Source organism: Coffea arabica, chromosome 1c, assembly GCF_036785885.1.
Source record: "Coffea arabica cultivar ET-39 chromosome 1c, Coffea Arabica ET-39 HiFi, whole genome shotgun sequence".
NCBI classification, from domain to species: Eukaryota; Viridiplantae; Streptophyta; class Magnoliopsida; order Gentianales; family Rubiaceae; genus Coffea; species Coffea arabica.
In genome coordinates this window covers 11,077,704-11,138,651 of record NC_092310.1, presented here as the reverse complement: position 1 = coordinate 11,138,651, position 60,948 = coordinate 11,077,704, and the positions used below count along the sequence as shown (strand labels likewise).

Below are 60,948 nucleotides of genomic sequence, written 5' to 3'. Positions count from 1 at the left end.
GGAAAATTTTTCAAGGTAAGCGTAATTTAGAACAAACGAAGTTTTGAATTAATGTATGAGACAAATAAAATTACTGGCTCGGGGTAACCAAATAAACTAAAATGAAAAGACTAAAACAATCATGGAACTTCTGACTAACTACCATGCAATTACGAAACCAACCCTCAGAAATTCACAAGTCCAGAACCGAGAAAGGGAAAATGTTTGGAAGAATTGGAACCAAATAAAAGCTAGGTAGCTACCTACCAAGTTAAACAGTGGAAGGAAGAATTTAGGAGGACTTGGGTTTTAATCTTGGGCGGTGAATAATACCTGTGATGATGACAGTTGCCCATCCATCAGGTAAATGAAGTGATGACTAAGGGAAAAAGGAGTAGAAATTGTCTGACAGTTTGGGCGGTGGAACATTTGCTGAGTTAAGCAATGACCGAGAGAAAGGAAGTGCTCTGCCATTTTGGACTTCAACCGAGAGCAAAACCAAGAGAGGAAACAAATAGGAGTCGGCTGTTTCATTTGATAGCAGAAACCGTGAGGAGCAAAAGAGAGAAACAGAGTGTAAAGCTTTCTTCCTCCTCCAACCGCAAAACCGTGAGCAAAAGTGTGAGATACGGAGAGAAATCTTGTGCGTTTCATCACCTACCAGCCTCAAACGAGACAGAGGGATGCAAGGGAGGAGAAGGAGAGAGACTGGTGCATTTATCTTGAGGAACCGAAGCAGAAACCAAGGCGCAGTCTGCAATTTCAGAGTTTGGGAGGAAAGGGAGGTAAAATTTGCAGCAACACCCTTCAATCTTCCATTACTTTTAATCATGACTGTTGCATGTTAAGTTTTAGCTAGGAAAAATGAGTTTTGGCTGAGGAAAAATTCTGTTTAATGACTGATTAAGAGCTGCAAGAAAACTCTGTGATGGCCGAGAGAGTGGAGCTGGAATTGCTGCTTGTTACCAGAATTCCCTTTGGAGAATTATGCTAGGAATGCATGAAATAGGTTCATCTCTGATCTTATAGGATATCTATTTGTGGAACTAGTAAAAATGTTGATAGATTTGGCTTGAAATGTTGAAAAAAGCTGCTGAAATTTTTCAGCATGGTCGAGAGAAGGAAACAGAATTTTATACAGCTTTCCCTTTGAATCTTTGGCTGTAAATTTCATATTGTTGCACAAGATACACCGTAGCATGATAACTACACTCTGCATGTTGAGCTGGAGTGGAAAAATGAAGAATTTGTGGAGAAAGTGTCACATTTAAACTGTCAAATTGCTGGAAGATTATATGTTAGATGATGACAGATTTATGAGGACTTCTTGGTGGAATAATTGGCTGGAATTACCTGTTATTTGATTCATTTCATGTTGGGCAGAATGTATGTTAAGTTTTTAGTGTTTAAAGCAAGCAAAGGATGGAAACCTTGTTGAAAATTTTGGAGTAATGTTGCTGGAAAATCAGTTTTGCTGCCCGAGAGAGGGTGAAGGCTGAAACTCTCATGTTAATTTCGAAAATTCCATGATAATTGGCTGTAATCTTAAGTAAAACATCTTATAACATCTTGTCCTAGTTTTCATGTGCATCTTATTGATTTTTAACACTTAAAAAGCTGGTGAATTGAAGCAAATTTAAACAACAAGCAAACTAGAATCTGGTTCAGCTCAAAGGAAAGAAATGAAAAGTTCACTAACCTTAATCTTTAAATTTGGCATGAAAATAGTTTAACCTTAGTTTAACCACCTTACAAGACCTTAAATTTGGTATACATGAATATTTCCCTTGTTTGAGCTGATAAATTTGATGAATCTTGAAGAGAAATGTGAGGAAGGTTGCTGGAATTGTTGCATCTTGTGTGACAAGCTAAGGGACTTGAGATCTAGTAATTTAAACCGTAAATTGGTGAGTGATTAGCAGCCGGACATAAAGATAAATGGATAAATGGGTGAGAAAAGTTGTTATATCAACTATAGGGATCTAAACGGCTATAAAACTTATATGAAAAGATATACAAATAAAACATGATTCAAACGGCTTTATAAGCATTGTATGTTCACCGTTAAGGTAATAAACTAGTTTTACTCATGATCTTAAGTAAGTAAAAGAGATTTATAGGACAATAAAGCACCTTAAAGGTAGTTATTTCTAAAATTTACCTTATTAAAGGTTAATGTTGAGTTTTAGTACGATAAATCTAGCAGTATAAAAGCAATGAAGTCACAATACTGGAATTGCTACTTAAACTTCCTCTCTTTTGGAAATTAAAAGTCGAAGTGACGAGTGAATGTAAGAAATGCACTAGTCGCCTCATTTAAACAAAGCAATAACTGAGAATTCCGGTGAAATGGTGACTTAAGGCAAGAATACAACACGTATGTTGATTATACTTTAGAACTTCACCAAATGAGTAGTTAAATAATTATGGCAATTATTAATTTGTCCCAGGAAATAGCTGTGAGTCAGGAAACAAACCCGAGGCTCGAGAGTAAATTATTTGGATAATTGGTGAGTGTTTCCAAATTTATGTGTTTAACTGTTTATGTGCACTTAAGTGAAATTATGTGACAAATGTGTGTATTATGAAATATTGCTAAGTGATCCATGGTAAAGTGTATCTCAATTGTCCCTCACCTTCTAAGTTGAGGGTATACTTTATCGCACTCGACTTAGTTGAGCTTGAAGGTTGATAATTGATCAGGTGATATTGTAAGTATTCAGGCCGTCTTTTGTGTATAACTTGCTTATGTGCTTTGATGTGAATGAGAGGATACTTAGGCGAGGGTGTACTTGATTACACTCGACCTCAATCCTAATTTGCACATGTGTTTATCTATGAGATGTATATATATGAAATATTTTGATGTTGAACCCCTTGAGCTTGTAGTTCGGGGTGACGTCTGTTGGGCCCGATCTCAAGACCTAGATGGATTATTCGAGTCAGCCGGGGCTTGGTCGAAACCAGTCTAACCTAGTCTTGAGGTCACCAAGTTTGTGAACCAAGTTTGTGAACCGAGCTTATGAATCAAGTTCAATTTCGTTTCGTTTGCTCGAGCCATTTTGTGAGGTGACTGGCCAGTGAGGGTGATAAGGTGTTAAGTGGAAGAACAAGTGGAGTTCTACGGACCATTATTGGTGGTCGACGGAGTGTCGACAAGAGGTCACACGTGGCACATGATTTGACTTTGGAGCCAACTTGTATCCTTAATTTATGTGTTATTTTCGCACTTTTAATTCGACATTTCTATGATATAATTGTTCAGTGAAGTGTCTCTTCAATTGCTAACGAAAGTGATTGTACAGTGAAATGTGCACTACTTGCTTAATTGTATTGATTCATGTGATTATTAAATGTTACTTGCATGGAAACCTCACGGGCGTAAGCTCACCCTTTTAGCTTTGTTTTCCTTACAGGAGTCAGAGATTGAAGAGTGATTGGATTGAACTAGAAAGTTATTTTGGGAAGATCCGTTATTCTGTGTATATAGTGTAGGCATGGTCTCTTTTGAATTTGGAGATGGTTGAATTTTTGTTTGAGTTGGTGTGATATTAAGAATAGATATTTAGAACAGGTATTTTGTTTCTTTTATTGAACAAATTCATGTTTCAAACTGATTGGAGATGTACTTAAGAGTGAATGTTCAGTCGTCCAATGGTAATGTTATCTCTGAAATTAATGTGAGTAAGTGAGTCCTGGCGAGAGTCAGGCAGGCGATCCGCTAACTTCTAGGGTATGCCCTAGGAGAAGGTGGGGTCGTCACAAATGGACGATGGGTTCTATGCTGCCAAACATTACAAACCCAAGCCTATTAATTATACCAAAGTGCATACTTGGACCAAATAAGTGAAACAGTCAGCATAGAAGTGGTGTATTAAGTTTTACCTGTCATGAAGGGTTCATGCTCTAAATTATATGACAATTTACTCTTGAGTTTTGTATACTGTATTTATGTTTTTCATTTTTAATATTTGCTTGCTGATTGCAATTTTTATTCTTTTTGCTCTTGTTACGTTGCTGCAAAACATATTACACATATGAAATAAATGTTATACTATAGAAATAAAATGTCTAATTCTTAAGAAATAATGAATGACAATTACACTAGTAGCACTCAACATTCAAGGCTTATAAGTGAAAATCCATAAACATTTATTGGGATATAATAAACCTTACTTATGGGCTAAATTAAATGCACTTCCTAATATAGGTGGCAATTGTAATATTGAACATGTTAATGGATGAAAGAGTACATATTTGTAAAAATTTGTGATGCCACCGAAAGATTCTAATATTCTTTGATCAGGGTGTGTTTGGATCCCTTGTTTTTGGGGCTGTTTTTGAAAAACTGTTTTTCACATTCCAAATGCTACAGTAAATGTGTATTTCGAAAACAACTCCAAAAATACCATATCCAAACATTATATCAAAAAAAATTACATATGTATATTTCAATTATGTATATTATATATGTATATTATATTAATATAAATTGAAATATACAAATTGAAAATTATATATATATTATATATTATATAAATATTTATATAAATTAATATGATACATAATATTGTATATTATACATAATATGTAATAATGTAATAATGTATATTATTTATAATATATTATATTATGTATATTATATATACAATAATATGTATATTATACAAATTGAAAATTATATATTATATATTTATATATTATATATTATACGAATATTTATATAATGAAATATACAATAAATATTACAAATTGAAATATTATATAAACACCATATTTATAATATTAAAATATTTATAATTAATATTAATGTATATTATATATATTAACTATTTATATATTTATTTATACATATTATAAATATTTTTATATATTTATATGAATATTATACATTATATAAATTATATATAATATAACACATATTATATATTATATATATAATACATTTATATAAATGTACATTTATACATAATATATATATATATTAATGTATATTTATAATATACATTTATATTATGTATTATATATAATATAATACATTTATACATTTATATTAATATACATAATATTAATTTTATATTTATACATAATATTAATACATTTGTACATTTATATTAATTATATTAATACATTTATACTTAATATTAATATATATTAATAAAATTATAATTTATACATTTATATAATATTCATTTGTAATTTATACATTTATAATAATATAGACTTATACGTTTATAAATATATTTATATTATGTATTATATATAATATAATACATTTATAATACATTTATATATTTTTATATAAATACATAAATATATTTATTTATAAATATATTTATTTATAAATGTATTATAAATGCATAAATGTATATTTATATAAAAATATAAAAATTATAAATTATAAATTGTAATTTATACATATATATATAATATTCATTTATAATTTATACATTTACAATAATATACACTTATACATTTATAAATATATTTATATTATGTATTATATATAATATAATAAATTTATAATACATTTATATATTTTTTAGCCAATATATAAATATATTTATTTATAAATATTTATAAATGTATTATAAATGCATAAATGTATATAAAAATAAAAAATAAAAAATATAAATTATAAAAATATCCAAAAATATGTTTTAAAAATACCTCTAAAAATAATCCAAAAAACATCTACAGTAAAAGTTTTCCATATAGTTTTTGAAAAATAACTCTAAAAACAACTAATCCAAACCAACTTGTATTTCAAAAACAAAATGCTACAGTACTGTTTTTGAAAAACAACTCCAAAAACAACTAATCCAAACGGAGAGTTCCAAAAGTTCTATACCATAGTTTATTACACTAACCTTGTTCTTAAAACATTTATGATCTATTTTCTTGTAGCAGTATATGTAGTCGATAGCTATGGGAGCATTGATTTGCAAGAAAAGAAAGAAGTGTCATAGAAACATGGGGCCTGTTTGGAACCTGAGTTTTTTGGGAGTTTGTCTAAAACTTTACTGTAGTGCACTGTAGAAGTTTTTGAAAAAATTTTGTAGAAGTTTTTGTAAGGTGAAAAACTTTTTTGTAGAAGTTTTTGAAATGTTATTGTAGACGTTTTTTGGATTATTTTTAGATGTATTTTTAAAACATATTTTTGAGTATTTTATAATTTATAATTTATAATTTTATATTTTTAAACATTTATGCATTTATAATACATTTATAAATATTTAGAAATAAATATATTTATATATTTATATAAAAATATATAAATGTATTATATTATATATAATACGTAATATACATATATTTATAAATTTATAAATGTATAATTAATATAAATGTATAAATTATAAATGAATATTATATAAATGTATAAATTATAATTTATAAATGTATATGATGATTATGTATAAATGTATTAATATAATTAATATAAATGTATAAATGTATTAATATTATGTATAAATGTATAATTAATATTTTTTATAATTTATAATTTTTATTGTTTAAATATTTATATGCATTTATGCATTTATAATACATTTATAAATATTTATAAATAAATATGTTTGTACATTTATATAAAAATATATAAATGTATTATATTATATATAATACATAATATACATATATTTGTAAATGTATAAATGTATAATTAATATAAATGTATATATTATAAATGAATATTATATAAATGTATAAATTATAATTTATAAATATATATGATGATTATGTATAAATGTATAATTAATATTGTTTATAATTTATAATTTTATTGTTTAAATATTTATATATATTTATGCATTTATAATACATTTATAAATAAATATATTTATATAGTTACATAAAAATATATAAATGTATTATATTATATATAATACATAATATAAATATATTTACAAATGTAGTAATTGTATATTATTATAAATGAATATTATATAAATATATAAATTAATATATTATAAATATATAAATATATAATATTATGTATAAATATATTAATATAATTAATATAAATATATAAATGTATTAGTATTATGTATAAATGTATAATTAATATTGTGTGTTAATATTATGTATAAATGTATTATATTATACATAATACATAATATAATTGTATATAAATATACATAAATATATATACATAAATGTGTAATATATATAATATGTATTATATATATTAAATATATAATATATAATATTTATATAAATGTATAATTACATATTTATATTAATATTAATTTATATGGTATATAATATTTATAAAAATATATTTTAAATAAAATAAAATATTTATAATATGTTTAAATAAATATATAAATATATAATATTATAAATATATAAATATATAATATTATAAATATATAAATATATAATATTATAAATATATAAATATATAATATTATAAATATATAAATATATAACATATATAATATTATAAATATATAAATATATAACATATATAATAAATTTTTGAGGGTGAGGGACTCAAAAATTCAAATTTTTTTTTTGAGGTTATCGGAGGCGCCGGAAGAGGTGGTGGAGGCGGTGTCTGGTGTGGTGGGTTGGGTGAGAGAGGAAGAAAAGTTTTTGAGAAATTTTTTGTGTATAGATTTTTGAAGTGTGTAGGTAAAAAACTTTAAAAAGTTTTTTGGGGTTCCTGTAGCAAAAGTTGTTAAAAAACTAGTAGCTAAAAAACTTGGTAAAAAACTAGGGTGCCAAACAGGCCCATGGATTTCAGTTGTTTGAGAGTTATTTTTTGGACCAAAAGAAGAGAAACAGCTAGATTTGAAAGGAAATAATGTTGGGTGCTATAGTTAAACAAAATTTTTGAAAGGAAGTCAAATAAAAACTTGTCAAAGTTTGCCTTGAATGGCTATTGAACAAAGTTTTATTGATATAGAAAATATAAAAGAAAAAGGATAGAGAGCTGCTTCAAATTTTCATCTGATAGGTGCTCTCTATCCATTTTTGTACCAAAAAAACAATGATCACATATTCGCGATCTACTCTCGGAGATGTCCATGTTGTTTGCTTGTACGGATCACGGCTGTGACATCTTCCTCAATGTTTATTTGTCAAAGTCTCAACTTGTCATCTACAGTAGGGATTCTATAAATGTATTTGCCATCTTCATGACACCCGAGGAAATTGCAGACCTCAGAATTGATCTGTTCATTTTTTTTTTTTTGTCAACACAGGGTGTTCGGATCAATTCTTACGGGGTTCGACTAATCCCCTGCGGCCCGGAAGAGGAGGCCCCACTCCACACCGAGCACGTTAACAATGGGACTCGAACCCTGGACAAGCCAGGAAGGTCGCCATACCCTAAGGAGGGAGAGCAGACCGCTCGAGCTATCTCGTGAAGGCAGAAGACCAGCCACGTAAAGTGACAAGTTTGTGGGATGACCTCCAGCATCACCAAAGATGGTGAGGACCACCGGACCAAATGATCTGTTCATTCTCATGGCAAAAACCACCCTTCAAAAAGTTCTCTAGTACCCCCCCCCCCGGCCCAAAATATTTTTGATGTAGTTCTTCAACATATGCCCCCACCATAGTAAATATGCAGATTAAATAAATTTAAGTCTTGACCTATTTTATTTTCCAAAAAATAACAAGTAACAATTTGGCAAGTTGCAACATATGGTCATGCGTTCTCATTGTTTGCCTTCTTAGGAATATGAAAGCAACAACACAAAATTAATTTTCGCTCTAGGTTGGGACCACATGAACCCTATTTTTGAAAAAGAAAACAAAATAAAACCCCTTCGCTGCGTACAAAATTTGACTCAATCCTATCATTAAGTATAATAAATACAATTGGAGGTAAAACACACTCACTCCAAACATGATTAAGCTATTAACATAACCAAAAAAAAATTCAGTATTTAAGTTCCTAGACTCACTAGATCTGCTTGATGGCACTTCCTCAAAATTGCCCTTTCCATGCATTTTGCGGTCCACTTCCTCCGTTCTAAGAGTCCCAACATTGTCCCAACATTCTTCGATTTCTTACCTTTCTTGAATCGCTCCAATTTTGTCCGGTACTCTCTCGATTAAAACCCTAGCTTTTTCTGCAAAAGTCTTTTTCAAATTTTTTTTTTTAATTTTTACAAGTTTCATCTCACCATTGTTTTACATGATTGACTTGTTTTATTACAACTCCGCAAATGACATTTCCAAAATAACTCTATTTAATTGATCAATTTGGAGCAACATTGCTTTTAAATGGTGGTACCATTTCAAAGGCCTTAATTAGACCCGTAGATTAGGGTTATATAACAAATGATCAAATTGACCAAGAATAAAAGTCAGAGAGTAAATCAACGCTAGTAGAAAAATTCTGAGATGAAGTTGGTAATTTTCCCAATTTTAGATAGTGCTACTTCGACATCCTAATAGCAAAATTTTTCTGCCCTACGTGGTAATTCTTTTGTTATTAGATTTTCTATGTTCAAATTTGTAATGCTGTTACCATTTTGTCAATATAAAAGATGAGGTAGTACATTTTATCATATAAGAGACTACGATATAGGAATCGTTCATTTTATCATATAAGAGAATACTATATAGGAATCATTCATAGTACCATGTTCAAATTCAATAATAGTAGTAAAAAAATGTGAATGCAAATCCGCTTCACCAATTTATATTTGTATATGAGCATTGAAGGTATCCCCTGGCTCCAGGGGCACAGACCCAAACTATTATCCTGGTCATCGGTCAGTGCAAGTTGACTAAAGCAAGGGCAACTCGTTCAAGACCTGATTAAATCAGAGGCCAATTTCCGATCAATCATATGTTCTCAACAGCTATTGAAGAATTTGTGTATTATCAAGTTCTCCAAATAAAACATTCCTATGCCTATATTTCCAATACAATGCATGAAAACAAAACAAACATTTTAGAGCTGCTTAAAGGTCCAACTACAGCACTGACTCGGTTTCACTTTGTACGGCCATACATGTACATAGCTGCCCTGCACGAAAATGCAAGTGCAGCTCTGAGTACCAAGATGACGAAACAAAATTCCCTCGTTTCAGGGACTACATCTGGGGACTTCAGACTACATTTATAAATATTAAAGGATAGTCGCATTTGAAGCCATATTAGCCATGCACATCTCAGGGTCCATCTTCTTCGACTGAAAAAATGAACGAACAGTCATTACCAACCTATAAAGCTTGCTTTTAATCTGCTAAAAAACTGAACTTTGGCACAAAGATCGCTCGGTGGAAAGAAAAGGGAGCTTTAAGTGGGTAGGATCAAAGGGGCAGTTTGAGGGAAAGACAGAGAGAAGCACTTACTGCTCAAAATGAATCCTTGAAGCAAGCTCTGGGCTCTTTCAGCTTGCTCTGGAGTACCCGATATTTGGATAGTCTTCTCAGTTGCTTCTGGTCTGTCTTCAACAAGTTGAACATTTGCTCCAGATAACTGTTCTCAACAGTATTGACATACACAAAGATGCAAAGTCAAACTTACCAAAAAGTACAAAGTATTATAGGAGAGAAATAAGAAAGCTGTAGCTAGACCTTACCTCACTGATCTGAGCAAGCTTGTTTCTTGATTTTGTTACAAGTTTGGAAGCTGCATGTGCTGGTATAACAACTTCCAAAGTGCTCCTAGTGACGAGTGGAACAGATATTCTAGCAATAGGCAAAAGTGGCATTTTAAATGTTGAAGGTCTGAAACTGAACTTTTAAACAAGTAGGGATGAACTACCTATTCACTGCAGTAGGGATATCTTCTTGACGTTCATTTTCATTTTGCTTTCCTGAATCGCTGGTAGATGTCACGGAGTCCTGCAGAACAAGAGTCAGTACATTCTTTATATACTAATGCAGAAAGTCTGAATAGTAGCATAATTGGAGCCAAGCACTAAAGAAATCAGAAAATCCATGCTAAAGGAACAAAATTGACTTGTAATTTGATTTCTAGAGGAGGAAATGGGGATGTGGAGATGCAGAAGATTGGTGTGATATCTTTTCCCTAGCAGCGGAGCAAATATTTGTTTTGTAAAGAAACTGTTGTAGGAAACAAAGTTCGAACTTTCCCATGCAGTGATAATATGGAAAGCAGAGACACCATTAGAGAGTCAATAGTATTCAAATGGAGCAATAGGTGGTTTCTGAAACAACAAAATTCTCTAACCTTTACTGGCTGCGCAGTTGTAGTGTTTGTTGGTTGTGCAGTTGCAGTGTTTGGTGCATTTTGATATGTGGAAGTTGGGGGATCCTTCCCACCATGATCTTCTGGAGATGGAATCACGTTTTTAGAAGCTCCATCATGCCGAAGAGCACCCTCCATCACACTGGAAGTGGATAGTGAAGGTAAAGGCATATCCTTTTGAAAGAAGTCCCTGTAAAAGTAACTCCGCAGTTTTGATGTCACCTCAAGAAGAGCTTCACGAGCAGCTTTGATCTCCCCTACAATCTGTCAAAATCGTGTTTGAAAATGTCAAAATAACTAATTAGAAATTATTCAGCAAATCATTGTCCTGGACTACAATTAGAATCAACATCAGAATGTTTAGAAAATATTAACTTAACAAATGAAGTTGTGGAAGTAAATGGTTTGTAAGTCATCTAATGATCAGTGTTTCTTGTTTTCACACCCTGCACCAGATGATCAATCTAGATTTATATCCTACATATGTAAGCACATCTATTTGTCCAAATGAACAAGTAGTTTAACAGGTCAATGCAGAGGTAACTATTATTACACAGGGATCTATGCTAGCATGTACAAACTTGTCAAGTTATTGTAGACTCAAAGATGCATCAAAACATGAATGCACTTTCAAATTTGAAACACTTGCACAAGAAAACAAACCTGTACAATTTCATCATTCTCTGACACACAAGCAGGAAGTTCTTCTCGGGGCAGAATTTGCACATCAGCACCAGCTATCTTTCTAACATCAGACAATGATCCTTCTCTACCATTGAAGCACCCAATTTCTTCTGACTGAAGAAGCAACCTAGTAGTTATAAAGTTTTCTTTTTCTGGAACGAGATCAACAATGTGGGTTTGAATATGCAGCAATGCTTCTTGAGCAGGAAACAGCTCATCATCAGGACCCTAAAAAGATATCAAGCGAGGATGTTTTGGAAATTTATTAAAAGGAGACTTTCTCATCCAATTATTACAATACATAAACAATTCTGAAATGCTCAAATGCAATGTATAGTGAAAGAGCATGTTTTTTCAGATAGGCACCATGACCCTTATCTTATAGACATAAATGAGGTAAACATTTATACTCTTTGGCTAGAGATTATTGCCCTGCATCCCACCCCAAACGCTCCCCGCCAGAGCAGCAGAAACAAAATAATTGTCTAAAATCTATGTTCCCAACGTGTATAATAGATTGAATATATTAGATGTGTGCATATCTTTTGTAAATACCGGTGCATATCTGTCATTTGCAATAAATCAGCTTTTCTTTTTTTTGGGGGGGGGGGGGGAGGCAGGTCTCCAACTGATACATAAAAGTCACTGGCTGCAACCATGCAGATATGGTAAACATATTGTCTTTGAAATGGTACATACATATATCTGCATGTGACATGTATGTGTGGTTATACCATATATCACATATCTACTGTGTGCTCATGCATGTAGGCAAGTTCTGTTTGTCCTTATAAGCATATCATTGAATAGAAATTCACAGACAAATGTAGCATATACAGCCCTGTTTCGAACAACTCTATTTTTTTAACTCTATTTACACCCCATTAAATGGTGCAAACATTGTAACAAAAGGAGGGGCCACAAATGTTTGTGCCATATCACCAGCCATCAAATGACAGTCCTCTGTTGGGAAAGTGCAAGAGCCATATCAATGTTTCTCTTCCACAATCATCAACCACAAACCAATATACTTCTAGATTCAAGTTGCAATAACTATCTGAGAAACACTATAAAACTGGAATTACCTCATCTGATGTAACAATTATAATTTGCTCATCTGAGCCTGCAACAGGGTCAGTAACCTTGACGTCCACACCAACTTCATTTTGAAGCAAATCCATAATCCCATCAGGTTCCCCAATAATGCAGTTAACCTTCTCTACCGGGCATAGAATCCGAAACACAAGGTCTTCACCAGGAAAAAGTTGTGCGTTATCACTGATAGGAGTCACTTCAGATTCACTGGCATGCCCAGATTGACGTGAGGAATAATTATTGGCCCGTCCACCAGTAGGAAACCTAGATCCAAAACTACTCCCATCTGCAGATGTTCGGCGCCCTGAATTATTCATGTGAGGAATGAAATCTTCATCAGGGAACAATCGCTCGGGTGAATGCATCCGACCATGAAATTGACTGCGATCACGATGCTGACTCTCCCGCAATCGTGAGGAAATAACACTTAAAGCATTTTTTACAGCATTCACATCACCCACAACCTATAAGGAAGACAACTGTTTAGATTCCTATTGATTAGCACAATGCTAAGAGCAACATTTAAACAGCACTTAATTAAAAAAATGAAAACATAAAATGAAAATACACTTAAATTAATACCAATGTGGGTAAGCTTGAGGAAAACTACATGTCTAAGAACTTTAGACTTGTAGCATGTAAGCCTCCAGTTAGAAGGAAAACTGACAATTTGTAGAGAAGAGCATAAGCAGTCTCTAGATACAATGAATCCAATGCATGAGACTGAAATTCTGTTGGAACATTAATTATTTTTGTTGTAGAATTTCAGAATAACCTTGAATAAGCTGACCAAGTTCATTGGCCCACAAGGAAGCAAATATCCTCTAATTAAACTTCAAAAGTTCGATGAGGCATTATATTTGTAAAACATATAACCATAAGAAAAAGAAAGATTTCTTACTTTGTCTATCTGTTTGGTTTCATATTCAAGTAGAATAATCCAAACATAAGGCAAAATTGGTTTCCCAAATTTCTTAAATCCCCATGCATAGTATCCCTAAATAGTTCTAAAGACTAAAGTCTCTTCCATATGGTAAGGCAAAAACTATTTCGTTCATTGATTTCTCTAGGTTTCTTGTATCATTGTTTGATGATGTATGCAGCTTTCTTGTGTCCCTTATAGTTCTCTAGGTTTCTTGTGCCATGTTGTCTTAATATGCTCTTCAAAGAGTGCTCCAGTAATCTGTTGGGGGAAGATTTGTCAAGGTAACCTTGTATTAACAAATATGTTTTGTGAGAAGAATAACTGAAATCCAGCCAGACCCTTGTTATCTCACCTTCAGAATCCAATGTCATTAACCGAACACAAAGACCATAGCAACAAGTGCAGGCACGATATTAATGACACTGGGTTATCCAACTTAATGTTAAGATGATGATTGTTATCATTGAATTTGAGGCAAAGATTGGAACCTTGCAAATCCATGCTAAACTGAAAAGCCCACCATGAAGCATCAATAGTTGCTCAGTATAAGAAGTTGACTTGGATCAAGCACGGAATTCAATAGGACGACAATCATAAGAGCAATTTAAAAAAAAATGACCGCTGCAACAAGCTTAAGATACCTATTTAGAGTCAAGTTTGCTTGTTTGTGGTCTAAGGACTAGCCAAAGAAACTGTAATGAACTAAGTAATCTCAACTCCAGCCTATTAAGTACACTCTGGTCAAGCTGATTGAAGTTCAACAACCAACACCACAATTAGAGACACATTTTAGTTCTATAAATCTTAAGCTCTGATAGCAGACAGGGCATCACTGAAAGCCCTTAACGATCAATGCTTAAGCTATAAAAGGGCAGAAATGCATTCTGGTTCTCTCCCAATCTAAGTTGATTCAATGAAACAAAACCTTCTGGAGAATGAGGAATCTAGAAAGTAACATATGGTACCAGAGGCAGACTAAGAATAACAAAAAAATCTGGAAGAAGTTTTTCTAGCAACAGAAACCAGGTGGATACACAATTTAATCTTCTTTAAAAATGATAACCATCAGATTTCGGTAGATAATATGTGCCAAAATGTTGATAGCTAGGAAAAATATAAATTTCGCTTTTCTCTGCAGTAGTGTACCAAGTATTGACAATGTTGCCGCCAAATTTGGTGAACTTGAATCAGATAATTATACTTCATTTGCATCGAAAAATAGATAGTAAAGAGAACATGTTTCTCTTCTGACAAGAAAAAGGATTTAAATATGCCATCAAGCAAGTAAACTAACCAAACTTAAGCCCCATTAACCACTTAAAACACATAAAATGAGTAAAAAACAAAAGCTGTCTCCAGAAAAGCTTCTCATACATGCAACCCATATAAAGTCATCCTTCTACTTTGATCTCCAGCTCTCAGACCTCTCTCGATGACTCCAAAGGACAATGCACGATCTTCCAGAACCACAAGTGTCTCTTACATCATTCTGTCACAAAATTCTACTCTCCTCCTTCTAGCAAGTCATCCATTAAACAACAAAAAGAAACATCAGCATGTGGCACATTCGGATGCCATTTACAACTGAAAGCAAAATCTTGGACCTCTAGAAATCAGAGGATAATCAAACATAACTCAACATTTGTTTCCATACACCTCCTGTCCACCTCACTCTGCCTTTTCAGCCAATCGCTTCTAGTGATAAGTTACTAGGTACAAGCCAAAACAAACATCTTTATGTGAAATTACAATTCGCCAGTGAGATAAATAACACGCAACTCTAGCCCATGATTAATTCTACTTCAATGTACAATTCAACAACTAATCCCACAGCAATGCAGATGAGAACAGCAAAAGAAAATCAATTAAAGCCCTTTCAATCAACAACAAAACTTCACTAAAATCCAAAAGAGCAAAAAAGAACCTGAACAATCTCTTCGGACATTGCAACACACCGAGGCAGAGTGTGATCTCTGGGCAAAATCCTAATATGGGTTTTAGTATCCATCCTCATTTGCTCAATAATCTTCCCTCCTTTCCCCAACAAAGACCCCACATGCATTCTTGACACCACCAGCCTAGTCACCACAACATCCCCACCGCCACCGCCACCAGCAGCAATATCACTCTCCAAAATCCTATCATGTATCAACAACAACGCCTCCTGGGCCGGAGAAAAAGCCGGAATCCTCCCCTCCGGGTCCCTTCTCCGAGTATCAGAGATCTCAATAATCCTCTCCTCATCCCCCGGAATCAATTCATGCACATTAATCCAAGCCCCAGTATGCTGTCTTATAGCCTTAATAATGCTTCCAGATTTCCCAATCACTCCTCCAGCCTTCACATCATGGCACAAAATTCTGTAACTGGTGGTAACAGTCAATGACGGGTCTTGCATTTTCCTTCCTCCTCCACCGCCTCCGCCGCCTCCTGCCGCTCCACGGTGGCGGTGGTGGGGATGATGGTAAGACCCAGAATGGGAATTGTTGTAACGAGGCTTATTTCGACTAGGGTTGAACTCAGAATCGTAATCTGCTGGGTGGTCATAGTAGTACCTTTTCGAAGATCTTGATCTATCCATGGTACTGTCCAAAAATAACCTTAAAATTTACCAAAAATATGATTTGATTCTTTGTTAATTCTTTCTTTATATCTGTTGAAGGCAGAGATTCAGATGGAACATTTATCTGATGATTAAATCTAGGACTAAAGGGTTCAAAACAGCAGTAGAAGTTGGAGAGGAAGTCATAGTTGCTGTTCGGTCCTGTGGACTTGGGCAGTGAGGGAATGAGTGGAGAAAAAGCTGCAGCTTAGGTTTAGATGCTTCGGAAAAAGTACTTTTTTTCCTTTCCTTTTTTTTTTTTTTTTTTAACAAGGCTTAAAAATTTGTGGTAAGTAAGATCCTTTGTTGGTTTTCTTGCTATTTTTTGGGTGATTTTTTTTTTTTAATTTTGGTTTTCTGTTTTGCTGGGGTGGGAAGGGAGGGAGACAGGTTTTTCCTTGGGGGGGGGGGGGGGGGGGGGGGGGCGCGTGGTGTGTGTGGGGATGGATATGGGTGAATCATTCCGTCAGGGGATGTGATGAAACAAGTGTTGTAGCTGTAGGTGTAGGAGTATTTTGCAGGATTATTTGTCATATTGCAGGAGTGATGTTAATGTATTAGTACTACACATTATTATTGGGTATTAATGGCATGATATATATACTTATGATAAAGGTTAAAGCAAGTGCGGATTATGAAAATTATTAGCGCGGACTATGAAAGTTATTGCAATGACGGTTAATTGTAACAGGAGATAATCTTTCAGAAAACAAAAAAAAAAAGAAATTGTAATACTAGATAAATGAGTTAATAATTGATCTGTATGAAATTATGAAATTTTTATATGCGCATAGAATTAGAAACGAATGCCTTTTGTTAACGATCTCAAGTAGTTGATGAATTCAAATGAGTAGAAAAGATTTTTTTTGTGTGGTTAGATACAAGGGATAATTTCTGAGACATCCCTTGAGATTTATCATAATATCATTTAGCTCTCTTAAGGTTTCTAAAATCTCACTTACCTTCTTTAAATTGACATTTTTTTGTAACATTTTAGCTCCTTTTGAGGAAAAGCAAGAGAGATAAAACTTTCCTTCCAATAGTACCCTTATGTTACCCTATTTATGGAATTTACATCAACAATAAAAATTAAAATAAGGCTAAAATGAAAGTTTAAAATGTCTAGAAATTGCCTATGTTCTTTTCATAGAAAGAAGGAAAAAAAAAAGGAAAAACAGCATAGGCAATGTTTTGATATTTGGTCATGAGATCATTTTTTAATTAATCTTTTCAAAACTGGTTTATTTATAAATTTTTCTATAAGCAGGCTTTACATGCAAACCGCATGCATAAAAAGTATAATTTTAATTTAAAGTACAACTTGAATTACATCTCGTATTAAAGCATGCTTCTTGAATATATTGCTTGACTTCCTTAAATCCATCCTAAAAATTTACTAAGATATAAATTACTTACCAAAATTCATTGAAACGGTTGATGTTATTAAATTAAACTTAGCCACCACTTTTTGTTGGCACAAAAATACACACAGTGAAAGTTATTTTAACACATATAAAAATATTTAGGAAGAGGACGAGAATAAATGCACAAACAAATACTCAACTATTCATTAATTTAAAACTCAATAATAACAATATCAAGGTATAATCTTTCACGTACGACAACTCACAACTTTCAACCTAGAGGCTTTCCCTCTATCTCACAGGTTGATTCAACTCAACTCAACTCTTTAAGATTCAACTCAACTTTTCAAAATTCAACTTAACTCAACTAATCAAAAACACAACTTATTACACTACTAGTATTTATAGACGGCTAAACTTCCTAATAGCTAAATATAGTTGTTGAACCAACAAAGGAATCAGTCATGCAATAGGACTCTAACTATTATTACTATTTGCCAGACAAAACTTTGTAAAAACAAGACTAATCATAAATGGTTTTGGACTCTACAATTTAGAAACAATAAACAATTAGGTAACTAACTGTAAATTAGTTTGGTTTAACTTCCTTCACTTTACTGCCTCACCACTATCTGAATATAGAGAAATATGGACTAATATTGGATAGTTATTTGGTTATTTTGTTTATATTTTTTGGGATAAAAATTCTTTTTTAGTTTGGGATTTTTGGTTAAATAATTATTAAGAATACAAGGGTAATGTCATTTGCGACCATTGAAAGGGATATCTAACCTTGTCAAGTTGACAAGGAAGGTAAGTTAGATTTAAAAAAGTTCAAGGGTGCTAAGTGATATTAGGAGAAAGTTTAGGGGATATTTTCGAAATTATCCCTGGATACAAATGATTTGAGGGCCTATTTATATACTGTGTATACACAAAAATTGAGTATAATCATGATCCAAACGATTCCTATATATACAGGAAAAGGTTTTGCGTTACTTTTTTCTTTTTAAATGATTTGGCTTGGTTAGCTCGCTAAAGCAAGCAGAGCTATTAGATAGAACTATCAGTTAGGCCCATTCAACTTGATCCAGGATAAATGTAGCTGAACTTTGGTTGAACTAGGGTGGAGCCTATTCTCAGCCCAACTAAATAATATGTGCTAGACTACTAGTGTGCTGGTATATTGTTTTTGATACATACACAATATATATTAGGAGAATGCTAATGACACTTTACTTTTTTTTTTGTAACACTTTACTTTTTTATAAAAAAAAAATGGCACTCCCCAACTGTAAATTGACCTCACCATAACTACTCTTACTTTCCAATACTAATAAGCTACTACCTCTGTCCCATTTTGATAGTTTTAGTTTTTCTTTCATACAGTTTAAGAAAAAATAGTTAACTTTGTTGGAAAAACAAATTTAGGTTGCTATTTTTCTAAAATAACCTTACATTAAATAGAGTACAACTTTATATTAATTATTCATGGAAACTTGAATTGATGGTTTATGAGAACTTGAATTGATGGTCAAGAAAGAATCAATCCTCATTTTATATTTTTTCACATTAAATCGAAATGTATTAAATGGGGTAGGTTAACAATCTATATTAAATAAGGTAGTTTATACTAATAACAATCTATATTGAATAAAGATATTTTAGAGAAATTAAAAGATAACTATATTTTTCAAATGGAAAGTGGACTACAATTTGGGACAGACGAAAAAGGAAAACAAGACTATCAAAATGGGACGGAGGGAGTATTACTTTACATAAATAAATGGTCAATAAATTGGTTTAATTAACAACCCCATGAACATATTAAACTCTCAAAAAGTACTAAAACCTAAAAATAATTAAAACAAAAAATTTCAGCCAAACAATGACAAATACAAAAGTTATGTAATATTTGCGAAAAGATCAGAACTTAAACCATACTATTCTTTCATGTTTGAAAGGGTTAAATACATTAAACCCCCTGAACTTTATTCTTAGTTGCGCTTTATCCCCTTGAACTCATTAAATAAGTGCTTTGCCCCCTCCTCTTTGATATTTTAAGACAAAAATGTCCTTACTATTTTATTTTATTTCTTTTTTTGTCTATTCATTCTCTTATTTTTTTTCTTTTCAATTACTTTCTTTTATTATTTTTTTTACTTCTCTCATGTCACAATTTTGTTTTACTTTTCCATTAGTATTACTAATATATATATATATGCTTATTATAATACTGTAATAATCTTTTATTTATAAATTTATTCTCTTTTTATTTGTTTACAGTATTAAAAAATTCAAGACAATTTGCATAGCATAAAAAACTAACATATAAATGTCATAATCAAAAAGTGTGTATTACCAGCAATTTGACTATTTAAAAAGATATTAGCAAAATAAAACTTTAAATTAATTAATTGTAAAAGTATATCCCAATAAATAAACTAACTAATATTTTGATTTAATTTTTTTAGTATAGTTGGTTAACTACTATGTTATTGTGATTCGAATTTGTTACTATTGCTATTAAAATTATTCTATTCTAAACTCTAGACGTATTGATTTACGTAATGTATGAAATAGATTAGACGCGTAGATAGCATATGCTTTATTATAGCATAGACTATATGATCATTATTACTTCCAATAACAAAAGGCAAGAAAGATAGAAATTTATAAAGAATAAGTTTAAGAAAATTAACATTAATCTGTAGATAATAATAGGAAAAAGAATAAAGTAGTTGATTATATGAGAAAAGGGGGAAAAATAAAAAATAATAAAGAAAAGGGACAAGTAGAATAAGGGAGAAAAATAAATAGAATAATAATTAATATGGAAGGGGAACTTTTATCTTGAAACATAAAGTAGGGCCCAAAATGGCAATTTACTGAGTTGAGGGGGTAAAGTGCAACTAAGGCTAAAGCTTAGGAAGGGTTTTATGCTTTTAACCCTATTTGAAATATCTACTAATCTTAGATTATAGTTTTGACTTTCAAATGTACGAATGATCATATCAACATACATGAGAAACATTCTTCCCATTCCACAAGCGGATTTGTAACCTGTTTTTATGCATACATAAGAATTGAAAGTTTGGATTGATTTGGAGGATGATTTTGTAGCATTCTTTTCAAATTATTTCCTTCCCCAATGTCCTGTATAAATTGATTACCTTTTTAGGTCTCAGGATTTAACTTTTTTGGTGAATCTTTTTGTGCTGGACCATATAAAAAAGAAAAAATGGTATATCTTTGAAGTACTAAAAAATAGCAACCAAATATTCAACCGATTTTTAGGACAAAATTCTAGGTAGAGAATTCAGATGTCGATAAAAGAGTTGAGACTTTACAATATTTTGGACTTAATTAGGTCCAATATCTTACTTATTTCATCATGTTGGAGAGTTGTCTTCTATTGTTAACCTGGAAAGCCCTAAGTTTTCTATTGCAGATGAAGAGGATGTGTTTGCTTGGGATATAAAATGCCATTTTAATCTCTCAAGTTTTATTTTTGTGACATTAATGTAAGGGGATGAGAAAAATTATCGGGCAAGAGTAGTATCTTGATATGAAAAAAAAATAGTGAGAATGTGAATAACGAAGAGAAAGACACCATCAACATTCCCCTATATACAAAAAGGACACATATATGTGTACTTCTATAAGGTTAGATTTTATTTTTTATTACAATGAAATATTGTTACTTTTGGTTAATTACTACACATGCACTTGTAATAATGACTAGTAGAAGTAAAATTCTTAATTCTTTGTTATAATATTTTCTTTTTAAGTTGATATTTGACAATTAACTAAAAAGTAAGCAAACGAATTATGTTTTTGGGGCCTTCTTGGCTGACCTTTGAGTCTGGCCTTATGTACACCTTCTTGGGTGAGTGAGGAATTGGCTTAGTATTTTTAAGGGTTAAATACATTAAATTCTCCTATATTTTATCTCCAATATCATCTACCCTCTAAACTTTTATAAGTACTTAACTCTCCTTTCTGATCTTTTTGGTCAAAAGTGTCCATGCATTTACTCCCATAACTATTTTCCTTTCTTTTTTTGCCTTCCCCGTATGCCACTTTTTCTTTCCCTTATCTATTAGTACTACTGGCTACGTGCTTGTAATCATATTTAATTTTATTCTACATATAAGTTTATTCATGTTATAGTTTGTTTATTTGTATATTTTCATTACAACTAATTTAGATATTTGGCATATTTAATTTTGTGTAGTTATGTAAAGAGCCACACACCCTCTGAAGAACGAAAAAAATATGCATAAGAAAATGCTATATTCCTACCACAATGAAAAGTATAAATAATTTAGCAACTTAACTATATAACAAAAATAAACAAACTAAAACTCATAATTACTTAATATTTAAAAGTAAATACCAAATAAACAAAACAACTAATTTTTTTATTATTTTTATTTTTATTAGCTAATAATAGTGTGCTATTAATATTTTTCTAGTTCTTATAGTAATCTTATCATCTGTCACTTTTATTATTTATAATCAATTAAATCTATGCTCTCATTTGTTTAAATGTACTAATATATTTTAAATAATGTATAAAATATGATTTGTACTTAGCTAAAATATATTTCGTTATAACGTAGGGTCTGTGATTATTATTACTACATAAATTAAAAGCAAAAAAATAAAGAAAAAGAATAATAGTTCAAGTAGATTAAAAAGAATATGATAATAATAATAATAATAATAGTAGCAAAGAGGAGAAAAAATACAAAATTAGACATTCAGATTACCAAGGAAAAAATAGAAAAAGAACATTGAAAAGTACTAAAAATTAAAATTGAAGGGATACTTTTGTCTTAAACTATCAACCAAGGGGTAAAGTTCCTACAAAAATAGCTTAGGTAATAAAGTACAACTAGAGATAACATTTAATGGGAGTTAAGTGCAATCATCCCTATATTTCAATGTACATATCCCATGCTCACAAAAGTTGGGCCAAAACGAGCATAATTGGCTTCACAATGTATAGAAAAATTTTTGTGTGGATTCTATAGCCAACAATTATTGGAATGAGTTAGTTCACCCTTCTCTTAGATTAACTGAGGCACTAGTTGGATTGAAGGAAAGAGAGGGAAAAGGAAAGGAAAGCACATCACTAGAAAAAAAAGAAAGAAAAGAGAAGTACAGGAAAGTGGTTTCTATCCAGCTTATTTGAATTGAATATGGGAAAGGGAAAAGAAAAGAAAGCACAACAACAGAAAGAAAGAAAAGAAGAGTAGAGGAAAGTGGTTTCTATCCATCCTATTTGAATTGAATATGGAATAAAAAGAACGGAAGTAATGGAGTTTTGTTTGGGTTGGAGAAGGAAAAGAAAGGAAAGGAAAGGAAAAGATCTAAGTATTAGTTAACTGAAAATAAAGGGAAAATGTTTTTTAGAAAAATTTTGAATAATTTTATTGAATTTGAATTGTCTCACCTCATTTTTTTGAAAATAAAAGAGAAAGAGTTAAAAATGAGTATTTTATTTTAGAAAATAAACAAAAAAAGGGCCTCAAATGGAACTTAGAAAATGCGATGATTTGGGTCTAAAATAATAGTCTAAAAAGGGTTGCATAGAAAAAAAAAAAAAAAAGAGTCGCTACTTGGTATTGAATTTAGATGTACCAAGTCACCCAAAATATATTTTAAATAAAAATAAATAAATAAAACCCTTTTTAGATGACTCTAGATTTTTATAAATAAGAGAAAAAAGTTCAAGAGTCACATTTGAAGAAAGGGAAGGAAAGGATTTGATCTAAACTGCCCTTTTAACCTAGCCAAGGCTAGTTGCGAGATTTAGTCGAAATTTTTCTAGTCTAACTTATATAATTTATCATATTTTGAATGTTTCTATATGGATGCAAATCAAGATCTAAAGATATTGGGAGGGTTGAAATATCTTTTAAAAGTTTAATTGGTACCAATCACATTAATTATGATGCCCAACAATGATTCTTTGAAAAGGTTACAAAAAATACAACAGATGAGACTCGAAAAAGGAAATTATAATATATAGATAAATACACATAATCTAGAAGAGGGGAATATAACATAACGGATACGGAAGTCTAAAATTCGTGACTCAATTTTCCTTCTTATAGAGGGGTGATAGCGTGCTAAGGCTCAAAAATCATACTCGCCCATTTCCCATATTGGAATGATGAATTCTCTTAATTTAGTTAAGCAAATGGACTAATCTACTTCTAATTTTCTAAATTGCGTTGCAATTCTAAATGATATGGTTTAAACATATAGAGGGTAAGGGAATAATAGTACAGAAAATATCATGTAAATGAAAATAAGCTAAAAAATAGAAAAATGCGTGAAATGCAATAAATGTCACACAATATATAAACCTAGCATGAAAATGGTTTAAAGGATCTAGCATTAGATTAGTTCATTTCTACAAATCCTCACTAGTGTTGGACTAGTAAGAAATCGGGGAGAAAGGTCACAACTAGCGTTAGAATAGCGTGGCGACATCATGCACTTATTATAAATAAACAAAACATATAAAGTATAATTAAAGCAAATAAACACATAAAAATATATAGAGCATGTAGAGCACATAGCACACAGGCATAATATCTAGATGCAAAATCTTAGAGAAAGCGAATAAAACACATAAGTACACAAGCATGCAAGCAAATAAAAACTAATTATTACAATGGGGGTCCTAACTACAATCTAAAAGGGAAATTTTAAAAATAACAAACCTATCTATTACATTTATCTAACTAATTATAATTTTAACAAACATAAAATCTATCTATTACACGGCCTAACTAAATGCATTTTTAGGCACTTATTTATTACAATTTGACATTTAAATGCCTCCCAAATAATCATTAAAACTAAATAAAATAATTTAAAACTCAAAATGAATAAAATGAGTAATAAAAGAAAAAGCACTTAAAACATGCAATCACACATAAAAAAAAAAAATACATAGGAGCACATAAAAAAACTTAAAATAATAATAGAAAGTACCTCCCTTGAAATAGTAGCTAAATGAGTCCTCTATTTATACTCCAAAATCAACAAAATAGTCAAAGCACCAATTTAATTTAAAAGAAAATGTAAACATATAGCAAATTCAGTTTATTATTTTAAAAAATATGAATAAACATAAAATTTTTAAAATTTACTAATTAAATGCATTTAAATGAAGCATGATTAACAATTAAATGAGATGAACAATTGTAGTTAGGAAATAATAAAGATTAAGGACCTAATTACAAAAAAAATTGAGAAGTTTTTGGGGTCAAATTATAATTATTAAAAAATTAAGGGTTAAAATTGAATAAAAGATAAAGTTTAGAGACCAAAATGTAATTAAATTGAGGACCTAAGTGAAAGAAATCCAAAATTTTAGGGCTACAATGAAATTACTTGAAAGATTATGGACTTAGTTGTAAAATTCAATTTTTGGTTTCTCAAGAAACAAGCTTTGGGCCATTTTTATTTATTTTTCTGGACCAAATCTACCTTGACCCAATGAATTAAGAGTAGACCAGCCCGTTTGTTTTGCTCAACCAAATCTAAAAAAAAGATGTTGGGTTTAAGCATTAGAGCCCCTGTGCAAACCAAAACAAAATAAAGTTTTGGCCCGATTACTAAACCCAAAAGCACACCCAATTTACACTCTAATGGATCAAACATAAACAAAACAAAATAAATAGAGGCAAAAATGGAAGAGAAAATATCAAGAAACTTCCGGCGGGTATGAAGTTTTCGACGGGTCGACCCGACGGAAACTGGGAAAATTCCGACCAAACTGACCGGAACCTCGTTGGAAGTCTATTTTTCTAACTTTTGAGGCCGAATCTTTTCATATACACAAATCTCATGAAGTTATGGACTCAAACAAACATCCAACTAGGTCCAAATATCAAATAATGATAGAAAAATATGGATCTAAATTTCTTAACCATGAACTTCCATAAAACACCCTCAAATCTCTTGCATAATCATCGAATCAAAAAGGGAAAAGTCGTGGATATACCTTGAGGATGATTTAGGATCGAATTGAAATCAGAAAACACAATGAGAATGGGTTTGTTGAAGTTTCAAACGGATTTGTATAAAACACGAGTGAAGTGAAGTAGTGAATTTGAGGGCTTAATTCGATGGTTTTTCCTGGTTTTTTCTGAAACTTTTCTTAATGAAACTTTCTCTATTAATATCCTAGTTTGTGTAGAAATCAAAATCTCCGCAAATGAAGCCTAATCGAGGGAGAAAATCGCATCTAAAGGGGGCTGAAAAACTAGCCTATTTCTAAAAAATTTTTTGCAAAATTTTTCTTTTCTCAGTTTTTCTATCTTTTCCTCTCTCCTGTTTTCCTTTCTGCTATTTTCTCCTTCTTCCTTGCCCTTCCAAAAATGCATTCTTCTCTTTTAAATGAAACTAAAACTACAAAACCCTCATCTCAATAGTGGAAATGGAACTGGTTTTTGCTGGCTTCTTTTGGGCCCTTGATGGCTTTTTCTTGATATGATTCTTGGGAGGATGAGGTGGTCTCTTGTACTGGTTTTAAAATTAGGATTAAAGGGTTTATGTTTATATTAAGGGTTACGCCGTGAGAGTTTGGAAATTAGGGTTTCATATTAGGTAAAATCTTAAATCCTAAACCCTAATTAAGCCTAATTTATTATTATTTAACTTTATATACTAATTATTACATTCTATATATTGTTCAATGCTACACTATTTATCATTAACATTAATATTAAAAAATTTTAAATATATGACTTAGGCAAATTTTATTAGTAATTTAATAGCATACTTGATTATCATCAAAATTTATAAAATTAACATTATTCTAATATCATATATTAAATTTTCGATAATCCTGGTTTATTATAGGATATTAGTAATAGAGTTTTAGTAATATGATTTAAGAATTATGATTTTAAAATTAGGATTAAAGGGTTACACTATGATGATTTGAAAATTAGGATTTCATGTGTAAAACGTTAAACCCTAAATCCTAATTGAGCCAAATAACACATAATTCATTTTACGGAAAAAAAAATCATTGCAATTACCTTTTTAATAGGCGGCTATGACATTGCTATGCATAAAAGTCAAAATGGTAGCTATGACATTGCTTCGCGCTCGTTTCATGTGCGGCTATCACAATTGCTATCCATAAAAGTCAAAATATGCGGCTATCACAATTCCTTTGCCGCTCATCTATACAAAAAAAATTTAAAGCCACTCTAAAATAAATGAAAATGAAAATTATTTTTATTAGAAGCCTCGTGTCGCAATGCGGCAACTCCTTATTAAACATATAGACTAAGGGCGAACACCCGGTATCCACGTCGGACGTGGTCGTCCTCCGCGTGGCGGCTGGGGATTCGTTTAATGGTGATGTGGAACGAATGCATTGGTTGGCAACTGTTGTAGATGCACCGGATCATTCCTCCCGCTGTGTGCCTGCTTTTGTTTCTTTAGTTTCCCCCCACTGTTTTCTTCTTTTCTTTCTGCTCAGTGGGCGGCTGGCTGAGCTTGTCGGTCACCTCTCTACCACTTCGTCAGTCTCCTCTGTACTGACTCCACCCCTCGAAGCTTTTCCTCCTTGTGCACTCTTCTTTGCACTCCAAGTTTTACCCTCAATTTCACCCTCCTCTTTGCTGTTGTGTTTCCTCCGCATTTTCACCCTCACCTTGCTGTTCACTTTTTGCCCTTACACGTCTTCCACCTTCTAAGACTCGTCTTTCGTTGGTCCTGTTTGCCTGCATCCGTTAGGTTGGCCCCGTCAGGTGCCTCTCTGCTCGCTAAGCCAGCTCGTCTCTACCGGCTCCATCTTCTTTCTGTCATTCTTTTTCTTTCTTCCTCGACCATAGATTCCCTTTTCTTTCATTCAGCTCCAAAATTTAGCTCCTGTTAAGCTCCAAAACTTATCTTCCCTGCCTCGTATGTTAAAAAATTCCCTCTTTTTTGCCCCTCTTCGCTTCTCCTCTTTTTATTTTTTCCCCACTACATCGCTTTGTCCGGCTGCGTCGCCTCAGCCTTTACTGTTCCGCTCTGTCCCCTTACACGCCTTCTCCTCCTGCTATCTCGTCCTGCCTGTTGACGGATTAGGTTGCTGCAATGATGGCTGATGTAGCTGCTTCTCCTTACCTTTCCCCACGATTAGCCATTTGTTTTTCCGTTCATGTTTTCCTACTGCTGCTCCTCCCTCCTTCCTATTTCGCTGTGCCAAGTAACCTCTCCTCCTCTTTTTTTCACCTACTTTTATCTCCTTTTCCGTTTCCCTTTCCTTTCCCGCGCGATGTTTGTTAATTGCACATCCAACCAATTAGAGCCTCTCTTTTGAAGGAATCCCTCCCCCCCTCTTCCCACCCTCCCCTTCTGCTTTTTAACTGGATCAGTGTGTGCTTCCGTCTCCCCCCTCCCCCCAAATTCCTCTTGCATGTTACTTTAGCGCTACCCCCTCTAATTTCTCCCCCAAATTACTGTTTCCATATGATCCTCAGTCTTCCGTACGCTTTCTTTTCCGCACTTTGTATACATATAAAAGAAGTCTCCCATGTATTAAATTGTTGTACAATCTGCTTAGCCAAGTCAAGATGGCAAATATCAAACCACTGAATTGCCCTTCCATGAGGCAGACGAAATTTGTCAACAATTATCCCATAACTCCTTTTTTACTGACTGTTCTCCCCAACTTTTTTTTTAAAAGAGGTTTGAAAACTATTTTGAATTATGTATAGTTGTATACCGCTGTATTGTCACTATAGTAGCTGTCTATTATTGCACTTATGACAATAAAGTCATGGTTGAAATTTAGGATTAAGGTGTTGGAATTGAGGACTTTTAGTCGTAGTTTTTAAATTAATGGATCCTTTTACCAAGTCAATCCGCAATTCCATATTGAATGATGATAGTCTTCTAGAAAATTTAAGAACAAAAAAAAGGCTCAATTAATCACCGTATTGGTAACTCAAAAACTCCATTGAAAGATGGAGGCAAGAAGAAAGCTCTTGTCCAACTTGTTTTTTTTTTGGAACAAATTGGATGTTGTTGTAGATACTTCTATAATTTTTAATTATTTGGTTGACCAACAATTCATGTTAGTTTTGATAAAACATGTTCCAGGGAAAACAAATATTTACTTGGGATAGCCACATAATTAGGAATAGATATCTCTTTTCACTTTTATAAACCGGTAAGGGAAAGACATTATGTTGATCTCAAAGAAAGCCATAAAAAGAAAGCCGTACTCAGAAAATGGGGAAAAAACCCAAAAAAAAAATGCGACAAGATTTCAAGCTAAAAATTAAAACCTTTTCATGCTATCACAGATGTTCAGTTTGTTGAGATCATTTATAAAAGGTCATAAAATTTTTATTGAGTCAAAATTAAGAGGCATCTCCACTTTATCATGTTCTCTTTGAAATTTTTTAATAAACAAGTCGTGATTTATGCCTAACTCTCTACTATTTGTAGGTGGTTTTTTATTTAAAAAAAATGAAGAACAAAAAATAGTATTAGATCTGACAGAATTGTGATCATGTTTTGATTAACTTTTAATTCGAAAATGCGTTTGCGTTAAATTTTGATATGGAATAAAAATAGAATGAGATATATACAAGCAAACGTTCTATTTGGTACACACAAGACATGAAAAGAAAACCTCAAGAGAAGTAAAGAAAAATACTGTGTTCTTAATGTGGCAGAACCCTGCTGGTCTCGCCAACAACTTTTTGGAACCTATATTTGCCCTATTAAGAAGTTCTAGCCATGATTGCTTCTATTGGTGTGTGTTGTGTGTATATATATATATATCCAATATAAATCCTATTACAAATTTCATACCTTTCCATTTTGAAAATTTTTGACATTTAATGTGATGATTTGCTGTGCACATGAAACACAATTTATTCACAACCCAATGTCCTTATGTTTTTAGATTATGCATTAGTTTCATATATAATTTTTGGTTTTACATTTCCTTGTTTATAAGGAGTAATCTTCTCCTCTTTGCTAAATAGTATGTGCAATTCCTATAGCAGAGAGAATCTTGTCTTGTCCAAAATTTCATTCTTCACTCTAATCGTTTTTCGGCTATTTTTTGGTATATCATATGTTCCTTTTCTTCCTTTTGGACTACTTTGTTTTTTCTTTGGTGGTTTTTGAGGGGTTTCACTTTCAAATCAAAGAAAAAAAAATGTTAACAGTCTTCCTTTTGGTTTGTGCAGGCTCGTTTCAGTTGCTTCATCTAGCTTGTTCTTCTGTTTACGCCTGCCTGTTGCTTCAGGTAATTTCCTTTCTGCTTGGTTTTGCATCACCCTGTTGTGGTTTTTTTATTTATTTTTATTCTTGTTGTTATGGCTTGCTTCTCTGTTTGCTCCAACCTCTCCCCCCTCTCTCTCTTACTGCTTAGCTTGCTCCGTTCCATTACATGCTATGTTTGCTTTCTTTTTACATGCTTAACTTGTAATGTGTCTTCTTCTGCTTCATTGTGTGCGACTTTATACTGCCTTTTGTGTCTTTTCTTTCAAAGAAATACATTGGCCGTTATCTATTTCTATACTTTTCAAGCTCGCATTATCCAAGCATGAATAAAAATGCTAAGAGACGTAAGAGGTATGCGGAAATGCCACATAGTCAGAAAGCTGACCTGCTTCATCGCCGTCGAGAACGGAACGCTTCAAAGAAAGCAACCACTGCTGTGCCTTCTTCTAGTGAAACAATCCGTTTTCAAAAGCTTGCCCAAAATACCCGAGATTATTTTAGTAGTACTCCATTAGGCTATACTCAGACCGGTGTTATTTTGGTTGGCGCTGTGGATAGTTCCATGTCAGCTTCTTCGTCTTTAAATGACAATAGGGAAAATCTGTTCACTACTCAGTCGGAATATGTTACTTCAGTTTCTTATCCTACGCCAGCCTCTGTTCCGTCACAACTTTCTCGAGGTATACTTATAATTTGCTTCGCCATCAATTTGCTTTATTTTTGTAGCCTAATTAGAACTCGCTCGTTTGCTATTAGACTTATCTTGTATAGCATACAGCTGTCTGTGCCTTTGCACTCCATGCTTTTCGCCTATTTGTTCTCCGTATCAAACTCCAGTTTAAAAGTCATCCTTATGTCGTTTGAAAAATTGCCTATTTTTCATTACAAGGAGGAAGCTTTCGTATTCTTATTGTCAGCTGTCTAAAAAAAGGGATTTTCTATTTGTGTGGGTGTCAACTCTGTTTTATTCTGTATCATGCTTAACTCTTGAACCTTGTCACTTTTTAGAAAAAAAAACTTGCTACTCGCTCTTGCAAAGAACCGGCCTGCCTCCTCCTACTAATCATCGTTCCCATTAGCCATATCTGTATACTTCTATCTTCTTTTTGGATCTTTCCAGGTAGGAATCTTCAGCATGTACTTTCCAGATTATCTCGGCTAGAAAATATTCCGACCCAGTCTGTTATTCTTCCTCCTACTCCAAATTGTGAACACTGTGGTGTCAAACGCTTCCCTTCAGAACCTCTTTCTTTTTGTTGCTCTGAGGGTGAAATCTCTGTTGTTGCTCCTGCTATGCCTTATGCTCTTAAGCGTCTATTCATTGGTAATGATGAGGAATGCGAGCACTTTAGGAAGAACTCCCGTACATATAATAATAATGTGGCGTTCACGTCTTATGGTGCTAAGTATGATCGTGAGTTGACAAAAAATACAAAAGGGGTTTATACATTTCGAGTCCAGGGCCAGGTGTATCACTTCTTGGATGGTCTAATCTCTCCGTCTGATAAATTCTCGGGGGTTCAGTTATATTTTTTTGACACTGATAAAAAGCTCGCAAACAGAGTTCAAAATTCTGATAAGCTTCGGCCGACCACCCTCAAGCTGTTAATGACAATCCTGCAAGAAAATCCTTATAGAAGGTTTTTTAAAGAACTTAGGGATGTTCAGGCCATTGAGACCCATACTATAGTTCTTAGGTGCTATCCTGGGCTAGATCAGCGTGTCTTTAATCTTCCTACTGCCTCTCAAGTTGCCGCTATATGGACCGAGCCAGATGATGAGTTGGTTGAGAAGAGCCCCCACATTCAGGTTTATAGCCATTCTAACGCAAGTTATAGGGTCCAATCATATTATGCGTGTTACGATCCTCTTCAATATCCTCTTCTCTTCCCTAGAGGTGAATCTGGTTGGCATCGTGGGATCAAGAGGGTATTCTCAAAAAGGAAGAAACCTGATACTCATGACCTAGAAGTTCATGTTGATTTTTCTTCTGCCCAGGATCCTTCTACCTTATTCCACTTTGAAGATATAGGCATGTCTATTTCTTATATTTATACACTCTTTCTACTGTCCTACTCTATATATTTTGTTATAAGATATCGCTCTTTTTCCTCTTTTTATCTGCTCGGCAAAAGACCTCTCAAGATTATACTGTTTCTGCTAGGGAGTACTATTGTTATCGGCTGCAAATAAGAGACAATGATGATTCTATGTTGCTTTATAGTCTGAGATTATTTCAGCAATTTGTTGTTGGTACATATATAAAAATTGAAACATCTAGACTAGATTTTCATAGAAAGTGACAAATTGAAATTAGAACAGAGATCCTTCAAGGGGTTCTAGACAGTGTTGCAATAGGCCAAACGCAGGGGTCTAGAGTCGGTCGTCGAATTGTATTGCCCACTTCATTTATTGGCGGCCCAAGGGACATGAGAAGAAGATATCTTGATGCAATGACCTTGGTTCAAAGGTACGGCAAGCCTGTCATATTTCTTACCATGACTTGCAATCCGATGTGGAAAGAAATTCAGCAGAATCTTCAATACCATGAAAAACCACAGGATTGGCCTGATTTGCTGGCTAGAGTTTTTAGAGCTAAGTTTGAAATGTTAAAGGTTGAGCTCCTTAAGAAACAGATTTTTGGTGAGGTTACAGCCTGTGTCTATGTTATTGAATTTCAAAAGCGAGGCTTTCCACATGCCCATTTGCTGCTTATTCTTAAATCAGGCTCCAAACTATTGAATCCTGAATCATATGAGAAAATTGTTTGTGCTGAAATACCAGACCCTGAGAAGAATAGGCATTTATATTCCCTGGTTATTAAGCATATGATTCATGGCCCCTGTGGTTGTAGGGATAAACAGAGCCCGTGCATGAGAGCCGGTAAATGCAAAAATCATTATCCTAAAAATTTTACTCCTTATACAGTTCACGGTGAGGACAACTATGCATGTTATAGAAGAAGAGATGATGGCCGAAAAATAAAGGTGCGCAAGCATGAGCTCAACAACCAATGGGTGATACCTTACAGCCCATACTTATTAGTTCTATTTGATTGCCACATCAATGTTGAAATCTGCTCCATTGTTAAGCTTGTAAAGTACCTTTACAAATATATTTTTAAAGGTCATGATCTTATCAGCTTTAATCTTCTTGACCAAGAATCTTCTGGTACCATTGATGAATTAATTCCTTCCAGCAAGCACGTTGGGTTTCACCTCCGGAAGCTTTGTGGCGCATATATGAATTTCGCCTAACAGAAATGAATCCAGCAGTTTATACCCTCCAAGTTCACCTTCCTGACCAACAATTTGTTTCTTTTGATAAAAGTTCAGATTTGTGGTATCTGTTATGGAAGATTGATTTTTCGAAGACTATGCTGACTGAGTTTTTTAGAATGAACAAAACCAATGCCACAGCTCAGAATTTGAAATGTTTATATAGAGATTTTCCTCAACACTTTGTGTGGACACAAAAAACAAAGACATGGTCAGAGAGGAGTCGTAGAACGGTCATAGGAAGACTGGTAACTGTCGAATCCAGGGAAGGAAAAGATACTATTTAAGACTTTTACTCACACATATTCCAGGTCCAACGTCATTTGATGACTTACTTATGGTTAGAGGTCATAAAACAGCCTCTTTTAGAGAGGCCTGTTTGGAGCTAGGCTTGCTTGAATCTGATTCTTATATAGAACAAGCATTGGAGGAAGCGGCTTATTTCCAGATGCCTTATTTGTTAAGGTTTTTATTCGTAATGCTTCTTTTCTATTGCTGCCCGAAAGACCCTAAACATCTTTGGCAATCATTCGACGAACATCTATCTTCTGATTATAAACGAAGTTCAGCTCATCGGCATTGCACGCCAATAGAGATCAAAAGAAAAGTTCTTCAGGATATTAATGTAACATTGGAGCACATGGGGGAAAACCTCGATGATTATCATTTTCTTGAAGATTCCTTTGCATCCTGCCATGGTAAGCGTCTCACCAAAGAAATTCAAAGTGAAACAACCATACTTATTGATCCAGAAGATCTGCTTCTTGCTCAAGAATTAAATTCTGGCCAGAGGCATGCATTTGATTTAAATCTGGATTCAGTATCCTGCTCAAAGGGTCAAGTTTTCTCTGTAGATGGTCCAGGTGGAACCGGCAAAACTTTCTTATATCGCGCGCTTCTTGCTTCTCTTCGCTCACAAGGATATGTCGCAATAGCAGTTGCCACATCTGGTGTTGCGGCATCGCTCCTCCCTGGTGGTAGAACTGCACATTCAAGGTTTAAGATCCCTTTGGACTTTTCAAAACAAAAGGCTTGTCAATTAAGTAAACAAAGCAATGTTGCAAGGCTGATTGTTGATGCCAAATTAATCTTGTGGGATGAAGTTTCGATGGCAAAAAAAGAAGCAATAGAAGCGTTTCATTGTCTTCTTACAGATATAATGGAATCTGATCTGCCCTTTGGAGGAAAAACAATTGTTTTTTGCGGTGATTTTCGCCAAACCCTGCATGTTATTGAACATGTACCTCCACCAGATTTGGTCCAATCAACTCTTTTAAGTTCATATTTATGGTCTCATATGTGTAAACTACAACTAGGAACAAATATGAGAGCTGCCTTAGATGCAGCATTTTCAACTTTTTTTGCTTAAAGTTGGAGAAGGTGTCGAACCTGTTGATGAACATGGTCAAATATCTCTGCCATCTCATATGGTTATTCCTTATCATTACAAACAAGAATCACTTGACAGGTTATAATCATTTAGTGTGTTATTAGTCGTTCTTTTTGTCCATGTACTTTGATTGCTCCCTCTAATTACATGTACAATCTTCCAAGTTACTTGGGACCATATTTCCTGATCTAAATCTATACTCATGTGAACTCTACCAAATGATAAATAGATGTGTCCTTTGTCCAAAAAACTATTCAGTGGATGAAATTAATGAGATGATGATTGCAAAATTCCCTAGATGTCTTCACAGATATATAAGCTGTGATAGAACTGTTAATAGGAGATATCAAGCGGATTATCAGGACTTTCTAAATTCTTTGAACCCAAAAAGTCTACCTCCTCATGAACTCTTACTCAAAGAAAACTGTCCTATAATGCTCATCAGAAATGTAAATCCAACGGAGGGTCTTTGCAATGGGACCAGATTAATTTGTAGAGAATTGGCTGAGCACACAATTTCTGCCGAAATTGTCTCTGGTCCTCATAGAGGCAAAAAGGTCTTCATCCCAAAAATTCCCTTGCAAACTTCTGACACCGAAAAGAATGGTATTCCATTCATACGGACACAGTTTCCTGTCCGCTTATGCTTCGCAATGACAATCAATAAATCTCAGGGTTAGACTCTTGACTATGTCAGAATTAACCTCCGTGAACCAGTCTTTTCTCACGGCTAGCTTTATGTTGCTCTCTCTAGAGTTAGAAATTCTTCTGCAGTTAAAGTTTTGATTGCTCTGGGCACTTCTGATGACGTCAAAACTGATTGTAAAACAAGGAATGTTGTCTTTCACGATATCTTTAAATTCACTAACATATGATATATGAGGTCTGATCAATCATACCATTGATTACTTATTAGTGTATCATTTACACATTCATACCCTATTGCTAATTTGTCATTTTCTTTCTGCTTTTCCAAAAAAAATGCAGCATGCACGATGTTATGTCAGTCAAAAACGTCCTGCCTGGATCTGAGGGTTGGACCTGCAAAGTAACTGTGCAAGAAAAGTAGCAGATAACTGGCTCAACAATGACGCCAACAAAAAAGCAAAAACTTATTTTGCTGGATCCAGAGGTCTTCTTTCTGCTACCATTTATATCTATTTGTTCATACTTCATGCCTAAGCACTTCGCTGTTAAAAAACCACATTAATCTACTCCTTAAATTTGTCTTGTCATTAGAACATCTTATGTTTTTATGAGCAGTTCAATGCATCCATAGCTGCTTACTTTGTGAATCTTTTGTATTTTCTTAGGGATCACAAGTAGAGGGAATTATATTCAATAATGATATCCCTAAGATCAGCCGTCGCCTTCAGATTTATAAAAAGTATCTCATTTCAAATGCTATTGTAAGGCTCATTCCAGAAAAATATCAAACTTCTGACCTGAAGATCCAGTGGGTTCTCACCAGCCGAACGGTCATTGAACCAACCAATGATGATGATGACATTCTCCCTGTGAAGTTTAACTATACAGAATTCTGCGATCTTGTCAATTTCATCGATGACAAACAAAAATCAGTTGGTCAGCTTCACCATTGTAATTTTTTCATTTACTCACCGGTTATGTTACTTTTTTCTAATTGCTATTGTATTGTTCTCCACCAGATGTTCTTGGTATAGTTGTTCAGTCACTAGATGTCAAACATATCAACAAAAATGGAAAAGAGTCAGTGGTTCAAAAGTTTGTCATTGTTAACAAAGAGTAAGTTTTTCCTTACAAATTTCTTCCTTATTATGTGATGCCTTTCTTTTTTCCTGATTTTTCAAAAATTTATCTTTTCCGTGTATTAGTCTGAAGCCTATTGTCTTGTCATTGTGGGATGATTTTGTAACTCACGAAGGCTATCAGATGACACATTCCATCCAGAATCAGCCTGTTGTTGTTTGTCGCAGGTTAAAAGTTAGCTTTTACAATGGTATGCTATTTAACATTTCTATAGTATGTCTCTTACATTTAAACGCTAAAGTGCTTATTCTCCATATATCTTTTTCTTTTTACCTTTTCCCTGACAACTGCCCATATTTTCCTCCAGGAGTCGCGCTATCTACCTGGTTTGACTCTGCAATTCTTATTGATCCTCCTATAGAAGAAACTGGAAACCTAAAGAAATGGTTACTAAATAATCTTTTTCCTTTGTCCCTTTCTTAAAGATACTCATCATAACCACTTGTGATTATTAATTGATTTCTCTTCTTTTACACAGGGCTAGGAAAAATTCTCAGCTACTTAGTGACTTTGTTACTGACGCAGCTTACATGAAGTTCAATCCTGATGTGCCTCTTAAATCAGATCAGAAAATAACTAAAATTATCCTTTTGAAACCAGCACAAAAGGTAGAACTTCTCTATATTATACAATTTACTGCCATTCTCACATGTATTTATCAAAACTGCTTCTTCTTTCTCTTTCATTGCTAATTTTATGGCAGAGCTCGTGGGTCAAAGTGTCCTTCTCGTTTGAGCACATCTTCCAGAAATTCTGGTACATGGGATGCAAAAAATGCTTCCGCTCTACAACAGCTCCGCACGGAGTCGTTTTTACATGTAATTCATGCAGAGAAAGGCATCCGGCTGAACCAAGGTCTTTGGTCATACAGTCCACCACTTTTAACCGCCTTTTTTTTAGTCTCGCCCGCTTTTTGATACTAGGATTCCTTCTTGCTCATTCTTCGTCATGTGCCTGTATTTCTTTCGCTTACCTTTTGTTAATATATATAGATGTCGCTTCGACATTGATTTGACTGATACAACAGGCACGGTCACTGCTTCCATTTTTGGTGAATTAGCTGAAACTTTGCTTACTTTCACTGCATTAGAAGCAATGGAGCACTTCACTCAGGTTAACATCTGCACATATACTAGAGTATATATATTTACATAATTTCTCTTCACGTCTTTTTCTATACTTATAATTCTCATGCTCTCTTTCCTCTATGTTTTAACTACCAAAATATTGAACTTCCCGTAGAAAAAACTCATGCTGAGCTGAAACAGAAGCTTTTTCTAGCTCATATTAGACCTATGCAGTCTCAACTGGCTGATGCAAAGCAACGTTACACAATTATATATTATTGTGAAACTACTGACCGCCTGGAATCTGAGTTGCTGGATATCCAAGAAATGCCTGATCATGTTTTAACCTATAATGAAACTGCAAACAGTGCTTCAATTGCTTCAGGTCATATTTTTACATTTCTGCATTCTAGCTTTTTGCACTATATATCACAGTTTATTATAATGTCACTGATCCCTATTTCCCTTTTTTTAATATTGTAGTGAACGAAGGTTCTTCTTCAAGAGTTAAATCATGCCTTGCTAAAAGATTTGAAGAGTCAGAAGGTGACTGCTCATCTGCATCACCTCTTGAAGCTGGCAATTCGCCTAAGAGAGCCAAATTATCTTAGACATGCAAAGTCACTAGCCCATTAGTCTTGCTGACTTATTATTTTGTTCCTATTCAACAGTGCTGCTTATTTTGTGTTAGCCTGTTACATGTTCAGCCTATCTTTTGACTCTGCTTTAGTTACAGCTTGTTTTACTACCTCTGTTTCAAAGTAACCTTCTTATATTTGACGCATTGATAGTTAGCTGCTACTTTCATTGTAATTTTATGCATTATCATGGCTATTGCTATATCCTGTTATATTGCCTTGGAATATATCAACTTCATTTACTTAAATTGTGATAGATATAAATCAGACATCCTCGCTTTGAATTACACAAGGCATTATCTATTCACTCTGCAATATACATTAAATAAAACATCTGGTTTTTCGCCGGCCTTATCTCTATAATGCACATTTTTTTACCTTTCGTACACAACAGACAAAATCTGTCCCCCAATAACATAGTCCAATTACTAAAGTCCAATTGCCCAATTATATCAATTGGCATGCAACTTGCATTTATACGAGTATGACAATGTACTTTGTCACCATGGCCTTTTTATGTCCCAAAATCAACTCTCAATTTAACTTTCAAATGTTACAACCAAAGCTTCACATTTTATTATCAAAATTAAGGATGATACTATCTAAAACACATGATTCAGATGAAAATGACAGAACTCCAATAAAAAACAAATATGACAAAGGAATTATGCCATTGCTACTACTCTTACTTATAGTAAAATTACTTTTCCTTTAATTGTACCTTTTTCCACACTATCCTGAAAAAAATCAATTTGTTATATATTTATTGGTGACAATTTATGGAATCATATTCTAAACTTAATCTTCACAAAATCCTACTTGACTAAATAAATAAAAAATATTATGAACTCTTAAACAAAAGCAAAGGTGCCAAGACAAAATGTACCAAAAAATTGGCCATAGTGAATTACATAATTATGAATAGTTGCCCCATAAAACTAAGAATTCTAACAAGTTTCTTGGTCTTAATTGCCTATGACTCTTAGACATTCAGAAGTCTTTAAAAAAATAGCTATGAAACGGATAGAGAATGACTCACTAATAAGATAAAAAATAGAATAATTATTAGCAGGAAAATTTCCCAACATCCAATAAGACCATATAGCAGCTATGCAAGATAGATTCCATCAACTTCGTTCGCCTTCAAGCAAAGAAAAAAGGGACGCTAGCTAGCTTGCTCCAAATAATCTTTTCAACATCAGTAAAGTTGAGCATAAAATCATTTAGGAAGTAATTGTGACGAATGAAAATTTCTTTTTTTGAATTATTATTTTGGTATAGTTGTTTCAGGATTTCAATAGGTTCTCAAGTACACGAGGCTTCCTTGAATTGATGTACGGAATATAAGAAATTCCTTGGGAGCTATCCTCATTACAATTTCCACACTGTTCAACTCTCTGCTTTTGCTCTAACTTCAGGCATAGAGGAAAAAAAATAAGTTGAGGACCACAACCTAAATAGAATAAAAACAATTTCAATTTACTAAACATTACTTGTGTCATATACATCAATGCTTGATCGTGCTAAGAAGTTTGAATTATTTTCTCATGCAATAAATTCAAGGAGTTCAGAAGAATAAGAACGTCTTTTGCAAAAAAACAAAAGAACCGGAAAAAAAAAGCAAAAAAGTTGCATTTAAATCACTTTTCTAGAAAAATAAAAGAGCCAAAAAAAAAGAAAGAGAAAAGAACAGTCTTTGCTTTCAGTTCATTCAAGCTCAAAAACCACAACCAATAGTTTCCAATTTAATTACTTACCTTTCAAAGAAATCTTCGATATCAAAGGTTCCAATAGGTTCCACAAAATACAACCAATAGTTTCCAAAAAAAATGACTTATTTAGCTTTCAAATGAATCATCAGTATAAAGCAATATAAAAACAATTCTCTTTTCTGAACAAGCAAATTCATTTTCCAGATAACAGCAATCAATAATTTTATAAAAAAAAGGAAAAATATTACATTACAATGAACCTGCCATGCTTTTTACTTTTTACCTTTAACTGTTAAAAAGTCATGCAGAGTAACATAAGAAAATCAAAACTTAGCAAGGCAGAGTAACAAAGTACTGAAACTAAATCAAATGCAAAATAGAAGATTCACAACAGCTAAGAAAGTTAAATTGATGTTGATGCCAACAAGCAACCACATAGCGATGGTGAGGAACTCTCATTGTTTCTTTCCTCTCTTTTTTGTCTCTTTGCTTATGAAAACTGATAGACAGTTCAATGTGACAAGTTATTGCTGTCATTCTGAACAAACTTCAACTCATTTGTCTTTCATGAATACATGAATGCACCTACTATTACTATCTGCCTGCATAAATTTCAATTGTACTGTCTTTCAAGAAACTTGTGTTTTACACATTTTTCTATGTTGACCAAATGCATTTCTTAATACATATCAGTAGCACCTTTGTTCACTTTTGAGTGCATTTCAAACAACGCACCCCATAGAAGTGCTAAGCCTCTTGTTTCATATATTCATTCACTTCTAAAATAAAGCATCAAAGTAAACTCTTTACTGGTTATAACACTATTTGTTCAATATTTTTGTTACCCCTGGATCAAATTCAATGGCAACGGACATACACGGTGAAAATTCCTCTGGCCAGCCACGTAATCTTTCCAATGTTATTGAAGGTTGTTTTTTTTTTTCAGGTGCAGCCAGCATAGAAAGGTAAAAATTTTCCTCCCACATGTAAATATGCCACCTAGGAAAAAACATTCTATTCTAGGCCTTCATCACTTGCACTTTGCACTTGCAGATTGTAGCCCCCAGCTTTCACTATATGCTGCAACTGCATAAAAAAAGTAGCATAACTATCATTCAAGGGCATGAGAGCTGAACTGTTGAAGCTACAGACCAAAAATTTGCAGCTGGATGGACAGAATTCCAAACAACTAATTTACTTAACGAAAAGAGCTATATTCTCCTACGTCACATCGAAAACTTAAAATTTGATATTATTCAGTTCACTGAACTTAAAATGCACACTTATCTCAGTTGGACTGTTCCTCTTGCTAACATTCTCCAATTGCAGTATTCTGCAAACGCTCATGGTCAGTACAGATGGTATGCTGTTTTCTGTCCAAGCTACCTAGGAATTTATTCTACCTTATTTACTCACTGTTTTTCATCTCAGGTGATATCAAGCCTGCATATATTCTGTACCAGCATGTATTCTCTTCCATCAAGCCAGATATAACTCACAACATTATGAATTCCATATCTTTTTATCAAGTTTACAATGAAAAGAACAGCCACAAATTTGTAAGTAGCATTCTTCTTTATATATATATATATATATATATATATATATATATATATATATTTTCTTCTTTTATTACATATTTTCACCATTGCCATTTTCCTTCCACTTCTAGAAAATACCAAAGTTCGTTAGCGTTTTCATAAATGAAACAAGAACGCCGGTGATTACTCTCAGAGCCGGATATAGGCTTTTTCAAGTAAACATAAAGGGTCGGGCTTTCACCGACAACTGGTCTTCTTTTGTTCTTCAACATGATTTGTAGCTCAACGAAAAGTTGGTTTTCATACCAGAGACTGTTAGTTCATTTACTGTCCAGATCTACAAAATGGATGGAGCCGAAAAAATTTTCCCCTGGTATCATAACTACTACGTCCATTCTTATCTTTAATATCCGCTTTTGTAAAATATAATCACATATCAATCCAAATGTTATTTATAATCTCTCATTGCAGTTTGATCTTCAACTTTATTTTCATTAATAATAATGTTACTGCTATCCTCTCTCACTTTTTTGCACTTCATTAATTCAGTATTCATACTGTCTCTATGAATAATGAACTATCATCCCTTACACGCCTTCTCATCCTAATCTGCCAGCATGGGTCACTTTTTTCGGTTCATTAATCTCTGTTTGTGTTCTCTTGCCAACTTCCCAACTGCTGTATTTTATGCCTTCAATAATGACGTTTGTCAATTTCATTTACCAATGAAACACACACACTACTGTCAGCTTTGATTCAGTTTACGAACTATACAAGGTCAGCTAGAAATGAAATTTTACCCTCATTTTCCAAACTAACCTTTACCATATCTATGTCGATTGAGCTCAATAACACTTCAAATTCAAACCAATCTGATTGGTTCGCTTAACAATGGACTGTACTTCTTGCCTTTTCTTCGTTTCTGCCCCTTTTTTTATTCTCCCTTTTCTTCTTTTTCTTCTTTTATTTTTTCGTATTTGTCGATTTTGTTAATTCAGTTGTCAAGTCCCGTATAAAATCTGTTTACTTAATCCACCATACCAACCGTGGCCACGACAGACTTCGACAAAGCAATTATTACTATTATTGAATCGTGTTCAGTTAAATGAAATCAAGTACATAAATTCAATTACATTTTTCATGATATACTAAATCTGTATTTTGCTCAATACAAACTTTATGATTATTGCTAATGAGAATGAGATAACATCGTATATTAATTTTATATTCAAACCACTGAGTTTGAATGCAGTATCACTAAGAATAATTATCATGCCACTTTTTATAATATAATGTCTCTAAAATAAAAATTAGTTAGAAATATACAAAATGTCTTGACAAATATGTTTATAATTCAAACAAAATATTATGTAAAATAATACAATGTTTACCATACAGTGAAATACTGCATAAGTGTAACAATGGAATGTAATTATTAAACTTATTCATATCACGTAATTATGCATCCACTTTTATCTTATCAAATCAAAACAAATCTTTTATTTTATTCCATCTAATTTTATGAATGCCCTCCATATTCCATATAGCCAATATTTTTCACATAACTCATGGTACATGATCTTAAAAAAATGGAACCTATCACTTTTTAACGCCATATTATCAACTATTATATTTTTAAATATCAACGTGACCATTTGCCTCACTCAAACCAATTTCTTGGTTGATAATTTTATTGGTCTAAGTTTTATAGTCAGTTTTTTCCTTCTTTGACTCTAAAAAACTTTGCTAAATCGCAACATAAATTGAATTATAATTCCCAAAAAAGACTAATTAATAAGCAATTATGACTTTTTTAAGCCATTAAATCAGAGCCTTCTTCACAATTAATTACCACAATATTCTGCCAACAACTACATTAATTTATGTCCCAAGTTTTTTCCCATGTCTCAACGTCAGTGCTTTATTCATAGCCTAAAGCAATCGTATCAGCATAATCAAGATTACCATTATATACCTAAAGTGAAGCACATACAAGATGTAGCTGGAAAAGTTAAATCTTGTCATAAATTATTCTTGTCATATTATTCCTCTCATAAATTATTATCTAAATAGGCAAACCTATACTACATTTCCTGTGAGAACCCGATAATTTTTCTATTTTCTAGGTTTTATTTTATTTAATTGCACGTCTTTTATATATTTTTTTTATTAGAAAAATTTTCTAAATAATTTTTATGAGTAAATATGGTTTTTAAATTATTTTTCTAGTACAAGTTAGTTCATGAGAAGTTAGGAGTGCATATCGGGCGTGGGACCCGTTAGTGCGGAAAATTCGATAAAATTCGGCCAATTAAATTAAGTTTTGTATACAGGGAGTAATTTATTAGGTGTTAAGAGATAATTAGAGGTTATCCAAATGGATGGGTGTTAGAGAGACAAAAGAATAGCTTTGAATTAAAAAGGTGACAAGTGTCACCTTGTGATTAAAGGTTGGACTTTGACCATTTACCAACTTTATTAATTACTTAAAAAATTGATTCAAAATCACCTTCACACATCTCTCTCTTGGCCGACTCTCTCAAGGAGAAAAGAAAAGAAAACTCTCAACTTTCTTCATCACAATCTTGCTCCAATCTTGCAATTTAACCGTTCAAACTTGACCATTTACCAACTTTATTAATTACTTAAAAAATTGATTCAAAATCACCTTCATACATCTCTCTCTTGGCCGACTCTCTCAAGGAGAAAAGAAAAGAAAACTCTCAACTTTCTTCATCACAATCTTGCTCCAATCTTGCAATTTAACCGTTCAAACTTCAAATTTCTCCATAAAAATCCTTTGCTAAGTAGTATTGAAGTGGTTGGTGGAGTGGTTTGGAAGGAAGTGGTGCCAAGTGTCTTCTTTTCTTGAGGTTGTAAGGTGAGTAGCTAAGGAATTCTTTCTTTGGTCTTGATAATGTTAAATTAGTGACTTGTGTTAGTTAAAGAAGTGATTTTGTGGAAGATTTCATGATTATTGGTGGAGATTGATGAATTTTATTTTTATTCATGATTTTTCTATTTTTCTATTTTTAATATTGGTTGGCCATGGATGATGGCTTGGTATGGTCTAGAATGAAGTTTTGAAGTGTTAATTGTAGCTATTTGCGAAAAATTTTCGCTTTGTACGGAAAATTTCAGATTTAGGGTTTGAATTGGAGCTTTTCTAGGGTTGTTATAGAACTCTTGAATTGGCCTTATTTAAAGGGTATTGTGACCCTAATAAGTTGTATGGAATAGCCTATGACTTGCAAGTATAATTGTGGTGGTGTTTGGGAAATATAAGTGAGTGATTGTAGGTTGGAAATTGAAATTATAAGGGGAAATGCTGTCCAAATTGTGGGTTCATATGTTTTCTTGGATTTGGGTTGCTTTAGGGGTTAATTAGAGACTTTAGAGTTGTCTAAACCCTTAGCACCGAGTGTTCCTTATTTTATTTTCAAGTTCTTTTGGTTTTATATTAGTGACATGTGGTTTGGATTTACGACTCGTAATTGAGTCTCATTGCATTTTATTGAATATTTCAGGGCGTGCCGGTGACGCTAGGTGCCCGTTGGACGGAAATTTGTGAAATCTTCCTTTGTTTGATTGGTGAGTGCACTACTCACATGATTGTTACTTCATGGTTTTGATTTACTTGAAATCTATGACTTGAATGCTTGTGTATACTATTGAGATTGATTGAGATGGGGGTGTACTTTATCACTCTCGCGTTCTATAGCTTATGTGACTGTTTACTGTATCAATTGAATTCCACTTGAACATACTTGAATTGGTGTCGTTTGGACGTGTATCCAATGACCTTTGCTGTTAACACTGAACTCAACCTCATTGGTGGTCAATTGAATCGAGCCAGCAAAGGCTTGGTCGAGTAAATTGACAAGCCATGGGGACTGTTTATATGGAATCATTGAGTATGAGACTTTTGATTTCGGTATACTCGAGTATTACCATTTCTGAACTATTTGGAGTTCGGGCCCGGTAGGGGTATGTGAGGTGGAAGGAATTGGAGAAAGTGGGGTCTATGGTATTGGTTACTCTTCGTACATTGATGGAGAGTCAATGAGATGAGATCAAGTACGGCAAGCAAGGAAAAGGGCTCTTGAGAGCCGTCCGTATCCTTTTAAAAATCTTTATTGAGATGTGGTGATAACTGGTTCATTTATTGAATGAATTTGGATTGAGTGGCTATGTGCTTATATGTGAACTTCGTTATTTGAGTGATGGTACCTCAATGGGCGAAAGCTCACTCTATTACCTTTGTTTTCCTTACAGGAATATGAATATCTTTTGGGAGACCATGATGTTTTGATTGCCGAGTTGAGCTAGTTTTAATATTCTTTTGTATAGCTCCTTAATGGTTGAAAAACCCTAAGTGAATTTTGATCCATCGTCTCTTTTGAGTTGTAATTTGAAACTTTACATGTACGAACGTGTTTGGTCATGATCATGTGTTACTTTGGTTTGTAAATATCTACTTTCAAGGTTTATATAATTTGCTGGTAATCGATTGGGATTCTGACAGGTTCGAATTTCAAACGGCAAAAGAAAAATTTTTGGCGGGATTTTCTGCAGGAGAATCCGATCCCAAATCCGGCCGGATTGACAGGGGAAATTTGGAATCTGGGCAGTTGCTCACTGCCTCCAATCCGGTCAGATTCCGGCCAGATTGTGACGTGGCCGGCACTGTTCTTGTGCGGCTCCGTTTTTCATTTTTCCGTTTCACGACTTTTGAATCGTTTGAGCGCGCTTTTATCTTTCGGAATGTTTTAGATTGTGTTTAACTGCCTCGTTAGTCCTAGCGAGAGTTGGGCAGGTGGTCCGCTAACTCTTTTGGTACGCCTTAGGGGAAGATGGGGCTGTCACATTTCCACACAAACTTCCCTTTAAAATCAACAAGCTGGATCAGCACAACAGCTTCACTTTAGTCATCCATTTGCATCGACAAAGAATCCAACACCGAATGCACTCTCTGTGTTATGCAGTACTAGATGTCTCACTCTTATTCTTCCTCCCAACAGCAATGTTCAACTATCAAGTCATCGTCTGCACTCAAAACTTGAACCAGCCCTCCCACTTTAATGCATCCCCTTGCAAAATCTCTTTTATCATTTCATTTTTTTGCTAAAGAAGTACGAAGCTTACTACAAATAAAATTCACTTCTCGTAAATATTTTTTTTTGCTCTTTATACAGCAAAATAAAAACATCATCCCAAAACAAAATAATTTTTTAAATCTATCAGTTACCTTAACTTCAAGACCAACTTCAAGCAAATACTCCATTTTTAATCATCAAATTACCACTCGTCCCTGCTCTCCTTTCCTGGGCTTTCTGATAATGACATGAGGACAATTCAACAGCCTAGCCCACTATTCACGTACCTCTTATCAACAGGCAATAGATAACCATCAACATAAATGTCCCTGCTGTGCAATTTCAGCTTTCACGTGTATGCGCTCAAGAATTTTCAGGCATCACTGGCTTACTCTTTCTCGATTGCCAATATACACACATGTAACTACATGAATCGCTTTGTAAAGCCTAACACCACACACTATATCTTAGCTGTCTTCTATACCATGCTACATCTCTGTCAATCACTTTACAACCCAATCCATAAATTTCTTCTCTTCCGAACTCTCTAAGGCTGTTTTTACAAACACAACAACTCCAGTTCCGACTTTCTCCCTACCACTGTAGTGCCCTTCCTTTCAAGGTAAACTCCTTTCCCCTCTTTTATCTCTTCATTTTTTCCGTTCAATGTTACCTTCTTCCATGTCCTTACCACAACAATCTAAATCCTGATCACATTACATATTTTCCCTAATGCCGATCACTAATCCGACTTAAGCAAAAAAAAAAACCCTATACATATTTTCCCTTACATCTTCCCTACTAATTCTATACGCTGCTTCCTCCTCAATTTGCTATTACAGAGCTTTTCCCATGACTCTTCTTATATCATCTATTTGTATTTGCTTTTTTTTATAGCCTATTTAAAACTCGCTCATTGTACCTCCTGTTTTCTCCTATCACAATTATCTTCTATAGTATACAGTTGCGTGTGCCTTTGTACTCCATACCTTCCGCCTATTTGCTTTACGTATCAAGCTCCAGTTTAATAGCCTCCTTATGTCATTTGAAAAATTGCCTGTTTTTCGTTGCAAGCACAAAACTTTTGTATTCTTATTATCAGCTGTCAAGAAAATGCATTTTCTAATTCTAAATATTCATAACTTCAAAAATATTTCAAATTTTAACACCTACTCAAATTAATAACACCGTCTTACCGCAGGTTTTCCCATCATGGAAAATACTATCGTTCCACTTTCAACCATTGATCCAAGTCTGCAAAATTGGACAACAATTGTCCAGGTTATTGAAAAAACACATGTCATGCATTTGCGGTGGACCTCAGACTCATTATCAACAATATGCACTTGCTGATCCACAGGTTTGACGGTTTTTCTTTTTCAAATTCTTGTTTTCTCCTTCATTTACCTTTTACCTACAGCTAACAATGCTAAAATACAGGGACTTAGAGTCAACATGCATGTACTTGCCGACTATCTAGATCAATTTGCCATCCTGCTTTTACCTTTTAAAATATACTACCTTTCAAACGCAATTGTTTGCCCATCCCTTGCCGATATCCCTCCTGGAGATTATCCATACTATTGGGTTGCTGCCACCAAAACACGCATTCACAAACTCCAAGAACTACAGCGCCCTTCTCTTCCAGCTTCTTTCAACTTGCACCCCTTTGCCATGCTGGACACAATTGCTAATACAAATAATTTGATAGGTACACGGATCACTTTCCTTTTATTTAATTAATTTTTCCCCACACAGTTCAACCCTTGTTTTATCCATTATTTTAGACTCTTTCTTACATGCAACTGCTACAGATGTCATCGGAAAGGTACTGCATATCCTACCTAAAAGAGCAACAACTGTACGAGAAAACTGACCATTAGTAGAGATTACGTAATTGCTGATCAAAGGTTACAGCCCATTTTTTCCTCCACATTTCCATGATCCCTTTCAACTGTGGTATACATTACCAGTTTTGATTTCCTTTTCTTATACTTATATAGTCTCTGTCCGTTACTTCTCACTCTCTGCGATCAAATTGAAGAGACCCACGGACCTATCATTGCTTCCCAACATGAAACCTTTCCGATTCTTATTGCTATTAGGATCAAGGTCACAACAAAAAATTGTAAGCAAGCATATTCTTCTGTTTCCTAAATATTTCTTTACCCTTTCATTTCACATCACAATATTTTTTGACATGCTACCAGATTTTTCCTTATCAACTCAGCCATCATCTGTCATCCTCATAAATCCAGATATTCAAGAGGCCGTAGACCTACATGACTGGTTCCACTTGCAGCTTTCTATTATCTGCTTTTACTATTGAAATCACTAGCTAATTTTTCTATGTATTCATTAGGTTTTATGCTAATTCCACCCGAGCGACGTAGCTGCTAACCAACACATGTTATATTGATCCCAACCTCCTCCTTCCCCCTCCCAATGATAATCAAATCCTGGATATTACTACTGCAAAACAAATTGTGAGAACTTATTCGATGCTATTCTGCCCGGATTTCATTCAACAATAACTATATTATACATCGTTCCTATATCTGCTTAATAGGAACTTGGCACAGCACGGATTAGAGGCTCTGCTGAAATAGACTTCACAGATCATAAAATGTATCGTATCACATGTCCTCACTATGAAGAGCCTCATTATTCCACACATGCAATACGAATATTCTGCCAGCATTGTGAACACCCTGTTCAACTATTGCCTAGGTTTTTATAGACTCTTGCATTATTTTTAAATGCTCAAACCCATAATCCAACCAATTTCATCTTTCTATAACCATTATCACTTTTCCCTTTGCAGAGCATATATTTCAATTTCTCTTTCTGATGCAACTGGTTCGTTGTATGCAACGGCCATGGATATTGAAGCTGAAAAATTGCTCGGATATTCAACTGCTGAACTTTATCATACACATCACCAAGTAATTTTTTATTCCCTTTATTCACGCAAACAATTTTTTCCCCTCCTTTTCCATTCTAACCATTATCATTATTTTTTTTCTTCCACTGTCAAACAGAATGCGAACATCATCAGCCTTGTTGCACAAAAATTGCACGGAAGAACAATTATATGCTTTCAACCCACCTCCATCAATCAGGCTGTCTCAAGCACCTGTATTCAGTATTGTAACTTCATACTTTTTAGATGATCTATTAGGCGTTAATTAGCTAAACTTTCACAGCCTAACCATTCAAGATAAAAACTAAACTTGCTTGCTTTACATTTTTACAATGCCTGTATAATTACACCTTCTTTCCAGTACAACTGCTTTTTCACTTTTATTCCTGTGTAATATAGCTCCATTTTCTACCCCTAATCTTCATTCTCGCGAATATTACTAGCTAAACATTAACTAGGCATGTATACTACCGCGCAAAGCGCGGTGTTACCACCTAGTTCGGCAACAACCCTCAAACACCACCAATTTTTGAATAATTTTTAATTTTGACGATATTCTAAGAAATTCGCTCATATCCGCCTGTGCCCAAGCAAAATATCACAGATTCAATCAAGCTCGAGGAATACCGACTGAAAAACTCAAGCAATTAGTCATGGCCGACGGAATACGAGCCTTTGGATTAATTATGCTAGGTGGGAAGAATCCCAGCAAGATTTCAATCGCGTCCGTTCCCAAACGGAACGTGTTTTGGAGGCACACTACCGAGATCAAAGCATGTTGTTGAAATATGTAGAATTTGATATGAGAAATGGGTTCATCAATGATGCCCGGAATGTTTGGGACGGGGCTGCTGTGATTTTACCCGGTTGATCAGTTGTGTACAAATTTATTCATATGGAGGAGATGGTTGGAGACATTGTAGCGCTAGGAAGATTTTTGAGAGGTGGAACAACAAGGCTGGTTGCCTTATATGTGGTTCGAGTTGAGCTACCCTGAGGTGGACAGGATGCGGGTGATCTTCGAGAGATTTGTAAAACGTCATCCCAAGCATGGTTCGAAGACTCGGCCGAGTTGTCATCGTCTCGGCCTAGTCCGAGACGAGACCGTGACGAAATAATACCGAGATACGTGACTCGCCGAGACGTTACCGTGAAGGGTTGAAACAGCCGAGTCTTACCGAGTCACTCCGACTCATCCCGAGTTAACTTGAATTTTTATTATTTTTACTAATTTTTTAATTATTTTTGTTTATCATATTTTTTTTACAATTTTTAGAATATTAAATATTTCAAAAATTCGTGTCTTGCCGAGACCGCGATCGGTATGTCGAGACCGACGTGGAACGGTCCAGGCCGCGACCGCGACTTTGAACCATGATCCCAAGTCGACTTCTTGGGTTAAGTTTGCCAAGTTTGAGGTTAAGAATGGCGAGATTTCTAGGGCAAGGAATTGTTTTGAGAGGGCTGCTGATAAGTTGGTTGGTGATGACGAGCGGGCTGAGTAATTGTTTCTGGCATTTGCGGAGTTTGAAGAGAAAAATAAAGAGGTGGAGAGAGAAGGGTGTATATATACGTTTGCGCCTAATCATGTTCCCAAAGGAAGTTTGTTGCTTTTGAGAAGCAGTAAGGAGATAAGGAGTGGATCGAGGATGGTGTTGTGGGGAAGGGGAGGTTTGAATATGAGGATGAAGTTAAGAAGAATTATTTGAATTATAATGCTGGGTTTGATTATACGAGGTTGGAAGAGAGCTTGGGGGCTAGAGAATTAGAGAAGTTTACGACCACGGAATTGCCACTATTAGTCTAGCTGAGGAGAAGAGGTATTGCCAGAATATATATACCTGTGGATTAGATATGCTTTGTATGAGGAACTTGATGCTCAGTATGTTGTTAACTGTGCAGGAGAATTTGATAAGTCGTGCCTGAAGTTAATTCCTCAGAGGAAATTTTTCTTTTGCAAAGATTTGGTTGATGGCTGCACTGTTTGAAACCTGACAGTTAAATCTACAAATGGCTAGATCAATCCTAAGAGCAACAAATGGGGAGTCTCCTAAGCATAAGCTTCCTACGAAGTAAACTGAAACAGAACTGCAACTCGGCAACATAGACCATTGTAGAAAGCCACATGATAAGTATCTGGAGTGGTCACCCTTAGAATTGCTATGCGTCTAGCTGATAGACCTTTTGTTAATGATGTCTAGCTGATAGACCAGGTAATGCACGGGAATCATTTTTCTCAAATGGAGTTTTACTCTTGTTTTCTCCTCTGTTTCCACTGCTAGATATAGTCTTCGAATAAGACATCCATTCAAGTGGACCTAATCCTACAGGATGCAATGTCTGTGGCAAGAAATACTGTCAAAAATCCCAAAGCTTGTTGCTGATCAGGTGGTGATGCAACAGAGTTGATTCTACTTGCAATTCTGAACCAGAAGAACTCATCTATTGAAGGCGTTGGAAAGGTGTAATTCCTCTCCTCATGTATTATTATTCTGTGGGGCTGATGTTGAAGGAGAATCAATTGCTGATTTATAGACACAATTTATTCCTTTGAAAACCGTTTCAATTTGCCATTGTATTCTACTGCAGTGGCCTTATAAGCAAGAAAAATTATCACTATCCATTACATTTACATTGACTCTATCTTTTCTTTTGAAATCGTTCTTTTTGAACTTGATTGGTCTAGCACAAACTATAAGAAATAGTCCCACATCAACCAAGCAGGAGAGCGTAGGAAACTGCAGCGACTATAAAAGCCAGGTGGACGAGCCTTGCCAGAGCATACCTTTCTCGGCCTTTTGGCTAAGATCAAGTGTAGCATTTGTTCTTATCAGTTTAATATCTGATACGTGGGCTATCGGTCCACATGATATTAACTCAACTTTTCTAGGGAGGAGGCCCGCTGCGATAGCTTGCTATCAGGGCCTTCGAGCGTCACCCAAGCGTTGCACTGCTGCACGGGCCTGGCGCACCCCACCAACTCTAAGTCCAATTGTTTTGCATTCCAAAGAGCTATAATTTTAAAAATTAAGGAAAAAGAAGAGTATAAGGGATGCTAAATAATTATTTAAAAATTTGCCCCACAGTTACTTTATACCAAAAAATCTAACGAGTCAATTTTGACACAATCCAATTTGACAGCCAATGATGTCACGTAAAAGCAGAGGGATGCTCTTGCGACCACTTTTTAGATCAGGTTTAGATTGCTACAATTCTTATCAAATTTAATAATGATAGAAGAAATGATGTCACGTAAAAGCAGAGGGATGCTCTACCACTTTTTACATAAGGTTTAGATTGCTACAATTCCTATCAAATTTAACAATGATAGAAGAAAAGTAGGCAGAAAGCAATGTCGATACAAGATTCAAGACTTCCACTGATTCTAAAGTAAGATTCGATGCCAATAAAAGATCCATGAAAAGGAAAAAAAGAAAAGTGTTAGTTGGAGTACAATAATTATAATATTTTCAGTTGATAGCAAAATGCACATAGCTCTAGGACTTCTAAGAATCGCTTTTATTTGTCCATATTAAATTTCATTCTTGGCAGTCTGGCATATGATTGATAAGTGACTAAATTAGTTCATATATTTCAACCTTGCTTTTATGGTTACTAGTGATACCGTATGTGCATTGCACGTGGTTCGATGATACGTCGTTATATCATTTTGTTTTGTTTTTATAATGAATTTACTTTTGTAATGTAAAATTGGGAATAGAATCAAGGGTGGGAATTGCATGTTACAAAATTTTGAAAAGTAAGTAATGCAAAACAATCTTATTGAATGTAAGATGAAGAAAAAGAGAAGATATTAAACGTGAAATAGTAATTATTAGTGTATTAATCTTTCTCGACTGTTATGTTCTTTTTCAATTGAGTTATGAGTTTGGATGCATCACTTCTTGCTCCCCTTTTTTGGATTTTGAAGGACTGTAGTGGAACATCATCTTCAATTTCAATCACCTTTGAATTTTTGTCTTTTATTATGCTTTGCTGAGCATGTTGTTTAGATGCAATACATGGTGTGGCATCTTCTTCTTTGTTTGTATTTGGTAGTTGCTCGAATGCTATTGCCACCATTGATAGATGTCTATTAGAGGAGTGCCCGATCCCGTTAAGCTTGATGAGGAATTTGAACTCCTTATGTTTTGTGGCAATCATTTTCCTATAGAACTTTGATTTCTCCTTGTCTTGTTGGGTTTTCAGTATTTGTAGATTAGATAGATTTGAATTGAATGCTTAACTAATAAGAGTTGATGTGTTTATTATTTTAATACTTTTTGGGAACTTACCTTGGAAGATGTAGTGCTATCTATATATTCTTGAACTGTGCATCCAATAAAATTAGTTGTCAGGTCCTCAAATGACATTATTGTTGCTACTTCTTGTCTATCGACGACTTCCATCCTTATATTGTACGTATTTTGGAAATGATATTAAGTTGTTAATTGTGCTTTTTAGGTTTGCCTTTTTTAAGTCTAGCTTAAACTCTAACTATCTCTATCCATAAAATTTCAATTGTTAGAATGTACAAGTCAAAAAAACTTTATGTAGTGGTTTATTTATACTCCATTATTGACAAAAATAGAATTAACATAATGCAAAGAATTTGAATTACATGTATGTTTTTATTTCTAACTTAATTATATTCTTCATTTATATAAAAATTGTGATGATTGTGGTTTATATGCAATAGAATCATGAATATACAATAATTTTGGTAAAACATGGTATTGTCAATATTTGATATGTTAGAATTCAAGCTATAAACCAAAAAGTGTTTGGTTCATGATTTCAAATTCAATCTTATGTGATATGTCAACTATATTGGAATGTTTTCTGTCTCTTTTCATTTAATAAAATTTTTAAAAGTAACTAGTTTAAAAAAATAAATAACATAAAAATACTATATTATGATGTTGATGATGAAAATTCCATTAAAAATTTTTAGTATCTAAAGAATATATTATTTTAATTAAGGAAGGAGTACAATAATGCAACATCTGCTTCCAAAGCTTTTGCCCAACCAGGACAGAATATAGTTTCACCACGGACTTGGAATGGATAGAGAATCAAGTGAGACAATAGAAGTAAGATTGAAAAAAAGATAAAGGAACATAAGTCACTAAGTTAGCGATAGGATACGAAGGGTAGATCTCTTGCATTTCTGTAAAACAACAGGAAGATCTAAATCAGATGGAGATGTAACTGTCGGATTCGATGTCAAAAAAAGGGCAACTGATGGATTAGTGTCAAAAATACATTCACAAGCAAGAGTGTCCATCCTATATGATGAGATTTGGTGTGTGTAAGAAAAAATCGATCTTAGTTTTTGTGATATCAATATTGCCCTTGACACTAATAAATGGATAAGATTACATTGCATTTTCTTAATAATTAATAGGGTAAAATACACGGAACCCCCATATGGTTTCGCGAAAAGACACGAAACCCCCCTATCGTTTAAAAACCTCCACATAAACACCCTAACTTTCATAACTAAAGTGGAAATTACCTTTTGAACCGGCCGAGTTACCGGCAGCAGGTCAAATACTCTCGTCTAACCCTTGGCCTGCTAAATTAGTAGGAATTGACAATCCAATGTATATCCAGAAACGAAACGTAAGCTTGAAAGCTTTGCCTTGAACTTTGAATCAAAAGCACTCGAAGTGTACACGGAAACCTTTGACAGGACTCGGAAGAAAAAAATCAAACTGGAACTTGATATACCAAATGCAGACCTTCCCCATTGATATAGCTAGGAGCTAGCTAAGCCAGTTGAACCATTAATATTTGTTGAGGCGATTTCAGTCTTACCTTAAACGTAGAACCAAGTACTACATTAATCACTCCTAAGTCAGTCCCCTCCCCTCCAATACAAGAATATCCACAAACAAGAAGAAGGAGATAATGGCGGCAGCTGCAGTATCCACCACCACCACAGCTTCATCAATGCTTCATCAGTTGGAGTGCAACATGGACGTGGACAAACTCACTTGTGAATTCTTCTCCATCCTCGAAAACAAGTTCCTTTTTGGGTACGACGATCCCAAGTTCGTTTCCCACCTCCCCAAAATTAATACTACTCCTCCTGCTACTGCTGCCGCTGCTGCTGCTGCTTCTCCCCTCAGCACCAAGCACTTCCCAAGCGGCCGCGGCAAAGTCCGAATCCTCTCCATTGATGCTGATGGCTCCACCGAAGGCGTTCTTGCTGCCAAGTCTCTGGCACACCTGGAGGCCACCCTCCGCCGCAAATCCGGAAACCCAAATGCCCGCGTTGCTGACTTCTTAGACGTCGCCGCCGGCGCCGGCGCAGGAGGCATCCTCGCCGCTCTGCTCTTTACCAGGGGGAAGGATGGAAGGACCCTGTTCACCGCCAGGGGGCATGTTGACAATGGAGACGGTGGTTAAACTACTAGCCGGGAAATTATTCTGTTTAAGGGATGACATATCAAATCCACCAGCTGGCAGGGAGGAAGCAAATTTACCAGAATTGCTCCGGCGAGCAGTCCAATTAGGGGAGAGAGCATCGTCAGTGAACTCTGAGACCGTGGGAGCGACAAACTCGGAGGGATTGTAGCTGCCGACGGGGATAGAGTCGCGAGCGGCCCGCATAGGGGAGAGCGGGACAGCAGGAGAGAAATGGAGTATTTTGGGTATTCGACCTGCAGCCGGTAACTTAGCCGGTTATAGGTCTATTTTCACTTTAGTTATGGAGTTTAGGGCATTTATGTGTATGTTTCTAAACGATAGAGGGGTTTCGTGTCTTTTCGCGAAACCATAGGGGGGTTCCGTGTATTTTACCCTAATTAATAAGATTTATGCTAGTAGTTACAAATAAACATTCCTTGAATTATGGTGAATTAAACAAAAAAAAAAAAACCAATTCATTGCATTTCATCAATATTAATATCAATTATGCCAACAATTACAAGAATGAAAAACATTCCCTTGAGTTATAGTGAATTAAACCGAAAAAGAAGAACAAATTTTATTTATGAATTATAAAAGAAATATGGTGAATCTTAGTTGTTATTAGTGTAACAAAGTACGGCATTAGTTTTTGTGATGCCAAAATTACACTCCTCTCAATAAATGGACAAATTGTGTTGCATTTCATCATTAATAAATAATATCAAACATTCTAGCAGTTACAAAAATGAAAGATTCCTTACTTTTTTAATTACCAAAAGAAAGAAGAACAAATTTTTTTTCTTTTACAAAATCCAAGTTTAGAGAGTACTTCAAACATAAAACAAAATATAATAAATTGGTAGTATGAGTATCTTAAAATGTACTGTGAGTCTTTTTATTTTTTGGATACAAGTAAATTAAGCCTTAAGAGCACCTTTTTAATATGCATTTATTAGTATTGCATAAAAAAACTTTAATACAAAATATAATAGGAAATAGAGTACCGAGATAGGCAAAGAGTTCTGTGTTGGGAATTTATTTATTTAAATTGCAATAAAGATTAAATTTAATGAACTTTATCAATCATATTCTTGTAACAACTAATAGTATTAAATTACAATTAATGAATATTATATTCATCAATGGCAATCATAATAATAATTACAAAGGTGAAACATCCCTTTGAGTTATGGAGAATTATGCCAAAAAAATATTTTTTTAATAAAATATCAATTTCAAGGAGTACTTTACAGGTGAATAAAAATATATTCAAGTTCAGTTTGACTATTACATAATAAATAATTTTGAAATCTTACAAATTTTAATCATGCAAATTCTATAATCATAAAGCATGTCATTGGTGAGAAATATAAATAAATTTCACCAAATCAAAATATTTTCTTCAAAGTTAAGCTATTTAAATTTGAACTATGGAATTTCAATATGTTTATATACTATTATAATTACAATAGCATTATAGATCATTTTACAGTCCACCGTTAGCAAAAAAAAAATAATATTTAGAAGATCTCACTGAAACTAATAAACAATTCATAGAATGATTTAAAAGGGAGCAATAAATTATTCAAAAAATTAAAAATTTACACTCAAATGGTATAAAAAAGAGCATTTAGATTATCTGAATTTAACCAAAAGACAAAAATAGCGATATTGTTACAAAATAAAAGTGCTCTTGGAACAAAGAATGATTTATTGCTCGTACGTTTGTATTGGTTAGGGCAAACTAAGTTCAGAAAAATATAAAATAATATAAATATTAAATATCACATTGTTTGTCTCAATTATATTTATTCCTTCAAAACAATTGATTTTCTGAAAATTTTAAAGGAAAAAAATCTAAAAGCATCATGTTCACGCGCAAAGCACGTGTTCCATTACTAGTTTATTGAAGAGGTCCATATCCGTAGATGACTTTAAGGTTCCATGGAATTTCCAGTTCACCTTTGCTACTTAATGCTTCGCTGCCTTCTATTATGTAAAATATCTCAAAAGAATATAATGGTCTGACCCAAGAAGCACAAGAAACTATTGTCCTTAACAATTAGAATCTAAGAAGCAAAAAAAAAAAAGGAAAATGATAATGATAATGATGCTGTGACTTTGGCCACATTATTCATCCAATTAGAATCTAGAAAAATGCACGTGCGTTACACGTGTAAACATTGAAGTAAATTTCTCCTTTCAATTTCTCCATGTGATAGAAAAAGAAAGGGAAAATGACAATCATAATTGCAGCTCAGGCAACCTTTTTCTTTTATCTAATTTGCTAATTTTTGGGACATAAGGATAGAACTGACTTCATCTAAATTAATAATTCCTTGACAAACTTGGATGCTATTAATTGCCGTAGAGGATGCCTGGCAATTTCACTATGTGGCCTTTGTTAATCAATGCATGAGGCTTACATCTTGGACAAACTTGGATGCTATCTCAAGGGGTCATTCGAAGAGTGGTTTGACCCAAGAATGACAAGTAGCTATGTTCAACTGCCAAGATGTAAATGAGAAGGGAAATGACAATCATAGTTAGTGACATTGGCAACATTAATCATGTCATCTGTTAATCCAGAAATAAATTTGAAAAGAATAATAAATTGGTCTTTACTAACTATCATTGAGAATTAGACTAGCAACATAACTGGATTAATGTTTTGTTTGCTTAAAATCTTTTAGAATTGGACAAATTACACTTTACCTCCTATGGTATAGCTAATTTTCACATAATCCCCCTATAGTTTAAAAAACTATATATAACCCCTTTATAGTTTGGATTAAAGTGTCAAAATGACAGAAATGATCATCCGTAACGGAATCTACGAAAATGTCAAAATTACCCTTGTTAATGGCTGAAGTGACCCAAATACGTAAACATAATATGCATGACATTCTAATCCCATATGATTTTATATTTTACCATATAACCCCTTATAGTTTAGTGCTTAACCACATAACTCTTTATGATTTTCAATATATATACGTAAGCCCCTATGATTAATAAATAATTTTCAACTTTATATAGGGATATTTTTGATATTTTAGTTAACTCCGTTATGGATTACAAATTTCGTCACTTTGATATTTTAATCCAAATTATGAGAGAGTTATATATAGTTTTTAAAACAATAGGGAGTTATGTAAAAAAAATACTAAACCACCAGGGGATAAAGTGTAATTTGTCCTTTAGAATTTGATCAAAATCCAGAGACCACAAAGTGACCGCAAAGTAATCATTTCATACATCACGTTACTGGCCAGAAATTGTTTGCATTTTAACTTGAGAAAATTGTTCAAATATTCTCTCATACTTTAGGAAGTTTTCTAGCGCATCAATCAAACTTGAAAGAAGGGATTTAACAAGTCGTACCTTAGTTCTATTAGCCTCCTATCCTATTTATAATTAGTTTTCACACTCAATATGTCTTGTTTATGTTTTATGCGCAAGGTTTAAGTGTCGAAAAAGTTGAGGAGTTAGTTTAACTAAAGTACAAACTTAAATGTTGGGAAGTTGCTTGGTTTTTACTGAAAAAATTTCCCAGGTCAATGCTGGGATTCTTTCTCCTTTTTTTTTTTTTAAAAAAAAAAAATTTCCATAGCTTGTTTGTGTTGTCGTCTCGATTACTTAAAACATATATTATTATTTGTTTTGAAATAGCTGTGGTTGTATGACAAATTTGGATGCTTTTGTTCAGTCTACAAGTACCAGAAGTGTCATAGAAACTATATTAGCTTTTGTTCAAAACACTGAAAAAGAGAGTGCCATAACAAGATAATCAGTGGCACCCACAAGCATGAAAGGCAGAGAGTTCTAGAATTTCCATGAAGACGAACTCTTTGAGATAGCAAGGTGATGAATACATTTTCGAGAGCTCAAAGTTCAGAGTAAGCATTTCCATCCCAATAGAATCTCAAATTTAAAGAGAATTAGCTACCTTCAGCAATCATGATGTACAACTAGAAGTAGCGGACAGATGAGATGAGCAAAAGTAAAACTGCTAGATTTTATTTAAAACAAAAAATTTTGTACCGTAGACATAAATACAAAAAGTTTTCAGTTTTGACATTGTGCTTGACTGTTCACATCAATAATCTGCTCTTGAATAAAGTGATATTGCTTTCTTCCCTGAACAGCACTTGTAAGTATCTCTAAATTAGACTGACAAAGCCAAGAAAAGTTCACCAAAGCAGACCACTAAAGTTTAACAGTTGCATCACTCCCCAAATTGGCGATTTAATTCCACAATTCACTGCTTATAAGGTACTAGTACAATTAAAGATTGAGATCTCTAATTGCAGCGTGCAATCAACTTGCGGGTGCAAATTGATAACTCTGCAATCGTTACCGCTACATTACTAGACAACATCCTTGAAGGCAGCCGTTTTAAAACTTCAGACAATTTTGCAAATTAATCATGTTACTGTACAATTTTTATCACATCATATTGGATAGATTTAGAAAATATTAGCAGTGGCTACACTGGAGTATGTTGTCCAGAAGAAACAAAAACTAGACATTAACTCTTAAAGTCTTTGTCCATCATTGCTTATTCATAATTTTCTGTGCTTCATCAAACGTTGATTTAGCAATCTATTTCATGAATGTAGACACGTTACCATTCTTTCTAGCAAATTGATAAGCAAATGAACTTTTAGAGTACTTAGTTGAATGAGGAGCTTCTAGATTCAAAATCTAAGGAAGGCATGTTTACCTGCGTTGCAATAAAGATAGAAGAGCAAATTCCATGTCATTTTTGAGGTGGGAATGTTACACAAAGAAAGAGCTTCTTTTGGTTGCCTTTGTTCTAAAACTAATGAGCAGGAAATAAGACTTGATATTAAGTACAGCTACTTATCCATTTAAAACAAAATTGCTAACCTGATGGTATTTCTAGAAAATTTGCAAGCTTCTCACGGTCAATATGTTTCTCTAATACAAGCTCTATCACCAACCAAACCTCTCATGATGATCACCAGAAATTCA

General features: G+C 33.8%; 1 protein-coding gene, 1 long non-coding RNA gene, 1 other non-coding gene and 1 pseudogene across 3 annotated transcripts; 3 read left to right on the top strand and 1 right to left on the bottom strand.

The window, feature by feature from the left end:
* The first annotated feature begins 271 nt into the window (after positions 1–271).
* On the top strand, positions 272–3,920 carry LOC113697975 (uncharacterized). Its single transcript, XR_003450156.2, has 2 exons — positions 272–764; positions 3,396–3,920. It is a non-coding gene; the product is annotated as an uncharacterized lncRNA (long non-coding RNA).
* Positions 3,921–9,804: 5,884 nt separating this feature from the next.
* On the bottom strand, positions 9,805–16,804 carry LOC113714789 (RNA-binding KH domain-containing protein RCF3). Its single transcript, XM_027238899.2, has 8 exons — positions 15,789–16,804; positions 12,930–13,403; positions 11,824–12,072; positions 11,143–11,424; positions 10,714–10,793; positions 10,529–10,637; positions 10,299–10,425; positions 9,805–10,135 (listed from the first exon to the last, which is right to left on the bottom strand). Exons 1-8 carry the CDS (start codon positions 16,443–16,445, stop codon positions 10,116–10,118), a joined length of 1,998 nt encoding a protein of 665 aa, XP_027094700.1. The 5' UTR covers positions 16,446–16,804; the 3' UTR covers positions 9,805–10,115.
* A 31,103-nt stretch (positions 16,805–47,907) lies between these two features.
* Positions 47,908–51,705, top strand: LOC113738052 (pre-mRNA-splicing factor clf-1-like; annotated as a pseudogene).
* A 609-nt stretch (positions 51,706–52,314) lies between these two features.
* On the top strand, positions 52,315–52,510 carry LOC113687387 (U2 spliceosomal RNA). The gene has a single exon (XR_003447749.1). It is a non-coding gene; the product is annotated as a U2 spliceosomal RNA (small nuclear RNA).
* The last annotated feature ends 8,438 nt before the right edge of the window (positions 52,511–60,948 follow it).

Excerpts from the sequence above, each read along its gene's own strand:
- LOC113714789 (XM_027238899.2), bottom strand. The coding sequence starts at position 16,445 with ATGGATAGATCAAGATCTTCGAAAAGGTACTACTATGACCACCCAGCA. Across the intron at positions 13,404-15,788 it reads TGTCCGAAGAGATTGTTCAG|GTTGTGGGTGATGTGAATGC; the intron begins GTTCTTTTTTGC and ends TCTTCCTTATAG. Across the intron at positions 10,794-11,142 it reads CAACTGCGCAGCCAGTAAAG|GACTCCGTGACATCTACCAG; the intron begins GTTAGAGAATTT and ends CTTGTTCTGCAG.